Here is a 72,089-nt window from a genome sequence, read left to right as displayed (position 1 = left end):
ATCAGGTTGTAAATATCAGCCATATTGCAGCTATAATCAGTTTGTTCAGCCTGAAATCTTTACATTTCCAAGAATAGATGATGTCTGTGTCAATCGAGTCTCTACTCATGCTTTTTTCCAGTGTTTGATGTTAAAGTTCCAGGGAACTAATGAGTGGACTGTTTTGTCCATGCAAATCAGATGTTTAACCCTCTGAATCCACTGTTGGTGCTAAAGGTGCCAGAAGACCCAGGAAAGTAGACTGGAGAAAAATAAGGAAAACAAAGTTGGTTGAAGTTCATGGGATCAGTGTGTCACTTTGTGATTGTACTTCACAACAACTTAAGCAAGAGCATGTACACAGCTCACTGTTTTAACTTTATTTTCCAACTTCTCAGAAACGACATAATCCAGCAAGAGAATACTGGTTCTGATGTATGTACAGACAATGTCATTAACTAATGAAAACACATTGTGAAATACTAAATTCATATAATTTTCTTTTTTCCAAGATACCGTAGCAATGTACTGGTATTCACAATAACTATGAAATATAAAAAATTAAATATTGACATTGAGAGGTGTGAACTCGAATCAGTCTCCAAATGTTAAATGCAGGTAGATTTTTGGTTTTCTGTGAGTGTGAAAGGATATTTGCCACATTAGAGGGTAAATATTTGCACCAAAATAATCATGTTAATGTTAAAACTATTTATATGACACACCTTGTAAATTCAATTCAAGACACTTCAGTTCAATTTGTTTATACAGTGCCAAATCACAACAAAAGTTGTCTCATAACACTGTCAGTTCATCTGATATTCATTAAGGGCCAATTCATCCAAAAATCAAAATCTAAGTGTAAGTGGTTCTTTTGGAACACTTTTCTACAGTTATGGTTGCAGACTCTCACTCCACCTCCACAACCTGACACTCTTATTTTAAGTGTAATTTATTTGCCCAAAAAAGACGCAAATGGACAAAAAACACTAGTTAAAAGTGACTGATGGCATTAGTTTTAAAAATTGAAATGGGTACTCCTGAAAAGTCATATAAAAGTCATTATGATTGCTTACGGCAACCAGTGCATATTTACCTTGTATCTTTGCTTTTTCTTCAAAGTTTCATTTGGGTTTTTATTTCCAAACTCTTTGATTGTGTGACTGCTTGTGTTTCTTCCCCCATCTGAATTCTTTTTAGTCACCTTGTTCAAAGGTCTCAACAGTTACTGTGATCTTCTTGTTAATATGATTGGTTTAATTAACTGGAGCGATTCGTTAAACAGGTTTCTCACTCAGTCTATGAGCTTGGTCAGGCGATTACATACAATACAATGACCCAAAATCAGATCCCATGATGGTGACTGCAGTTAAAGTCCAGCAGTCGCTTCCTCTCGCTGCGTCTGTACTGGCTGCCAGCTCAGCCCAGGCAGACTCCTCTCTGATTTGTTAAGGTAATGATCTAATCTGCGGCCATTAGGGAGAGCAGCCTTTAGCGTTTAATGTGTGGCCAGGTGGTCCAGCTGCCAAGCTCCACAAATTAAAGGGCCCGGGCTCGGCAGTAATGAGTAATGAGCTGTATTTAAAAGCTGCCATACCTGAGCCTGCTCGACCAGGCCTCAATATGGCCAGGTTCAAATGAACAACTTGACTGCTTTTTCAATTCCCCAGATGCTCAGATGAGCTCAGACTACTGTACACATTCCAGCTAAAATTCTCACACACTCTTTCAGTCACAGATTTGTGAAGATTCTTCACATTCTTCTTCAACAACATTCTTCAATTCTTCAGATTTTCACTCAACAAAGGAAATGCCGAAATGCAAATAGGTACCAACAAAATTTGGTTACTTGAAATGATCCTATTGCACTTCAAAGACTTGTCTTCATAGCTCTGCTATAGCTGTGAAGATTCCAGAAAAGCTCTAACAGCTCCCGAATAGCCCTTGTGGTGAGATTAAATGAAATCTTGAAAATAGCTAAAAGTTTAAATAGTTATAGAAAAACGGCTACCAGAAAAGGGATATCTGGTACAAGACAGTGGTGAGCATTCACAAACCTACAGACACTATGCTCAGTGAGTGCCCACTACTTAAGCGTGCATACACTCAATCAGAAATGCACACGCACAATGATCCTGTGGTGAGTGGTGGCCAGTGACGGCTGACCACACTTCCATCAGTGTGTGACAGTGTGGGGGGAATGTATGAACCATGCCATGTCATATCATATTCATACATCACACACACACATACACACACAAACAACCAGACCCCCAGTGACACGAGAACATGTATGTACTCAACCTCATCTGTTTCAATAGTAAAATATGGATCAGGAAAAGAATTAACAAAGCAAATGAATAATGGGGAAAATACTTGCTGAAATACTATTGAAACCATATATCTATATTTAGCTAAATTTATATAAGTCAAAAGTTCGGTGTAAGTTAGATGCTTTTCTAATTTATTTATTTGTTCATTCTTGGGACTCCATGTCAGGTGACATGATATACAGCTGAGATAGATTTCTGCACCTTATATAAAGCTATTTCCAAAGTATTTTTTATGAAAATGCTGAAATAAATTTGAAATGTGTCATAATTTCTATCTGATACATTTTTAGCAATGTCAAAACACAACACAAAACAAGCCCCAGTCAAATTCTCATGACAATTTGACACCTCTGCAACTGCTGTGGTCGCAAATATATTGAAACTAGAAAAGTCTGGGGCCACCGGCCAGAAAAGGGTTAGAAGGTACAGACTAATTACATTACTTATACTATATATATATATATGTATGTATGTATGTATGTATGTATAATCTATGCATTTTCACATTGTCAGTAATTAAATTTGTAACTGATCTGCAGTGTTGCTGTTTGTCATGCATCTGCAACCCTGACAATGTTACAGTCATGTTCTGTAAAGTACCTTGGTTCTATAACTGCCATAATACTACGACTTTGAGTAATTTTTTTAGTCAGTTTGAAAAGTAATTAGACATTTGAGAGCATTTCTGATTGTTGGCTCGTTGCCTGGGTCAACCCGTCCACCCATCCCGGCTCCTCATCAGCACTGATTGACCTCTACTTCGATTTCATGCATGCATGGTGGAGAGCTGTCATTAAGCAATGCAATTGGAATATTCAGATGACTGTTTTAATTGAAGAGAACAAGTGTTCACACATGGCGAGGCTGGCAGTGTTGTCGAGCGCCTGAGGCCGAGTCCCCGAGCGGCCCAGACCCATCTGATCACGGCTCAGTGGAGACCACGAGCCCACCAACACTCCTGCAAAACCCTGGCTGCTTTTAATGCCCCCAGGCTTCCATCCCATTCACATCACACTGCACACACACACACACAGACACACACAGACACTCACAGACACATGCATGCCTGCACGGCACAGGAGAGAAAGGGAAGTGGAGGGGAGGACGGGAGGACGAAAGACACAGATGAGGCAGAGGGAGGAGATGAATGAAATGAGTGACAGCATAACTTGAAGCAGCAAACGCATTAACATGCAAAACAAATGGGATTTAAACAATGTGAGTAAGAATGAGACATGTAAACACAAACTGAATATGCTCAGCACAGTCAGCGAAAGCAGTGTAACAGCAGTACCATGCAGTCTACTGTCGTTCCACTGGGATTCATAAACACGAGTCAGCACAATTAAATCAGGCTGTACACCTGTACACATTTTCACTCATTTACTCATTTTCAGTGTTAACATTTCAGAATTTAAAATTTAAAATGTCAAATGTGGAGATGGTTTACTGATTCTAACCCTAACCAATGATATTCAAAAATACAACAGCTAAATGTAGTTAATAACACATTGTAAGGAAACTAAACTAAACTAGTCTAATAAAAGCATTTGAATTGCTGTGAACATCTGTGTATTACTAATTCACAACCCAGCTGAAAACGATATATAGTCATCGATATGGACATGAGACTTGCACTTGATTTATATCTTTGACCAGAAACCACGCACACACATAAAATAAAAAGGAAAAAAAGTGAATAAATTTACAGGCCTCAGAACACTATTTACTTGTGTTACGTTTTTATTAGAATAATCATGGAACAAACAGTTACCTGTAAATCAATATATAAAAATATACAGAGGAGTTAAAAATGTGTTTGGACTGACTCTGCTCACAAAGCTTAATATTACAGTTTAATAATAATACAGTGTAATGATCAACCTGTCAACGTTTTTATCAACTTCTCTCTCTGGATTAGAACAGTGGGACAGTAAGAGGAGACTGTTTGGAGAGGTAGCAGCACTTAAACAGCAACAGTGAACCTGTAAAGAGAGGGATTATGTCATTCTAAAACACATAACACATAAATAGATAAGGTTCAAACAATACTCCATTTTAAGTACGATTCTGTTTGCACATAATTAAATTCACTCAACAAAATGGTCATGTTCACCATTTTCACACAAATGTTCATAATGACTATTTTTTTTGAGAATTCTATAAACAGTGAATTAAAATAATCAGACTTTCTGAAAATTAAAAAAAAAAAACAGAACTGTACCTTATTGTTTACTGATGCTGTTAAAGGTTTGAATATTCTGATTTGATCAGATGAGAAATGTTTGTTATCTGTAAGTCAAACTGTGAGATATTACATATGTATATATGAATCAGTTTGGAATTGAAGTCATGTTTTTCTGTCTCTATATTCTCAGCAGTTGAACAATAGAAGATATACACAGCATATACCTTATGTTGGCTTGTCAACAGAAGTTCTGTTTAAAGGTCTTTGCATGCATTGGCATTAGTGCTTGTATTAGGTTCTATCTTTTTGTCATTTGACTTTGATTACATACAAGAGGAGCATACCTTTGCAGTATCTTACGTAGACTCCTTACAGTAATTGTATCGTCACTTAGATGTAAATATATTCGAAGAGAACCTGTGGCGAAAATGTACACAGACCAGATTACCTCACTGTTTTCTGGAGGTTTTTACCATAAGACAAGTCCAATGTTAAATTGTCAAATTTAGCATGAAAGATTTTGGCAGAGCTGCCGTCTGCTTTATCAGAGCCTTGTCTCTTGAGGAAATATCCAAAATATCTTCTGCCGTCTCTCACATGGAATTAAGAGAATAAATATGTGTGCTACCGTCGTGCAGGGAATTATTACCACACTTGGCTTGTTGGTTGCCAGAATAACTATGGTGAATGAAATGGTTGAGTGATGCTGGGGTCTGCTAGCCCTTCACCCCCTCACGCCTGGTCCTCTTACCGTGCTCAGGCACCTCCTGTCCTGCCCAGATCACCCACTCCTCATCCGTATTAATTGGCTGTCAAAAATGTGCTGAATTAACGGATTAATGAGCGTGGATTTGAATCCTAAGTTTGGCAAAGGGGGGATGTTTCCCTGCCGTGGTGTAGGCTCCCCCTGCCTCCCCTCTCGTGTGCGCAGGCCTGTTACAGATATGCATCCAGGACATTTGAGCGGATTGCATTTCATTAGTTTGATTTGAGCGGACAGCACTAAGCTGCTGAGGGCTCTGCGCTGACAGCTAATTACAGGAATCAGCCTTGTCCACTGATAGAGAACAATGGGCTGGGATGAGCCCGCCCCGCCAGGGGTACCGGCCCTGCATACAGCCCCAGCGTTTGGCTCCCATATAGTCCCCAATATGGAGAGCCATTACTTGTGTTAAAGGATATGGAAAGTCTAATTGAGTGTGCCACCTTCCTCCCATGCTCCAAACTCTATTTTGAGAAAGAAAGAGACAGAATGATAGAGAGATGGGAAAAGTGGCCCTTAAGTGCACCCCCCCCCCCCCCCCCCCCCCCAAAACACACACACACACACACACACACTTAAAACACACACTCACACACATATACACCTCCCCATCAACAACACAACAATACTCCCCTCCCTACCTGCCCCCACCCCTAACCCTTCAACCCAACATCCTCCATCCCTTCGCCCAGGCAGGCTGGCTGGCTGCGTGCATGGGTCTGTCCGCTTCCATAACTCCGTCCATCTTTAAATCATCAACATTAAAACATGCCGCTCACTCATGTGAACACTTTCCCCCTTAAAAGAGAATTAAATGGATTAGTGCAAACGTCAGTAAATTTAGCGGTGCATTACCCTTGCAACATTCCAAATGGCAGACCCCAGTCAGACAACTGGATTAGCTGAGTTCCTGCTCCCTGCCTGCTGTATTCTTTTGTCAGGAATCGTGTTTTCTCTCTCTCTCTCTCTCTCTGTTCTTTCGCCAACCATGCAAAGATTTTTTTTTTTTTTTTTTGTCTAATGATCAACTTTGTTTGTAAAGCTGAGCAAAACTACTTTGGTTTTTCTGTGTTCTTTTAAGACTCAGTGCTGAGGGAAGAGGAAATTTTAGACAGGATCTCTGTCTAGTGTGTGCTCCTCTGTCTCGTTTGGGAGGCATTGATATGGCCAGTGGCTAGCGAGTAGCACCATCTCTCAGCTTTTTGTGCCATTTTCAGGTCAGGCCTTTAGGTCATTTTCCCCTACAGATTCTACCAGTCTATTTTCTGGTCGGCTGATGGAAGGTAATGACTGAGAGGCTGATGGTGGTGCTGGCTGTGTCTGCATGTGACCATGTCATCTCAGCTCAGTGACAGGGCCTGCGCTGGCCGGCGTCTGCCAGGGGAACACTGAGGAACAAGCAGAGCCCAATGCCTGGTCCGGGGGGTCAATGTGAGGTGGCCCTCTCATTGACTGACAGGACACTGGGGTTTGTTAGGGAGATTTGTCCCTGCCGTGGATCTCCTGTCGGCCCGGTTGTGGCACTCGTGTCAATTTGCACCCCACGCACGTAGCCAGTCTAGCTGACAGGTGAGCGGTGGTATGGCGTCCTGTCCGCCTAATTGTACCCCGCAGTCCTGCCTGTGTGTGGGTGCAGAGAAGATGGCTGAGGCCCGGGCCTGTTAGCGCCCTGTTTGCCCTGGCGGCCAGGCCCAGAGCAGCCTCCTCAGCATGGGAGTAATCCAAGGTGAGGGCCTGTCGCTCTGTCAGCTGGTTGTCTGCTGGCTGCAGAGCATGATGGACATGCTGTCTGGCACAACACACAGTTATGTATTCTGAGCTTGCCGTCTACACATAGTGGTGCGCACAGTGAACATGTACATACAAGCACATACACAAACAGCCACTCACAACACATGCAAACAATAAATCAAACTACATTTACATGAAATCCAGGGAGAGGTAGATAGATACACATGCATTTATGTCATGCATTCTGTAGTCTTTAGGGAATCCAAGGCCTTCGTTGTGGGGGGAAGGGGATGAGGGGGAGGTTGTAATTGTCAAATTGTCCATCTTTGAATTCCCCAAAGAACTTCATATGTAAATATGTTGAACACAGTTCTTAAGCAATTCTAATGTTATGTTTCCCAGCTACAATACATGATAAATGGGCAAGAATTAATGTCACAAGGCTCAAAATACAGCCATACCTCATATACATACTTTAGCCATGTAAGCTGTCTTCCTGACTACTTAAAAAATGATGTGTGTCACAGACAAACAGCAAATGGAGCCCCTCCTAATAGTGCATTTATTTCCTCACACACTTTTCTCTTTTCCTAAAGGATTCAGTGATGTTTGCTAGCTTTATGAACAGTATGAAGAGGGTGTGTGTGTGTGTGTGTGTGTGTGTGTGTGTGTTTGTGTGTGTGTGTTTGTGGGGGGAAGGGGGTGTATGGGGATAGTCGGGGAGGTGTGCCATTTCCTGGCTCATGAAGGCCTTGGTGCCAGCTGCGCGGGGCTGGTGCTGCTTCCTGGGGGCAGATGCCTGCAGTGCTGCCTCCATGATCCCAGCTCTGTTCCTCCACCAGCCCCTGCAGTCTGTTTCACACCCCGGGGGGTGGGGGGTGGGGGTGGTGGAGTAACACAAACATAAACACATACACCTTTCAAATACTTGTGCATGCACAATCACACGAATCGACATGATTGGAAGTGCAAATACACAATCTCTCTCTATCTTGCTCTCTCTCTCTTTCTCTCACTCACGTATACACAAACACACACACACACACACACACACACACACACACACACACACACCTCCTTGGCTCTGGAGCATTAATTAGGCAGCCTACAAGACTGCCACACCATGGTATACCTCCATCACATGCTGGAAAACAGGCAGAGAGGACGAAAGACACAATTCAACACACACACACAGCCTGCTGAATTCAGAGGAACTTGGAGGTGCTATTGGACCCCAGCAACAGAGAAATGAAGAAAAGATTCCAGTCGCTTTTTCGACAATGAACATCAGCTCCTCTTCGCCTTCAACCGACTCGTCCATCGTTTTCATCACCCCATTCCCTCTGTCTCCCCTCTTCTCTGGAGGCACGGTGTTACTGACACCACACTGGCATCCAGAGGGCCTTGTGGGTACTACAATCTCTCCACCACACCATCACCCCCCCCACCACCACCACCACCAAGTCTATAAATAGGATCTAATTAACCACAGCACTGTAGCTTTGGAGATGTTGTTTGGAGTGGGAGAGTTTTTGTTTTCTTGTATCTATAGAAGTTGTACCTCTCTGGGACAGGATAAGGTCTGAAGGTCTCTTTGCATATTGATAATAACACACAAATGGAAAGTGGTGTTCATCCACAGTGTGAAAATGACATGCAGGTGAGGCTACATGAGGGAAGACGTGAACTAACCATGCAGGGTCAGGCTGCTGAATGATGCATTCTGACTTTTTGGGCTGGATGGAGGCTCGTTTTTGACCACAATAATCGTTTGACTGAGGATTTTATTTGTCTTACTGCCTGATTCCGATCAGGAGCTGCTAACATAAAACAAATTCAACTGAATTCAGTTGGGATTTTGATGGAGAATGTTGATGTGCAGTGCTGGCTGCTCCAATAATTTTTCACCTTGAAAGGAATATGAATAGAGAGTGAAAATATTACATTTAAATTTCCAAAATCTGGTTGCAAAACATCAGCAATCAATTCTAAAATTTTAAGCAAAAATATCTGTAATTCAAAAGCCAGGAGTATTTTTTTTTGTATTGTTATAAACGTCTGCCAACAACAACATCAATAATAACAATTAAAGACAAAAAACTTTGTTTTTTTATTTTAAATATTAGATTTTATTACATTTGATATAATTATGTTATTGGTAAAGGATACTTAAACTGATGATCTTTCATATTTATCTGATATTATAGACTTTATTATTTACTCACTGTATACATGTATTTCATATAAAGACAATATCTATTGAATATTTGTCTGTCATAGAAGAAGCTTCCCTACTTCCCTGCTCTTCCCATGTTTTGTTCATCTTAATTTTTTGTTAAAATTGCTTCTTCATGTCGTTTTTCCTTATCAAAACTGAGTGATAAGGACAATATTTGTGATATTTGGGATTTCTATTAATAAAACTATTTTTATATGGCCTCAAATGGTCAAATTCTAAAATGTAGGCTTTTGAAGATGCAGACCTGTAATCTAAGTAATAAGTAATCAGGTCAGGTAATAATCTACTTTTACTGATGTCAAGTGTCATTATCAGTCAGTGAAAATGCAGCTGAACATGTAGCTTGATTTGAGAAGTCTGCACTGAATTAGAAACACTTTGACAACAACAAAAACCGACATCCCAGTGTATTTCTCGTGCCACATTTAAGAACAAGATTTCTTTAACACTAATTCATGAAATGAAAAAGAGGCACACAGAATTAGACTCCTGAAGGTGTGGACGCTGTGCAGTTAACATCCTCCCTCTCAGTGTGCAATGGGGCCAGCTGCAGAGGGCTGTGGCAGCTGTCTGAGCGCGTGTTTTGTCCATATGGGGCAGAAATGCTCATGGTGCACTGATTTCCAATAGGTCTTCACCTTCTCTGCTGTTCATGGCCTGCGGCTCCTTCCTCCTTTTCCTCCTCCTCCTCTGTGCTCAATCAATTGACTGACGCCGCTGACCAGCTCCCACAGCACGCTGCCGGGGGATGGAAGTTATTGGAGTCGTGTGTGTGTGTGTGGGCGTGTGTGTCCGCATCAGATACCTCCGGTGGGGTTGTACATGCAGCAATGTTTGACTAATCTGCAAATAATCTGCAGAAATCTAAAGCCTCAGACAGAAAAATAATGGATTCTCTGCACAGGAGACTTCTGATTACTGTGTTAAAGATGTCGATTTGTGTGCAAATTATGCATTTCTATAGTTTTTGATTGCTGATTGAGTTTAAAACTTTAAAATGAGCTTTTTACATGACAGGGATGTAAATTCACTGTAATCATTTTTTAATTTCCCTTCAATTGCATTACAATTGAACTTGAATTAAGATAAGTAAATAGATGTTTTCTGAATTCCCAAGACAGAAAAGGCACAATGAAATCTGACATCAGTGCAACTTGTCTGAGATTCTATGGGGCAAAATACTGTAAGCAGAAACAAGTTATGAAATGTACATTCACAAAGAGTTAGGGAGTCAGTAAAAGCTTTTTGCCCCATAGCTGAATAGATTTTTAGTGAATGGGAAAACCCCAGTAAAATGAAATTACATGAAGGGACCTGAAAAGTCACAAAATGTGCAGCTGCTCATAAAGCTGGATGATGCCATATACAGTTCTAAGACTCTTTTTTTTTACAAACAGTCTTATATTTATTTGTTTATTCTAATTTATTATGCTTATTTCTAAGGTTTAGTGCTAAGATTAGAAAACGATAGAAGATGATGCAAGAAAGTGAACTCTAGATCAAATATCCCCAGAAAAATTTAAAGATCAGTTTTCATTTTCCCACAGTCACAGCTGTGATTCCATAAGCTTCACAAAAAACTCCACACTGGTGGTTTGTTCCACTGTTTTTCTGTTGTGAGACTTCACCTTTGAGACAGGGGAGGTGTAGATACCAGGTGTGTGATACAGAGTACGTTCCACGGGGGAACGCAAGGTGCCTGCTGTCATGGCCACCAGCACAGGTGTGTGTGTGAGTGTGTTAGTGTGGCCACCACCCCAGGGAGCTGGTCAGCTGTTGTTTCATGCAGGAGATTACACAGCTTAATCAAGCAGCCAGATCAGGTGCAGCTGATGCTGTAAGATCTCAGCACACACACACACATACACACACAAAGCCACCCCACACTCCCCTCCCTTTACACCCAATTAACCCAGTTACTGGGCACTCCACGCCAAGGGACCGCAGACACACCCACCATATACAGGTAAGCACAGCTTCATATATGCAAGCCCATACATGTAGCATAATGGTGCACACACACACACACACACACACACACACACACACAGACTGTAGAGTGCAAACAGGTCACATGCAGTTTAAAGTAGACCAATATTTATGGAGAGCCAGTGCAGTCCTCTCAGTAAAAACAGACCTCACGTTTGTGAGGTCAGATTCAGATATGATGAGTGTGATGCAGTCTGATCAATGGTGCATTTGTTATGTATGAAAAGCCTTTAAAATCACCTGATTCTAATGACTGAAACATTAAACAAGAAGCATCACCATTGTTGTCATTGATTTACTTGAGAGTTTCTTTGTTTGATTGGTTAATTTAGAAAAAGGTAAATTCTTAATGATGTAAAGGTTATTTTGTTTTGACATATCTTGTATTTAGAATAAGAATTGCTTTGGCTAACATAAAGATAACCAAACACGTTAATCAACAGCAGAGCACAGCAAAGCGTTACATTGAGGATAGGGGTCAGAGTTTTCTCAGTGCAGATAGCCAGTACAGTCCAACTGTTAGGGTGAAATAAATCAATGAGCAGCTTGTTGCACATTCAATAACAGCAAACAAGGTAAATTCACTTATAGTGAAATTAAAGTCTTCGTTTAAATTATTTATAGTGGTATAGATGTTTCATGCTGAACTTTCTTTTTTCTGTGATCAAAGACAGATCACTGGACTTGCAAATTGCTGTTACAGTAAGATTCCTATTATTTGATCTTCCACAGTTATGGTGAAAATTGTGCTCAGTTTAGGCACAAAAACAACCTGGTTAAGGTCAGCGACAGATGGTCATGATGTAGAGAGAGGAAAAGTGACTCTTGGTGGGATGATGGGATGGGAACAGCATTGCCCACCCTCATAAACCTTTCACAGTGAAGTTTTGTGGTACTTCTGGCTTTGCTTCTAAGAGATGCAGTAATTATTCAAATGATGAGTGTGATTAAATGTAAATATGTAGCGTTATTTCAATAGTTTTTCACTCTATCATTTACTTTTTTTTTTCTTGGCACTGGCAAAAGAGAGTTTGATGACTCTATATGATCCCCGGAGACGATATTGAATTTATAAAGTACAAGATAGCAACTATTATCATCCTCTCCTGATTTTCATGATTTCCTATACTGTATTTTAATACTGCAAAATTCAGGATTAAGTTTCTCTCAGAAATGATGCTTCTCAGACCTTCATGAACAACACCCCCCACAGATATGTTTACAATTATCTTTGCAGAGATAGTTAGTTTTAGTTTTAGTTAGGACACTGTACAATGTTGTTAAGCTTTGATTTGGTATTAATTGTTTCATTACACATTTTAATGACACTTTCCAATTAGCGCAGGTCCAGTCCAAACTCTTTAATTTAATGTTTGGAACAGAGGGACCCAACAATGTCACTGCTCACACTGAACCTAAACACAGAGTCCTCAACGCGATTTGTCCATTCTAACAAGATGTTTTATCTACAAAACGGCTGACAATAAAGCAAAGCAAAAATCCAGTTTCTTTCAGTGACAGTGCATTCTTATTCATGACTAAAGCAGCCACCAATTCAGGTGTAAATTTGGTCTGATCAGTGCCAGGCCATCTTGATGTGCATGTGGTCTCAGTTGGAAAATTTGTATGGACAATATATTTTGCATATCCTCATGTCTGTTCACCTATGGTGTCATTTTGAGGGCTATAGACGTCTGTTAAAAAAATCAAAGATGGGCTTACTGCCGATTCATGTAGGGCTGGCTAATTAAGAGAAAAATTAATAAAAATCAACTAATCCTGTTTAACTGACATAATCATTTCATTAAATTCTTTCATTAAGAAAAAGGTTGCTTCTCACGCCTGGAAACTATACAACAACAAATGTAACCCAAGAACTGGGTTCAACAGGAAGTGTTTGCTGTGTGGGTTCATTGGATAAGTCAGTAATGTTCCACCTAGCAGTTTTGAACAATCTAATTCTGAGTGTTTGGTTTAACTCACAGAGAAAAAAAAGACTCATATGTCAGAGAAACCGTGCAGGTTAAAAAGGTGCTACAGAAGAAAACTGCCATGTTAGTGACGTGGGCACAGTTTGGCTCCAGTCAACACATTACAGGGCAAAATGGAACTAAGTACAGCAGGAAAACAGTGGAATAGCAGTTAGGAAGTGGAACAGCACAGCGGACTGAGCGCTCCAGTGTGTGATGGGTGTGGAGAGTTGTTGAATTAAAATCTCTTTATCAGTTAGTCATGGCTATAACACCTTCGCCCTGACACGCTGAAAAAGTTTCCCAGTTCTTCCTGACTGCAGCGTGCAGGCTGAAGCCGGTCGTTTCACATTCAGCAGTTAAGACCTCCATTCTCTAATACAGATGGGATAAAATAAGCTTTAATAATGAGAAATTTAATACCTAATTAGTATTTTTTGCAAACCCATTTCAAAGATGAACATAACAAACCTCGGCTAAACCTTAATGCGTCTTAAACAACTGAATGTGTTGCAAAAATATTACTCAGAATTATTATTTATGATTATATTAAATAAATATTAGTAGTAAATGTGGAAAATTAGGCTTTTAGGCGATATTGTACAGCCTTAGATTTGCATCACTGATTGCAACACAAAAACCAAACAAAAAAAAGTCTTAAAAGTCTGTGTGAACTCTCAAGTTATTGCCCAACCATCCAACCACTGTTCCGACTTCAGCCCGTCCCTCCGTTTGTCCGTATTCTATAAACTGTGATTAGGGACTGTTCCACTGAGCCAGAGACAGGCCTCTGAGACTCTGCATGTCGCAGAGTTTTGGAGACTTCTGCAGTGTGTTTTCTGATGTGTCCTGAGGGCTGACAGAAAGACAGACGCAGCCTCTCTGTGGCTGTCGTTGCTTCTGTCTATATTTTTATTTTTCTTATGAATCCTCTCTCTCTCACACACACACACTCTCTCTCTTCCTCCACCTTTCTCGCCCACTCTCTCCCTCTCTCTGTTGCCACTGTTTGTCTGGAAATTAATTAAACAGTTACCCAGCCAGCCACCACATCACCGCATCAGCCATCATCAGCCTCTCCTTGCCATCAGCTCCCTGCTACAGCGGTGCTGTGGAGTTTCAAATGTATGCTTATCTGTGGTTTGTGTGCGTCCGATTCTGTGTGTATTTTAATGTGTGCGTTATACACAGCGGCACACTTCAGACATTTCTGAAGTGTTCATAGTATTTTTGTGTATATGTGTATATAGATGTGTGCTTTTGAATGGAAATGAAGTTTATGGTACATCTGTGTGTATGAGTGTGTGTGAAGTTGGACAGTATACATGTTGTTCAGCCGTTTCCCCAATTAGCTGTGTGTCCAATTATATTTGTACTTAGGCACTTGTGTTTGGTGTGAATGTGTGTGTCCATAGTTTGCCTGTATACACTATGTACATTGTGTGTGTATTCTGTGTGAGTTTCTGGGTTTCGGTTTCTGTGGTGTACATGTCTGTATTTTCTGCGAGATAGACCACACTCCAGTAGAGAGTTGACATGGAGAGGGGGGGCTGCAGTGAGATGTCGGATCTGAGTGTTTACTGTTTGCCATTATTGTTGTCATTATGGCTAGTGCTGGCATCAGTGGTGTGTATGCTCCAGCCGGTCTTATCATTACGCCGTGGTTCTCCAGTTGTCAATTTGCTGTACAGACTCCTCTCAAGAATTTCTCCTGCTGTCACGCAGTTGAAGGCTTCCTCTTTCCCATTTCCTTCAGTTTTCCCTCTTTTGTCTTTGTTCTTTGCTGTTCTTTGCTATGCTTTAAGTGTGTGGACGTAATGTGTGTTGGGGGTGGGGGTCAGTGAAGCTGGCAGCACAGACCGGCTCCATTCGGCTTTTCGGGCCTTAATTGAGACATACTGTCAGAGTGACAAACGCATTTGCATGCGGTGTATTTTTCAGGATGTGCTTTTTTTTTTCCAGCTGCTCCCCAGTCTGTTAATCAGATCTCCATCACTCACATGAAGAAATGCACGTGCACACTTAAACACATACACACACATGCACCCATACACACATTTAGTCTCATGTATACAGTATGCACACACAGTGTACATACAACTGCATAAGGAGGTGTTGGGAATGTTACTGTCCACCTGTAATGAGAAGTAAAGCTGGAGAGCTGGAGGAGAATATACAGACTGGAATACTTACCATACATATTAAACTGATGCACCTTTGTTTTAAAGCAACATTATGTAGTTATTTTACCTTAAAATATCCATCCATCCATGCATCCATCTATCCATCCATTTTGTTCTGGTTATCTTGGGTTGGGTCACGATGGCAGCATAGTCCAGATGTCCCTCTCCCCTCTCCCTCTCCTCTCCAGCTCCACCCGGAGGATTGCAAGGCTTCCCCAAGCCAGATGAGATATATAATCCCTTCAGCGAGTTCTGGGTCTACCCTGTTGTCCAAGTGAGTGATAATCCATAAATAAGACCAACCCACCAAATATGTAATGGCAACAGGTGGTAGGGATGAACTAATCAAAGACTAGGCAGTAATTGAGAGGAGCATAAATGAGTATTAAGTTTGAATTTAAAGGGCAGTATCTGCTCATGGTCCATTTCAGCTTTCTCCTCGTCCAGGAGCCAGTTATATGTATTAGAATGAAATACAAATAATGTTTTCAACAACAAACACAAAAGACCAGGCTACATATATTCTGAAGTCCTTAACACTATCGGCTAGTAAGTGAAGAAAGTCAAATATTTAGCAGCTAAAAAGCCAGATGATTTTCTAAGGAGTTGGTATAGTCCCACATTATGGTCAAAATTGTCCCACATCATAATCAAATTAGCAGCTGGGTGTCATACTGCTTAAGCTTGCTCTCCACTGTGCTGTGATAAAGTCAGTCACTTGCACCTGCATGGTTACTTTAAATGTGACTACTGCCATCTATGGGCATTTACTACAAATACTTAGCTGACACATACATCCACAGTGACTGAAATTCTTTATTTTTGATAATACTTTTGTGAATATTCCAAAATAATGAAGTGTGGAGAATAACATGATTATATTGTTGAATTAAAAAAAAAACAACAATCAATAGAAAAAATATAACCCTTCTCATTCCAAGGGGGAGAGTAATGCTGGCTATACTTTGCATGTAGACATAGAGCCAGATAATCGAACTGCAGCTCCTCTTTTCACAATCTGCCCTCCTTTGTCGTCTGACCTTATCTATCTGCCCACTGAAAAAAACCTCCATGGTACCAAATGCATTGTGCTTTGCATGCATAATCACATTACATTTGGGCCACACTGCTTTATTCCCTCAAATCCGTTTCTACATTCAGTTAGGTCCAACCTAAGCAACAGTGGGAGAATGTATCGTAATGAATGCAAAAGCTGAGCACTAAGAGGTATTTTGTTCTTGAGGCTCTTAAGGAATATGGATTATGAATGAGGGCGGGATCAGACCTGCTGTGGTTTCAATATGTATGAATCTTTTTATATGCACAGAGCCCATTCTTTTATCTGCCACAGCAGGTGAGGATCAGGCAGCACTGCTGACATTGGTGAAAAGCAGCCACATGGGTTAGGATTTTGTAGCCTTGTGCTGGGATAAAAAATACATTTTCCTCAGTACTGTTAGGTTTGTATAGTTATGCTTATTACTGATGAAAAACACTAGTTAATCAGACATTTTATTCATTTTCTGCTACACCACCAAACTATTTATTCTGAAATCAGTATCAATCTAGATCAATGTTGCCACAGTATACAGTATATTATTCAAAAAAGACAGCAAATAGAAAATAAAATATATTCTCCAGCCTTCTCTTTTACCATTGTGATTAGAATACCATTGCAATAATTCTAAAACAGAAGTAATAAAATAAGAATTTACTAATCAGCCACAACATTAACACCACTTACAAGTGAAGTCACTAACATTTATCATCTGTTTAAAATGTACTGTTCCGGGGGAAACCTTGGGTTCAAGCAAGCATGCAGATGTCCTCTGACACACGCCACCCACCTAAACATTGCAGACCAAATATGGATCTTCCTGTCAGCAGCAGCCTCCTTCCAGGGAGACAATGCACCCCATCACATTTCAAAAACAGCTCAGGAATGTCTCATGGACCACAACAACGGCCTGCACACTCCCCATATCCCAGGCTGATCAAGAATCTGCAGGATGCACCGGAACAAGATGACTCCACCCTCCCACTAGGGGTGGCCTTCCACCTGGTGGCCCCACCCTCAGTGCACAGGGCCTAAAGGATCCAACATTCTGATGCCTGTGACCATAATATACCCCCAAAGGTCCTGTGTCCCTTCCCCTGACAGGTCAGAGCTATTTTGGCAGCACAAAGGGGACCTACAAAATATCATGCAGGTGGCATTAATACTGTGGCTGTTTAATTACAACACAACAAAATTACAACAAGATACTGAAGACACTTCATATCTGAACAAGAACACCATTTGAAACACTTGATATGTGCCTTGTGGAGAAATAGATGTTAATTGATTTTGCATAATTTGAAAAATATAGAGCAACAGAATTCCTGGCCATAGGCTACAGTGAGGCAACCTTTTGTCACACTCAATGACTATATAAAATATTGATGGAGCTTGCCAAGTGCCTTAAACCTGCATTCTTTCTTAGGGCCAGTTGGTGGCAACGTCACTTGTTTAAAAAATAAGTCCAATTGTATATAAACTTATGAGAAAATGTCCCTCCTTCTCATTTGATTTTTTTTTTACCTCAATAAACAGCTTCCTCATGAGTTTCTAGTTTTAATTGCTAATTTCAACTGCAACTAACATATCACGTCCTCTGACTCGCAGTCAAATTCAGTCAAACTCAGGACTGAGATATAGCAATCCAGCAATGATGCTGGTTAGTACAGCTTTCAGTGCTCCTGTAAGTCTCTGCATGTGTCTCAGTTGCTACTAATAACGAGTGTTGTAACTTACAGAGTGTGAAACAGTGTGTAGCTGAAGAATAGAAAGCCTACATAAGCAAATGGTCTCAGGGTGAATAACAGCTACAAGTAGCAGAAAGCCAGGCTTATCTGACAGGCTGGTCTACAGTGGCCCTTTCAGCTTCAACTTAATTAAACAAGGTTTCATTTCTCACTTTCTGCTTTCTATGTTCACTCCCTTCCTCCTTGCCAGCCTCTCTCTCTCTCTCTCTCTCTCTCTGTCTTTTTAAGTGCTGCTGCATGTCTCAAATGAAGTCGAAAAGCTTGAAACTCCACTATTTACATCTGTGCCAACTTTCTTCATACACCCAGCTTTTGGCCAGGTGTTAAAATGGACAGAGTTTCAAGTGTTTACTCTCAGCATGTTATCATCCCAGCTTGTTACATACCGATGCTTTGTCATGCTTTTGTGCAACTCATCCAAATGGTATCTGGACACACAAGGCCTTAACACATAGCTAACATGAAACGCTGCTGGTTAAATTTGGGGACAAAAACTTTGTGGTTAGGTTTAGGAAAAGATCAGATGTCTGACTTTGTCTTGTAATTGTTTTTTTAACCATGAACCAGATATTTCCCTACTTTTATCCAGGTACATTATGTTGTATTATGTTATGTTGGTTAGTTTTTGGAAAAAGAAGAAATATGGGGACGTTAATTGAAAGATTGTGGTTTTGCCTAAATGATGATAAAGTTAACACGACCCATCTCATGCTTCAAGTCACAGCTGACCCCCCTTACCAGGTGCTGGGAGTTTGATCATCCTTTGCTAGATACTGTGGCCTATTGTGAGAGACAAAAATCCAACAGGCAGAATTCTGGTTCTCACAAAACATATTTGTCATTTGGACAACAGATTTTGAGATATTGTAGTGCCGTGAACCTCTGACCTGAAATTCCTGTGTGGACCCTTTGGAGAGTTTTAGTACTCCTTCAGCATGCTGTACTAATAATCAATAATCTGTCATCCCCTCCTCTTCAATGGAGATGAGAAGCACCAGAACACAATCATTATCATTAATGGTGTTTTATGCCATAACAACTAGATTATAATAAAGTGAAGAAACATCATTTTGATTGGTGATCAGCATCAGATGTTATCGGCCTCAAAAATCTTCATCCTCTCACCTTTGACAGTGTATTTTGACTGATGTTTTCTCCTCTTGCATGGCAGTCACATCTGGGTTTTGGAGGTTTAGAAAAGGTATGAAAAGCTAGCATTTGTATTTCAGGATGTATTTGTCCTATGTATTCAAACTTATTTGTTTGAAGGATGTTGAAGCCTTAAATCCTCCTTAACTGATGTCCTTTTTGTCTGTTTCTCTGTCCATGCCTCCCTGCTTGCCTCTTTGTTGCAGCTACTGATATTTTTGGTCTAGCTATTTCCACCACAAATTAAGGAATCTCCAAAAACCGCTGGGAAATAATAATAGCAATACTAATGAAACACATTGATACATGTAACCATGCAAACTGCAGTGAAGTCAATGACTAGCTGCACAATATGTGATATTTAATAAAAGTCCAGCACCTGCAAACCAATAAATGTGTAACCCTGATGTCCATGCCCTCACCAGTGTCTCCCCCTCCCTGACTGGCGCTGAGCCACTTGGCTGGGCTCTGTCAGCTCCTCTTGACTAATTAGCTCTGTTGTTCTCCTCTTCCAAGATTCCCCTTGTTTCAAATACAGACAAACAGCACCAAGCTTTCAGGTTTACCTCCTCATCTCCTCTATAATACAGCTGTGAACAAAGTCTGACTGAGTAGCAATAATCCACCCAAAACCGTTGACCCTCTGATGAATGCGTACTGTCCTGCAGAATCAAGGGAAATTTCAACTGTGATTTGTCATTTACATCTGAGTTGACAGTACAAATTTGAAAATAGTTGCAAGTTAGGTCATTACTGAGGTAATGGCTTGCTTTGTTTATTAAGCTTAAATAGTTAATACAAAGAAAAACACTAAGAGCTCTAATTATTATTATTATATGATTATTGATCACTGATTGAAATGAACTACTATTTCCTGTGAGCATTCTATGCTTATACAAGTGTATGTGCAGAAGTGTGCAAGTGCAATTTGCCATAACTTCAACTTTCCATGTTTCTATGTACCAGTCTGAGGTTATATACTACTAATCCACTCTGGGCAAGCCAAGCCACTGTGATACTGGAACAGAAGACGGTTATTAATACAGGTATAAATATTAAATAATAAACAATACTATGGTTGAGAGTAAGTCTGTGATTTGGGAGATTGGACAACAATTAATGTAACCACACCGATAATAATACTACACATGTGTACTACAAAAATGATTGAAAGCAAACTTTGTGCCACATATAATGAAAAACTTCCACTTCCTAGGTTTAAGCAGTTTATACATGAATGCAGTGAATTGTTTATGCCACAATCAAAGGCATAAAATGTTATAAACAAGTGTGAGTTTGTTATCATTTTGTGTCTCCTTTGGAATCCATAATGAGCGAAGTATGCCAATTCATATTGATCTCTGCTACAACCGTAAAAGGGATAAATAGTATTTTATTTTCCAATTAGCTGTGCAGCGTTGTCAACTTCATTCATACCTTGGCATGCTTTGATATTTCCAGTTTGTTAAAAATTGCATCTTGTTTTTATCATAATTTTTGTCAGCTATGATAACACTAAATTAATAACTGAGATTGGGTAAAATGGTGACACGACTGCAACAAATTCCACAGGGTCAAGAAACTCATGCAATCAGACAATAAGACTGAAATAAGAACCAAGCTGAATTAATGCGAAGCTCACTTTGACATTGCTATACCAATTGTGGTACTAAAAAACAGTATTATTACAATGAAGTGAAGGCTTGTTATTCTTTTCCAGATTTCCGGCTATATTGTTTGCAGGCATGTTGAAGGATTAATGTAGAAGTTCTGGGGCAAAGCTACATTTTTAAAATTAGAACTGGATTCTGGATTAAGTTTTGTGGTATGTGTGTGTGTTTGAAGAAGCGCGTGTAGTTTAGTGCACAGCTTCGTGTGCTTCCGAGAGGTATTCACAGTAATGTGTGTATGTGAGTGTGTTTGTGTGTAAGTGTGTGCATGTAGACACAGTGTGCATATCTATTCCTGGGCTGGGGGATCCTCTCCTGCAGGTCTAATTACTTTAATGAGGGATGTCTCCCTCTCTATCAGCCCTACCCAAGGGTACACATTAACATTCTCCACACATAGTCATACACACCAACACTCACAATTAACCACAAATTCATCAGCAGAGTAAATACTCTCTGTTACCTTCATGTGAAACTTAACTCCTCTCTTAAACTCTTACTTCCGTGAGAAAGTGGGTCCTCCTCAGCCCCCCCACCCTCAAGTCAAGCGATTCAGCCCAGACTCATCTTGATTCCTGGGGTACTTTAAGTCTGTCTGCCTTTTACTTCCAGTAGACACTTAAAGGTGAGAAGACACCAGTTTTTTTTTTTTTTAAGCAGATCAGACAATATGCAATTGAGTCATTATTCGGCTGTGCTGTATCACTCTCACCCTATCGTCCAATTTAGAATCCAAGAAAGAGGCTGACAGCTGGATATCTAATGATGTTTCTGTTGTGACCCACAACTATTACCCGTGGTGTGTGTGTGTGTGTGTGTGTGTGAGTGAAACTGCGTGTGTGTTTGTGGGTTTTCGTATGTGTCTGTGTGAATGACTGTGTATTAAGCTTCAGAGAGCAGTCTTGCGTTGCCAAGAGACACTTCAGGCACCACTAAGGGCCACAGCTTTATTCATGAGAGAGATGTGGAAGCTGGGAGGGTTAGTTATTTAAACTGATCTGATGAGCAAAGCCCAAGGATGTGAAATAAACACGTTGAAACTTGGATGTTCTCCTTCTGCCTGTCTGCACCCTTTTGAAGCTGTAGTCTGCGCCTGCCCTCTGGTGGTCATACAGAAAACTGCAACACAAGGGATGTTTAGAGGAGAAGAGGTGGAGATAGAAGATGTGACTAAAGCCCTGTGAAACCTTTTTTCTTTTTTTTTCTGAAATTGACCTCAGTGTTAAAATCAGTAATACGTTACTTTGAAATTTGACCTGTATTTGCAGCTAAAATCGTACAAAACCCAACCATATACCATTTGAATCACAAAGGTTCACAAGTCTCACAAATACCTAAATTTGTAAATCTGTGAAAACATTTTAAAATTATTAATGTGACGACAGTTTCTTATTTTCTGACAAGGCAATCTCTGTTACCTCTATGAATTTGGTTTAGATTAATTTAGATTCCCAAGAGTACCTTTCACAACAGACTGTACTCAAAATTCTTCAACCGTTTCCATTCTATTTTGGGTATGTCAATTTTAGGCTTGTTCAAATAAGGATTCAAATAAAGTATCTGCTGATTTTCAGTCTCTATCCTGTTTTTATGCTGTTGTCATTCCCATCATTTACCCTTAGATGCTATGGAGATTTTTACTACAGGAATTCTGCTAAACACATTAGCTTCTAAACTTGGACCTCATCCAGTCCTTTCAACGAACTGGAACTATAGCTGAGTGACATGTAATCCTGAGCAATGATATTTATGGGCAGTGCTGTTAAAGCAAGAGTAAATTTGACTCAAGCCTGGTAGACCCAAGCATCATTTTGCATACAGTATTTTCCTTTTGGGGTATGCTGATTGTTCCATCATTATCAAGTCAGTATGATTCATCCTGTGGGGAACCCAAATGTTTGAAGCAAATTTCATGCTGTTGAGATGTTTCAGTTTGGAGGGCAAAGCGCTGGACAAACTGATTGACCCACATTGTTATTTACAGGCTAAAGTGCTTAACAATTGAGCTTGAAGGCGCAAAATTGTCAACATAGGTGCATGTGAAAATATGGTTGTGCTCTGCTGAAGCTTTATCATCTCAGGTGTGCATTAATTATGTACTTCTATTAGAAATATTTCCCATTTGTGAAAACTAGCAAACACTGTTATCATGTACAAATATACAAATAACAAATGTTTAGACTGAAATAACATCATGATCATCGAATCGACTATCGAAAACAGGTTGTTTAGTCCAATTTAAATTCACATAAACAAAAAAAGTTTAGATGGTTTTATTGCATGCATGTATTTACATTTCCACAGGCACCATTTAGTTTGAATAAAAAAAAAAAAGCCTTGGCATGTTGTTACAGCAGTTCTCCCATGAAACCAATGTCTCCCAGACCTCCACATTCTGTGTGAAGTTTGAGCAGCTACATGCACAGACCACCCCTGAGGATTAGGGTTCCTGTGAATGTGGATTGTGATCTGGAGTCATCATATCTCTACTTCTGCCTTTGTTTTGCCACTCTTGAACTTTGCTACCACCTACTGGATTTTAAATGCACCAAACGCCCTATCGCTCAAAGCTAATGGAAGTGAAAAATTATTTGTCTATTTGCCCAGTGGTTTGACTCCAAACTGGGTTCCAGCTAGTTTAATGAAAATCAGGCAGGCCGTTCCCTAATCCTGCTAACAAACAGATCAAACCAAAAACATAAACTCTTTGGTGCCGGTAATAAAGTGCAGGCAGGCAAGGAGCAGGTTTGTATGTCAGTTGTCAATATGTTTTATACCTTATTGGGGTAGTTACAATTTTATATACACCTTATATGCAACTTATACAACATTAATTCAGTGTAATCACAGAACACTATTTACTAAATGGATAAAAGTGCAAAGTTGTTGATTGCTGAGTCTTACTGAGATTTGAACTTTACATGCTGCACCTTTAAATGACAAGGGACTCCCAAGAGGTGGGGTTCACCCTGGACTGGTTGCCAGTCAGTTGCAGAGACAGACAACCACACATGAACACACTCACACCTAGCACCTGTACAGTAGCCAGTTAACCTAGTGTGCAACCCACGCAGGTACAGGGAGAACATGCAAAGTCCCCAGAGAAGGGCCCAGACCGGGATTTGAACCTGGGAAGAGATGGTGCTAACCACTGCACCACCGGGCTGCCCACTCCCTGACAAAGAAAGTGAAACGTCACCGTAGGTAAAGCATGAGTCTAGATAAAAAGCTGAAAGATGGCTGAAATACATTTCAGTGGGTTTCACGCTGATTCACTGTCAAAGTCTCCACTGTCATGGCAGTGTCTTACTGAATCACTTGAATCCACTTGAATATAACTATTAATGTTAACACTTGTGTTGTGTGCTGGCTTGGCTTCAACTGGTTTGACTTGGCACATCAGCCCAACATGGCAGAGATTTGCATCTCCAATACAAAAGAGCTACCTGCTTGAAGGTGTGCCACTTACTGATGTCACAGTAAGTGACTTGTGATTAAAAGTGTGGCTGTAAAAGGTAGATTAAAACACTTATTTTCTTCTTTTTTGTTAAATTATTTTGTAACGTGTTGTTTGAATGTGAGCTCTTTGCCAGGTGTAGTAAGTTTATTGTCTGCACATCTTCAATGAACATTTTACTGCAGCTGATTTAATATTAGATAAATATTATTCATTTCAATACAACCCTATATATATATATATATATATATATATATATATATATAATCAATGACTCTTTGTCTCAGAAAAAAACACAACATTAAATTTCAAATGCATTGTTGTGTTATTAGTATTATTAGAAATAGTAACTCAGAGTATGAAACCTGTTTTGATAGCATCATTAGTAAAATGTGTCTGCAATTTACAGCACAGTATGTCATTTCTTTGGCTTTCTTTATTGCTCTTTATTATTATATTTTATTTATTACTTTATTTATTTATTACTAAAATAAATAGTACATTATGGACCCATTAGCCACTCAAAAATAGGGTTACATTATTTTCTCTATGGGTTCATTACATCCATGTTGGAAATTCAGGTAATTTGATTGGGGAATTGCTGGAGTGAAACTGCTGAGAAAAGTCTAAAGAATACACTATTGTCTTATCTAGCAGAATGACTTACTGTATGTTGTGAGATTTTATGTTTGAAGAAAACTGTAATATAGGATGTATACTGTACATATATGCAAATATGCATATTAAACAAAAAGCCCTGAAACAAATGTAATACACACCAACACAACAAATGTAACTTACCAGTAATCTCAGAGTTTAGTAATACACATGATGGTCTTAAATCCAACATGATGGAAATTATGTGAACTAATATTCTTGCTTTTATTTGTAGTGACTGAAAATGTATACACAGCATACCTAATGTGGTCATGCAAGTTCATGCAGACTGGGCACAATGCTTGATGCAATAATCAAAACTTCATCATAATTACTAATATAAAAACTGTTTTGACTTGACTTATTAAAGAAAGACCTTCATAGCCCCAAAAATAAATTAGCAAGCAAACAATAAGAGCAAAACACACAGTAGAATATCAAGTGTTCCCTAATCCAGCCTTTGTCAGGCAGAGTTGAGATAGGGGTCTTTCAGAGAAAGCCTACCTGGCTAAATGAATAGGCAATGTTGTCAGGGTTTAGAGGAGTCAGTCGGCTGTGAGGCTGCTGTATAATACAGCGGCTGTCAGTGCTGACAAGTCTCAGGAACACACACCTCTAATCTCACCCCCCTTCCTCTCCCCCTCAACCATAACACACAGAAAAAAATGAAAAAGAAATGACACATTGCGCAAATATTAAACATCTTCCAAGGCCTATTCCATTATCTTCTTTTCTCTAACACTGTTTTACCCCCCACCCTCCTGCCCACCCCCCTCCCAGCTCTTTCTCTCGCTCTCCATATCTCTCTCCCATCTTGTCTTGTCCTTGTCTCCTCAGAAGCCCTGGCAGCCGGATCATCTCTGTCTCTTAGTGTCAATTAAAAGTGAAATATCTGCATTTGTCAACATATCATTTGTGCTGGGCCCGTGATGCACTGCTGATTTGTCGGCCGATTCCTGACACCGGAGAGGGAATGCAGAGGCGGCAGTCTCCCTCATTAGACCTGGAGCTGGCACCATGATGGCTGACACCGCCGGGAGGCTTCGCTCCTACCGACACGATACTAACCCAGGAACAGGCCTCGTCTGTCAGTCCTGTCACTTGCCAGCCAGTCATCCAGGGAGAGCGAGGGGCAGATATGTGGTGGAGGATGAGTGTGGGGTGGGTGATTGCATCATGTACCCTACTCTGAGGGCCAGGGAGAGAGACTATAATGAAATTTATTTGTATAGCAAAATGTCAATATATGTCATGTTGTCTGAAGAATATGTGGGACATGTGGTTGTGGTGACAGCTAATTGTAAGATGTTCTAAAAATGATTTGAAATCAGGATTTTACCACAAGAATATTAGTAGTATGAATATGTATGTGCACATACACATTTTTTAATATATATATACCAAGTTTCAAAGGAGGACGGCGAGGTGGTGCAGTGGTTAGCGCTGTCGCCTCATAGCAAGAGGGTTCCAGGTTCGAATCCCGGTCTGGGCCCTTCTATGTGGAGTTTGCATGTTCTCCCTGTGCCTGCGTGGGTTTTCTCCGGGTACTCCGGCTTCCTCCCACAATACCAAAAACATGCACATTAGGTTAATTGGCTACTCTACATTGTCCCTAGGTGTGAGTGTGAGAGTGTGTGGTTGTTTGTCTTTGTGTGTTGGCCCTGCGATTGACTGGCGACCAGTCCAGGGTGTACCCCGCCTCTCGTCCGTAGTCAGCTGGGATAGGCTCCAGCTCCCCCGTTACCCTTACGAATAAGCGGTATAGAAAATGGATGGATGGATGGCAGTTTCAAAGGAGCACGGGCAGTAGTTGTTAAGATAATAAATTGTTGGGTGGCCCAAGCAGTCACATGTTGCTTTCTTCAGCAAGGTAGAAAATTGAAGTAAAAAAACACAACTGAGATGTAAAAATATATGGAATATATACTGAAACATAATAATACAAAATAACTTATTCATAATTTAGAAATAAATACATTTCAGTAATACACTAAAATAGAAGAACACACACAATATATTTGAGTGTCCATCAAGGTCCATCAAAACCAAACGAATCTGAAATGTAAAGAGATCATTTAAAAGCTTCCACTCTGGTGGGAAGGCTTTCTACAGGATTTTGGAGTGTTTCTGTGGGAATTTGTGCCCATTCATGAAGTAGAGCATTTGTGAGGTCAGACACTGATGTTGGACCAAAAGGCCTGGCTCATAGTCTCTGTTCCAGTTCATCCCAAAGGTGTTGGATGGGGTTGAGGTCAGGACTCTGTGTGGGCCAGTCAAGTTCTTCCACACCAAACTCATCCAGCCATGTCTTTATGGACTTTGCTTTGTGCACTGGGGCTCAGTCATGCTGGAATAGAAAAGGACCTTCAACAAACTGTTGTCACAAAGTTGGAGGCATAGCATTGTCCTAAATGTCTTGGTATGCTGAAGTATTAAGTGTTATGTGTGTTTGTGTGTGTCCATTCACTCTGGACAAAGTGTTCACTTACTGCTGCTTAATGAGAAAACATTCACTATTTGCATCTCAGTTTGTGAGCACAGAGCACAGCTCTCTTTTGCAGACCCAGTCAGACTGATAAGACAGCTGGAGTATTGCTTCAAAATTGTTAGTATTGAGTTACATTTAAAATAAGTCAGCAATGTGTCTTTCCAGCGAAATGTAGACTGTGATCTTCATGACAGTAGAATTTGTTGTCACGTTGTTAAATGATTTTAAAGTTTTCAGGTTCAGGTATTTTATTGAAAGCAGAACATTTCCAAAGGTGGCTGTATTTGTTTCTTTTATTTTACAGAACAGTTCTTCCGCCTTTTTTTAACTTGCTTTGGAGTAGCAAGATGATCTCACGCCAGCATTCCTGGCTCTTCTGTCCCCACACAGTGGGATCAGGGATGATGAGGAGGAGGATGCTTGTGCTGCTTCACTTGCCATCATTAGGGAGGAGAAGCACTGACCAAGGCAGCAGCAAGCCTGGGTGGGAGTTGTTCAGAGACAGAAAGGAATGCACCATTATAGCTTCAAAGAGAGAAGGGGGGTTGGGTGGGCAAGAGGGGTGGAGAGGGTGAATAATGTGAAGTGGGAAAAAAAGATTTTTTAAAAAAAAAGAAAAGAAAAAAGAGGGGAATGTGGAGGGGGCTCAACAGTTCAACTAATCTATTTTCAGACTGTAATGTTTTTGTTTGTTGGTTTGTTTTTCAGAAGGAGGTTCTTAATGAAAGTGCACATTTCTTTCAGGTGGTGAAGTAGTGTTTCATTTCAGTCGAACAAATATCTTCAGCGAAATCCCAAATAGTGTTGTCATTTCCTCCATGCTTGATGGAGATTTTCTTGACTCCTTGTTATTTGCAAATCAGATGATTTCCCCATCATGCCAGACAGTCAGTTTCATGTTCCATTCTTTGCTTCTCAAGTAAATACTTGCATGAATTTCTGAGTTGTGTGCGGATAATGTTCTAGCGAAATTTGCTTTAGTTTTTTACTTGGGAATACCCTCCTTTTAAAAATGATTCACCTCATGCAAAAGTTAAATATACAACATTCACTGCCATTAGATGTTGCACTGGAGCGCCAGCACTTCAGACTAAAACAGCTGGGTATGTTGTTCACTCATTAAAGTTGGAACTGCTCAATGCTCATGAAACTCAGATCAAGCTGTAAAATTAGGCAGTTCTGATCAAACATACAAAAACACATTCTAGTGTATAGTTTAGCTATAATAGGAGGAAGTTTCTTAGCCAGACTGCCATGTTGGAAGCAGATATGAGGACAGAAAGGGATTTTATTCTCTGCTCAGGACACCATTATTCCACTACATTGTTACACAGCCAACGGCTGCTTGCTGCTGAATGAATGTACAAGGCAATGTACAAGGCCAGAATATATATATACATATACACATATATATATATATATATATACAGTGACTTTTTACAAAATGAAAACCTCCATACAATCAACTTCCCATGTCTTTATTTTTCCTTGAACACTGTTCAAGACACATTTCATACCTACCAACTTTGATTCCAATCAAAGTGCCATCTATACAGAAAATTACAGTGTAACTATCTACTTGGATTGAAAGTAGGCTAAACATCTTAATTTACAGACAAATCATAAAATCTTCCCAGGTGTTCTGAGTACAAATGAGGAGTTTTGTTCCTAAATAAGGTATTCACTGTTAGAGGACAGTGTCTGCTTAGAAATCGCTGGCTGCCCAGAAAACAGAAAATTGTACAAAATTTTAATATGTAATTTAGTGTAGTGTGTAAATTCAAGTCCAAGTCCTGGGCTGACACTCCCAAACAAACTGAACCTTGTCTTTAAACAACTTAAAGGAATAATTATTTCCAAAAGTGAATATATTATGGGATAGAACTCCTCATGTACTCATCTACAGTGTGCTGTACATGGTACAGCTTTAGTAAAAACAACTCCAGTGTAAAACAACTACCATTCTGTACATAGCTGGGATACTTCCCTTTGTCCTGTATGTCTGTACGATACCACAGTTCTTTAACAACATTTGAATATTTGCACAGAGCTGCATCCCAACACATTTCTCACAGTGAGGTTTCTGTCACTGACCTCTCCATTGAGGTACAGACTACACACCGGCTTTGATCTGTCTGAGCAAGTCACATATAAACAGACCACAGGATTATTGTGTTACATGGATACAGGAGAACATGAAGGCACATACTATCATCTCATCATGCACCTACTCATACATTCCCTGCAGTTATTAAAAAAAACTGTAAAGTGATTCCTGACCTTTATTAAACCCTCCAGGTGCAAACAATACACAAATGGGGGGTGAGGTGGGGTTGGTGTAGAGAAGGTCATTACAGGTCCACTCAGCTCTGAGGAGTTGAGATCTGACCTGGGACCAGAGTTGGACCAAGGCAACATTATACTTGAGTAATGATGGTCTCATTTCACTGATCTTGGGTCAGTGTCAATATGTCTTGTGGGGAATTCATTTGAGGGAACAATTAGCTTTAGTCACACAGTCATAAGCATGACAGGACAGGAAATTGAGAGGCAATTGTCATTGATCACTGGTAACCATCCTAAAACAAAATCATGGTCAAAACTTTACTTACTACTCCTTTAAAATGACATTTGGTACTACAGTCAGTAATAATGACCAGTGTCACATTGAGCTGTGACTTGCATGTCACTTGTCTTTCACAAACTATTCTGTTGCCTTTAACATGAAACGTACAGTTTGTCTGCCTGAATTCACACCAAATCGGCACCTTTAGTTATCTGTAAAAGCATCCTGGTTAAGTGACTTTATAAAGTTAGCAGCACTGATGGGTACAGAGTGAAAGGCAAGTAGGTGGAATTTCCTGGAGTACTAAGAATTCTCAATTTAACATTGTACTGAGGATCTACAGCTGTCTGATCAGCATTTGGGAAAATACACTTATTTGCTTTCTTTTGAGAATCAGATGAGAAGACGGTCAACGTGTTACTGTAAGGTGGGATGAGGAGCCAGGATGTGTTTAGCCTGGTTAGCAGTTAGCATAAAGACTAAAATCAGGGGCTAACAGTTAAGCAGTTAGCTCTACCCAAAGTGAAAAAAAACATATTCTTGTATCTTGTTTGTTTAATTCATACAGAAGCAAAAATATAAAACTGAAACATTTTCCTTGACTTTAGCTGCAAACTTACCATTACTGACCATCTATCTTCTCATCTCGCTCTGTGAAAGACCTCAAGTAAATGGATTTTCTATATATTTTTTTTTTTTGGTTATTTTGTTATTTTTTTGTTGAATGTTATTTATGTCCATAAATACCGATGTGTACCTTAAACCACAAGATTCCTACAATTAAATACTTTTTTTTCAAAAATATTACAAAAAAATACAGTGAACTCAACTTATGCATTATACACAGCACAAAGACATGGATACAGTACTCACAGCATCTTAACACAGTAACAAAAGCAGTCAGGGCAGATGCTCTGTTGGGTCAGTGCACACACACAATATAATACAGACAATCAGCACATCCAGTTGGGGCCTCTGGATTCATGTTCCATCACATGAAGTGTCTGCATATGTTCATTCACATTAAAGACTGCAGCAGCTTAGATACAGTAAGAAGGAATGGAGCCAATGAAAGTCTGCAGACACATGGTGGAAGAATCCATCTTTCAACGTCAGAATGTTCTTTTCTTATGGAACAGGAATTATGTAATATAGAGTATTACAGTATAAGTATCCAAAATCACCAGTAATAGAAAATGTCTCATTCAGCAAAGTAGAATATAAAGCTTGAATCAAAAATACATTGCTGCTTCAGCTGATTTTGCTACTGCTTCCATTTATGATAACAAAAGTGTTAAAACTGTGAAAGGAGGGGGGAAAAAAAGAGGAAAACAGGTAACAAAATCCATACACAGCATAAGAGGTGAAGTCATCAGCACCAAAATAAAGCTAGTGTTTGTCTCCATTGAATCTTACCACTAGAAACCCCCTTGTACATGTAATGTAATACCACTACAAGCAGTTGGTGAAGAAATGGCTCCCTTCATAATATGCAGTCTGTGCTTCCTATACAAATTAAACTCCACACATTCATCTTTCCCTTTCATGCAAACCAGAATCAGCAGTGCAGTCTACACAAGAGGGATTTTAATGTTTTGCTTTGCTAAACCATAAATAATGAATATAAATCGCTGATATGAAATGAATTAATGACAATGACATGGTTGTATGGGTGTCCCAGAATTTTCAGTTTCAGTGAATTTCAGCCCGTGTTCATATACTTCTTAGTATCCCCAGACTTTTGGGCTTTTCTTCAATACATGTGGTCCTCGTATGTTTTTGGTTCCATGAGATTTAAGCTTGAGAGAGTCCTCAAGACTCGACTTTTCAAGGAAACATCCAGGGTGAGAACATCCAACCACACACTCCCAAGCAGGACAGTTTGAGTAACCATTAGACTGCCTTTGAGCCTATGGTCTTTACCTGTCCATCCCTGACGACTCAACATCAGTAGATTTTCTAGGTGGAGGATCAGTCATTGATTTATCAGCCACCCTACAGAGCATGTGTTCTCTCCACCCTTCACATTGATACTTCCACTGGATGTGAGGCTATGAGGCAGGGCTCCAGGCCTCAGATCAGCCTCTCTTCTGGGGGCACTTTGAGGACACTGCCCATCTCCAGCCTGGCACCAGCCACCTCCTGTGAGCTGGGGCTGTATGTGCCTTCTGACTGTCGCTTCTTCCGTGCTGTCATGATAAGGAAAAACACCACCAGGATGGCCAGTAACACACACAGGGTGGTCAGGGGAATGGTCACTGCCAGCCAGGGGATTCGCTCCTTCTGTTCCCCTTTCTGCATGAGGACAGAACAGAATATTACGTGTGCATGACTATATCTTATAAGGTATGGAAATTAATCCATATGCTCTGCAACACTTTTGCAACTGATTATTTATATGTTGCAAACACTGTCTCTGGATCTGGATCAGTACAATTAATTAGGGGATGAATATTTAAAAATGCTACGTTACTCTCTATTGTGTTGTAAATTAAATCAGATTTTTCAGTGATTTCTGTACGGTTTCCTATTTCTAGATCATGACTTCTAGTGGCACCCTGAATCTAAGCCGTAGATTTCAAACCTGTCACTCAGATTCAAGTTCTAATAATTTAGTGCAGAGATAAGTGAATTATCTCAGACCCAGTGTCAGGGAAAAGATCTGACTGTCACTTACATTGCTTTCGCACAGCATGCCGCTGAAGCCTGGCACACACTCACACTGGAAGTGGTTGAGTCTGTCCAGACAGGTGGCACCGTTGAGACAAGGGCTCGACTCGCACTCGTCTATCTCTGTCTCACACCTGAAACATATCAGCAGGGTTTTAACACAATGCTGACTGACAGTGCAGGAGCTCACACACATGCACTCTTGACCTTTACACTTGGATGTGGTTTAGACACACTTTATCCCGAACAGCTGGTGTGTGGTGAGGAATGTGCTGGGTGCTTCACTCACCTGGCACCTGTGTATCCTGGCTTGCATGTGCAGTTGCCTCCAGAGTCTCCTCCTATACAAACCCCTCCATTAAGACACTCTGTGTTTGCATCACACGCCACTGGAGGGTAACGCCACCTATTGGGAACACACACATATTCTTTACACATGTATGATTTTGTAGTTATATAGTAATGTGAACTTTAAATATGACTGGGACCATAGTGTTTAAAAAAATATATATAAACTATAACCTTCAATACCTGTGGCTGAATCAAATGATATCTTTTTAAAAATAATAGTTAACTCTTTATAATAAGGGTTCAAATCATATTTAATTTACCTAACACTCTAATTCATATGCGATCAAATTAGCTGGAATCCAGTAATATAAGTTAACTTTAACTTTAACTTTAACTAACACTCTAATTCATATGCGATCAAATTAGCTGGAATCCAGTAATATAAAAGCTATTTTTTAATCAAACTGGTTGTCAGATACAAATATTTGCATATCAAATAAAAATACATAAATACAGTTCCATAAATAAGTTTAAATGCAACTGAAAGGCCTATTATACTCCTAAACAGACGTGTACACAGAGAGGACACCACTGACAAGTGCTGGTTCAATTTACTTTCAGGATGTTTTCTACAGAGATGCAGACGTATCTCTTAGCTTGTAGACATGACAATTACCGACATGACTTAAGGTTTAATGATAATTTTTGCCCTGATGGTTCTGATGATGTTGATCTGTATTTATCACTTGTCTTCCTGCTCTTGCTTTTTCTTTTTTCCCATGTATTTTTGGTCTCTGTTCGTTTCTCTGGTGAGTTTGTCTGTGTGGTTGTCCTCCTGGAGCGCAAAAAAGTCTGATATGTTTGCCTTATCACCAGCCTATAACGGTGTCATTATGCTGCAGTCTAATCAGGTCACTCATTGCAATTCTTCTAAACATGAGAAAGAGCTAAAATGCACTGTGGAAAAACAGGAAAGTCTGGACTCACTGGCAGCGCTTGCCAACGTAGCCAGGGGGACATGAACATGTGTGTGTTCCCTCTGTTTCCACGCAGGTTCCTTCATTCACACAGCTGAACTCCAGACAGTTGTCCACCTCGTCCTGACAGTCTTTCCCTGTGTATCCAGGCTCGCAGTCACATTGGTAGTCTGCCAGCAGGTCTTTACAGGTACCATAGACACAGGGACCTGAAGAACACTCATTTATCTCTGTTTCACACAGTTTGCCCTCCCATCCTTCACTGCAGCTGCAGTTAAACTCATTAAACTGGTCCTGACAAACGCCCAGGTTGAGACAGGGCTGGGAATCGCAAATCGGAGTACCTTGGCATCCTATGATCGGTTCGTACCCACTCAGTCTGGAGAACTGGCTCATCTGAGGGGCGTCTGGTACATTAATAAGTGGCAGGTAGACTCCACCAAGCCTCACCTCTCCTATACATCCAGTGTATTTCTCAGCCAGCCAGATTTTGGTGTCATTGAGGAAGTTGAGGTTGCCTCCATTGCCAAAGCTGCCGCCAACTCTCTTCCCATCCACAATGAGGCTCCAGCGGGACATTAATTGTGAGGGATCAACCATGAACAGCTGGATTTGATGCCATGCTCCATCTGCAATGGTCCTGTCACTTGTGAAGGCCAGCAGCTCTGCGTTCATCCCGCTGTCCAGTTTGACCAGCAGGGAGGAGTTGAGCAGACCCACACAAAAAACCTCAGCTCTGCTTGCTGCCCGCAACAAGATTCCGTCGGTGTCCCGTGTTCGTATATCCATGGTGATGTTGGTCACACTGTTCAGCAAAGAATTGTTGGCAAAATACTGGAGAGCATTGTCCTGAAAAATGGCTTCAGTTAAACCTGTGGAAGCAGAAGATCAGTGAGCAGTTCTGAAACATTACTGAAACCAAGAACTGTGGGCCAATATGCTGATTCAAAACTATGAGTAATTTTTAGATATTATATGATCGATGTATTGATTGCTGTCTCTGAAGTACTCCTAGGTTCAGATTTTATATATATATATATATATATATATATATATATATATATATATATATATATATATATATATATATATATATATATGGTATAGTATACTAAACTAAGGAGTTTCAGTTCCATATACAATTAAGCATATCCATTTTGCTTTTATTGCAGTTTATTTTCTCAGTTTGGATGTCTTCTCAAGAGGCAAGAATATTTGCAGTTCTGTCACAGTAATACATTAGTGAAAGATAAACAATTTGAGCAGAATATTCGATAACACCCACATTTATATTGCCAAACACCTTGGAGCAGAGACAAATGGCATTAACTAACAGCAGTTTTGGTTTTTTTTATTCCCATTTTCCTGACACTGACAACACAAGGAATGGGATAGAGGCTACCAGTCATTTTAGTCTCACCACATTTGATGATTACATTGAAAAGATTGATGAACCCGATGGGAACAGTTGGTGGAGTTGGTGAAGTTGGCAACTCTTCCATGATATTTTTTCTGTCTATTTTAACATCACAAAATCATATTTCAGATGTTATTGCAGATATCTGTTGTTAATGTAGTCATAACCGTTTGCTTATTATTAGCCTGTTTATTCAAATATTCTGATGAAAAACACACAATGGTCGTTGTTCTGTGGGTATCTGTTTATCTGTTTGGTGGTGTTGTTTGTGCTTGTAGCACATACGTTGTCAAGCTGAGTCATGAGATATTGTGCTGAGCAGAATGGGATGGACAGAGAGATGGGTTTATTAATTACTGCATGTAATTTCCTGGGTGTTGCATGTGTGTGTTCAGCTAAGGATGGGTCAAATGCAGAAGACAAATTCAGTGTGTCTATGTAAAAATATATATACTGTCAATAAAGCTGATTCTTCTTCTTGCTAGCTGTGCATGTACTACTAACACAATAAGAAGTTCAGGTCCCACTGTATTCACTTGATCACTGGAATAATAAAGAAACAGATTTCCATCTATAAATCTATAAAATCTGTGCATGGCCGCTTTAATTATGTTACTTTAATGATGTAAAATAAATGTGGCATGGCAAATGATTTGTAGCTTCTATTTAATACCGTGTGCTGTCTGTATCACATTTCCCATTTTGCATGTTGTTTCCAATGCATTTCTGCTATGCAGAAAAAATAATAATAATATCATTTTTCAATAACATTGTTCTTCTCAGCACTGCTTGAGGTCATGGAATGTCTTCTTTCTTTTAGCTTAAGGAGTTTTAGTGAGGGGCTGTGGTTGGCAGGTTGTCCTTACCATCTAATGTTAAAAGGCCCTTCAGAAACTTTTCAAAGCTGCAAATCAACTTAAGAAATTAAGAGATAAACAGAAGAAGTTGATTTGACCTGATTTGGCCTGCCATGATAAATAGAGTGATAATCACTGCAAAAGGATTACTTACACTCATAACCATCCTGTAGGTCCACACAGCGCACTCCGTTAAAACACGGGTTGTCAACACACCACAAACGTGTTTCGCACAGCCGCCCTGTGTAATTTATGGAACAGTTGCAGTTGAAGTCATTCCAGGTAACCTGGCACTGTCCACCATTGAAACATGGCTCATCCTGTGTACAGACAAACACAGATGGATAGATTAGATGATCACTTCTAACCTGATGTGACCACAGAGGTAAAAGCGGCAGAGAGGATTGAGCAGCAACTTGCGGCTCAAAGGGATTCACGACAAGATCAGTGTTAATAGGGGTGAGGAAACACAGTCCAACTATCACACAAGCGCTACAAGGCACTAAAACAATTAGTATGGGTGCAGTGTTAGAGCTACACACTGGCACAACATAGCAGTGACTGAAAACTGAATGTTAGCCAGACAGTTTTGTCAATATCACTTGGATATCGATATCTGTTGGATGTCATGGATGTCATAACAGTAACTCTTGAGATAACAATGCTGGTTGGTCAGTGTGTGAGTCCACTGCTAAAATGACTCAGAAACTATTGAATAGGCTTTCTTATCTGGCTTTGTCTATTTTTGTATTCTTTTGCTAAAGTGATTAACACACAGTAGACTATACTGTATATTTATCTCTTTACCTTGCATGTGTCATCACTTTGGCATCCTAGCAGCACGTTCTCCTCTTTGCTTGCCTGGTAAACTTCCACCCCCTCTAGATGACCCCCAGTTGTCAGATGCTTATGGTCCAGCCGCATGTCCTGCAGGCAGCCCTTGAAGTTTCCACCCCAGGCACTCATGCTCTTGCCTGCAGGGAGCCCTCCAACATATGCCACATCCCCTGCCTCTACACTCACATTCCCTAAGGCACGGTGATTCCCCGCTTTGGGAAAGACCACATGACCGTAGTGGACCTTTATGGTCACCAAATTATTGTTGCCATCGGTGACAAACTGGGCTTCGGAGAGCAACGTTGTGTGGGGACTGTAAATGGCAACAGTACCCTCCTTCAAGTAGATTGTCAGGTAAGGCATTCCTTCACGATGAAGCTGCAGGATCAGGCCGTTGTTTTTGAGGGAACGCATGAAAAAGGAGATGGTGAAGTTGTCTCCATGGGTTTCTGAGATGTTGAAGGCGGCATAGCTGATGGTGGTCTCATGACCATAGGTGGAGGGTAGATACTCTGAGGTGGGAGTGAGAAGCACAAAGGTATCAGCATTTTAGCATTTCCCATAGGGAATAAAAGTCAGGATATCTTGGCCTCTGCTGTATTGATTTTGTCTTATATAAGCACTATGAATTGCCTCACTGTTGAAAGGTGCAGTATGAATAAACCTGCCTCGTCTTTGTCTTATTTTTTTATTTTGTGCCACAATTTCATGGAAGTGCAATACCAAATTTCAGAAGTTATTTTTTAACACACATCATGCCGATCTTCAGGTGAAGTCATTTAGCATTAACAAGAGCTGATTTGAGAACCGCTTTATATGCCTGGGGGGAACCCTTTAAGACTAGACAAAGATGTAAACACAAATGATACTGCTAAGCATAGTAACTGTTATTGTATTCCAAAATTTACATCACAACACATGGTATTGATATGTTTTGGTTTTAATTTAATTCAATACTTTGGTTTTAATTTAATTCAATAATTCGATGAACCAAATATGGTCATTTTTATGGTAACAGTCCCAAAGAGCAAAGCTAGAGCTAGAGCTAACTCTATTCCAAAGTGGAGCAGGTAAAGAAGCTCACATATTGATACTGAAGTGTTTTGATTGCTCATTTAAAGGGAGTTTAGATCTTATTCATATATTTTTTTTCTTCATACCCTCACAAAAAGACTTTGATTGTACAAAAATCTGACTGTCCTAAGTATTGACTGTTGGGTCACCTTCAACAGATTCATTAAAACAGTTCCTCCTATGCACAGTCTTGGAAACTAGCTAACTAAGCTACTTTGAGAAGCCACTATTAATCTATCCAGTGATCCATGAATAGTGGTTTTGCTGTAGCGCACATTCCTGTAAACCTGTAAGGTACACTTAAAGTACTCTCACCTTTCTCACAACTTTCTCCAGAGAAGGGCCGATGACACAAACAGCTGGCACGAACCCACATGTCAACACACTGCCCACGTTGCCTGCATGGGTCATCCTGACACCAGTTTTTTTTAATGCATCCCATTTCTAAGCCGTGGTTTTCCTCTCTGATAAGGTCCTGAGGCAGAAGCAGCTTATGGTCAACTCGAAGGTCTTCCATGCAGCCAATGAACCCCCTTCTGCTGGATGTATGTGCTAAATGTTCTTGTGGTGCCCCTCCAATATAAAGCTGATGAAAAGAGCTGGGCTGGAGGAAGATCAGATGGTTGTATCCTTCATTCTTCACTTGGCACTCTTCCTCACAGCCAGGTCCTTTTACGACCAGAACCAGCCTCTCATCCATGGTCACAGTGACCTGCTGCCATTCTCCGTCATTGACTGGACCGGTATAAATGACCTGCAGCATCTTCCCTGACTTCACCCTGGCCTGAAGAGAGCCTCCAACAAGCTCCAGGGAGATGAAGTGCTCAGTAGTGCCCCGGTAGTACAGCACCATGTCAGGCAAAGTGGTCTTGAATCGAAGCTCCATGTGGAGCCCATGATTATGGTCTTTAGTCTCTCGTTTTGTCCTGTTTTTGGGAATAGGCAGCTGCATGTGGACAAAGCCCTCAGAGTTGAAAGAGAAGGTGGTGGAGGTGTTACAGCGATCTCCGGTCCAGCCAGGCGGACACTGGCAGGTGTAGCTGTGCTCGCCATCATCGGTCAGCACGGGGACGCAACCTGCTTCGTGTTGACACTGGTGCTGTTGGCAGCCAACCAGATGGACGTCACAGTCGTGCCCACCCCAGGGCTCTTGGCCGGGCTCTGGCATGGGGCAGTGACACATATAGGAGTTGGCAGCGTCTTCGCACGTGGCACCATTCTGGCAGGGATTGCTGTCACATTCATTAATGTCCACCTCACAGTGTATGCCTGTATGGAGATACACTCATGATTAATACTAAAACTTACTTTAACAACACTGACTGGACTCCTCCTTAGCAGCTAAAACACATTGTTTACATGGATCAAAATGGAACATATATTTAATTTAAATATTTTATTTAATTGTTTAAATTAAATAACTCATATTTAATTTAAATAATTTAATCACAAATCTGGTTAATCAATCAAACAACAAGGGGACTGGGAAGCTGGAAAGTCAGACTACATTAAATGACTTAATCAGATACAGAGCTAAGCATGGTTGGGTTGAGGCAATTTAACTTTTTCTGCCAATGTCATCTGCAGATGAGGAAATGACTGAAGGAAATAGTTATTAGTTGTACAATTAGAATACAATTAGATTTTCTTAACATAATTAAAACAGTGTCTGACAGACATTAAAATATTGCCCCATATGCTTGCCAGACAAAGAGCCCCCCCACACACACACACACACAGCCTATGCCAGAATTACAGCCTATCTGCCTGGTTTCATTAGTCAGGGCCACCTCATCAAACCGCATTCAACATTAAGCCCCGGCAGCAGCAGTCAGCTTTCATTAACATAGTCCTTTAAAATACTCTACACCCAAGGAACCTTAAAGCTGTTCGCACTCTCTGTGCCAAGACTCCACCTTCATACTCAAGCATGCAACTTTCGTCTTTGTTAATGTAGCTTTAAAATGTACCTGTCAGCCACCAGGGCCCACAGCAGCAGCACAGCAGCAGCAGCAGCAGCAACCTGCTTCCACCCATGATCCACTGAGTCAGCCAGCCAAGAGCCAACACACTCCTCACACTGCTGGATGACAGGAGTGACACAACCAGGTCTGCTCTCTCTCTCTCTCTCTCTCTCTCTCTCTCTCTTCAGCCTACAAAGCAGAAGGGCCCCCACTCCTCCACTCTGTACCAGGCATACAGGCAGGAGTGATTACAAGGCAGCTCTGCCTGTTCTTTTCCTCCCTCTCTTTCTCCCTCCTCCATCCCTCCCAGAATCCCTCCTTTCCTTCACTCACACCCCCTGCTCCTCTCCTGTATGTAGCCCAGCCCTAGCAGAGCAGAGTCACCAGCTGGTTCCTGTCAGTCCTTGACAAGAGGAATGTAATGCTGCAGTGCCCTCCCTGCTCCGCATACTGGCCTGTGGATGCCCACTAGTGGCAGGAGCTGCTAGAATGAACACACAGGAGATGCTGCAGGTTCAAGGTTTCAGCAGGGCCAGGCATGAGCACAGCTGGACAGATGTTTGTCTTTTATCAATGTCAGTCTCACGCACCACTGTGTCTGATTTTATCCCTTTAGATTTATTATTATTTAAATTGATTGATACAATAAGCTCTGGTATTCCTAGCAGTGACTAGGAAGGAAGTTTACCTCAACTGAAAAGAAGAAAATTTTATCTTTGAAATTGGTCTTGAACTTATGAAGGGAAAAAAAAATGACTTCAGCTTTGGTTGACCATAGTTTACATAGACAGGGTTTATGAATTTCAAAGACTGTAACATTAAAGTTGTACATTCTTACACTTTTACATTATTCTGATTTAGTGTTTTTCTAAATCCAAACTTTGTTGTCCAAATTCTTTGTTATCTACTCCCAAAGGTGGACGGCAAAGTTGTTTAAAAAAAAAGAGAGAGAGATAAATCTCAGAATTTGCTTCAGTCTTAAAATTTTTCACATTTATTCTTTAATTCAGCCTTTACATGTATAAGCATGCAGATTCATCTGTCTTCTTCCATACTGACAATACCTACGGCATGTATATATTTTTTGTTGGCTAAATCAAGCTTTCACAGCTAATACCTGTTGCTGGTGATGTGATGAGGAAATGTGAGAAAGCCCGAGTGTGAATGGATTTGTTCCCAGATATATAGCATATATTTTAAATTACCAAACTAGTAGGTTTAACCCTAACCCAGACATTTTTAATCCGAAACAGCCTGCATCAGCATTCAAAAACTCAGTCAAAGTATATAAGTGTGGTCCACGTTCAGTGAGGAGGGCACAAGAGGGCTTTGTCTAAACCAGCTTAAAAGACAGCTGTAACAAGGACCACCTCACTCACGTGGAAAGTCAGCCTCTCAAGTTAATAGGATCATATTTTTGAGTCATATGGAGTTTTCCTCCATCTTCTCTTACTGTTGCACAACACTGATGTGTTTAGAATTTTGTATGATTTGCTCATTTGGGATCATTAGGGAGAGGAACCTTATTTTTCTCAAAACGTTTTGTATTGTGTCTTTTTTTTCTTTCTTTTCCATCAGGCTTTAATTAGGCTCCTAAGCAGCTTTACTGTAATCTCCCCTCCCCCTGACAAATTTCTTAGGAGACCCCCATTTAATGCCCAAGGTGGACGCCTGACATATGGCACCTTTTATTGGCTTTGTTGTTTTCTGCTATGCTCCTCCATACCATATGCCCTCTCATCCCCTGATATCCTCTGCGCTTCTGTGGCCTCCATATCCTGTGGCTGTAATACCGTTAGCATATTAGCCTTTCATTTTGTCAATAAGGGCTTTTGGCTGTCCGGTCCAGACTGTGTGTTTCAGAGCCATCTTTTGGAGTGTTTGAGTGATGTAGTGACAAATTTCTTCTAATGAGGAATTAATACCTTGGCTGACCATGAGGAATGATCAGTGGGAGGAAGATTAACCCTTTAATGTCTGGCCAAGGAGATTTTGAGACTTGGAATGAAGGTTAAGTGTCTACACTGGTTTCTGCTGAAGACATTCAGTTCAGTCCACAGATCTTTCTTGTCCCCGACAGCAAAGTTGAAATATGTTCAAAGTTCAAAATACAATGATTACTATTACTTAGAAACTTTAAAAGGAACTGTAAAAGGAAGAGTTGGCTTATGACAATTTCTCAGGAATAGGATGCAGAGTAAGCAAGGAAGACTTCTGCTCACATTTGGTTAATGGCGGCCAACCAAGAGACCACTGTTTGAGGCTATTTCAACCAACAAACTGGGCCATTTTAGCAACATGGAGGTATAGTTAGGTTTCCAGCCAACAGTTTGTGGTGACTCACATAGATATTTTGGACTAGACAGACTAGTCAGAATCTGCCAGTCATATTTGTGGTGGCAAAACATGATCTTGATGAAAAGAAACATAAAGGTTCAGCATAATGGTTTTAAGAAATTTACACCGGCAACATTTATTCCAGAAATTGGGATGCTATTATATTAGGAGTGAAATCAACAGTACACTCTCTTTAGTATGTTTGTTGACTATTTTGACATTACTTAAATGTGTCACTTTTCATAATAACAGACCCAAAAACATAAAGACAGACCTCAAACCTGATTAAAATTACTATGTATTATGGTGTTGGGGCACATTTCTTTCCCCCGTTTCTTGACATGTTGCATCAGTAGTCAACGGTAAATTTCATCAAGGCACTCTTTCCACTGTTTTCCTTTACGTAACAGTACCATAGGAAAGTGATGCGATGTTTGTCCGAACTCAACAGCCGGGATATTCAGTAAGTTCACAGCTGTACAGGCTCCCTGACCACAAGCCCACGCAACAACTGTCATGTGAAAGTGCCTGTCCTTGTCCTGATGTCTGCAGGCAGTGAGGATGAAAAGTAACAGTAATGCAACCCTGTGGGGTGCCTCTGGAGGAGGAGCAGCTCAGTATAGTTAGGAGATAAGAGTAGAAGAGCAGATAATAGGTTTCTCCTACCTGTGAATCCGTCTGGACACACACACTGATAAGAGTTGACCAGATCCCGACAGCTTCCTCCATGCTGACATGGAGTAGACTCACACTCGTTCACATTGACTGAGCAGTTGTCTCCTGCAACCGGAGCATATTGATGAGATTAATATCTATGTCCTCATTTCTTTATGGTGTGTTAAGGAGACAATATTTGAAAAATGATAATAATTATAATAATAATAGTAATAAGGCTTTTGTTGAGGCTTACCACTGAATCCTGGCAGACAGTGGCAGATGAAGCCAGCTGCCTCTTCATAGCTGAAATTGGCTTTGCTGAGTTCAGGGAGAGTCCCATAGTTTAGAATATCTGAGCGCTGGAAACACTCGCCACCATTCTCACAGGGATGCTGCTCACACTCATCTATGTCAACCTGGCAGTGTTCTCCATCATAACCTGAACACAAAGCACACACATGCACAATTACTACTACTGTCATGGTTCAATCAAAGGGTTTTAGTGATGACTGTTTTCTCTGAGTAAGTCAGTTCTGTCAACATACTTGCACGTAACTACCAAGTATTCCTTTGCTGTAGCCAGAAATGATGTTCATGAAAGCACAGAGAAAATTTTAAAGGAGCACACTAACTTGGAAAAAGGTCCACTTTATTTGACTGACCTTGACGTGATTGTAAAAGTTCTGCTTCAGTTGAAAGTACCACAATGAAAATGGAAATATTTGTCACTTGTTTTGATTACCCTTAGCAACTTTTTCCAAGAAGAGCCTGGTGACCTCTTTATTTACTTATTTATTTGGCTTGTTTGTTTGTTTGTTTTGTTTGCAAAATATGCATAGTTTCAAAGAGTTTAAAAGAATCAGTTTAAAATCAGTTTATTCCAGGATCCAGTCCATAAAAAAGCCTACATAAAAATGTCTTTGGTAGATTTTGGCGTATATCAAATTATAGCATCTTAAAAAAATAGATGATGTTAAAGCTACCGTATTTAGAATCATTACCTGTATGACGTCACCGATACGCAAAGAAACATAAGATCTAGAGACTTTCCACACAGACTTTAACAACTTTCTTTGAAAACAGTTGGCAACACTAACAAGTTGGCAGTTGGCAACACTAACAACACTAACAGTTGGCAACACTACTTATTCCCAAGTAACAACTGTTTCTAGTTAGTATAGACAGGCTGAATGACTACAGTGGCTGGTGGCATGCTATACATACAATTTGCTAGTACTGTATAAAAACATACTTGAATCAAGTCAGTCTTTAAATCCACCATCTGCACAAATTATTTTTAGGTCAAGAGCACATAACACACACAAAAACACAATCATGGCAGCAGAATTCACATGGAGACACAATGTGCTCATGTATTACTCATCACTGCTCCAAAAGATTTAAATAGTGCCACGCTGATGCTTTTATACAGCTCTACCATAAAGCACAGTCCCTTGTCTTGTCTTTTAAACTCAAGGGTCAGATTCCAACTCCTTTGTTTGGTTTGATTTATATGTGGGAAAGCCCCAGCCAGCTATTTTTTATTTCTTTCACTTCAATATTACAACAAACATTTTCTTTTATGACTTCAGTTTAGTGATCAAGCTGAGTCCTTGATTACTGTTGTAGTCTTCTGAATATCAAACAAATGTTCACACTATGATTACGATATGTCATGTTTAATAGCAGCAAATTATATTAACCTGAGATGTGGGTTTATGTGTGACTGCTGCAGTGTTTGAGAGTTGGTTTAGGTGTAGAACTGGTGCCAGAGTAATGGTGTACCTGGCCAGCAGTGGCACTTGTACTGGTTTATCCCCTCCAAACAAGAGGCTCCATTCTGGCAGGGGTCAGAGGCACATTCAAGAATATCCTCTTCGCAGTGGTCGCCTACAAAGCCGGTCCCCTCACAGTCACATTCATAGCTAGAAAAGAACACAGACACAAATAAGCCTGTCTTATACTGTGATTGTAAACAAGATGTTTAGATGTTCAGATTATTCCTTGAAAATCACTGGCTTGTGCAAAAAATGTTTAGATAATGGGATAGTCATTTGTCGAATTACAATAAAAAATGTAATGTATGACTAATTTTAGTGAACAGTGGCCACAAGTGAGACTGACATGCTGAATTTCTCTTAAGTCAACAGGAAACAACAATTTTACAAAGCTTGTAAGCTTGTTGGGTGACGGTTACTTTTCCGTTCCCCTTTTGCTATATTATTTCAGCATTCAAGTCAAAGCTAAATTTCATCAAGGTACATTTCTTAGCCTTTCTATAACAACACTGTAGGAAAGCACATGAGATGTTTGTCTCATTGAATATTTTTAAAGAGAGATATGTAATTATCTTTAAAAAGACGGTAAATAGACAAATTTAATATTGCTTGTTGCAAAGACAGCAATTAAACAGTTTAAACAAATCATAAAACTTCAAAAGACATTATTTAGGCCATAAAAAACAGCATTCAATACAATTTCACATTCACACAATAAAGGCATATAGGTGTAGGTTGGGTACATTTTGAAGAGTTTGAAGTGGCGCTTGAAACAATTACTCAGTTATTCAGTACAGCATGAATGGGTGTGTAGTTGTGTCATTTTTCTCTTCAAATCTTCACTTTGATCTACTGATTTCTGGACCATTTTACATCAGTTGTCTTCCTCTTGAGCATATGTAAAATATAACACCCTTCTTTGTTTGCCTTCCTTACTCCCTGCTGTTCCAATCAGTGTCACTACCAGGTATTCTCACCACCTCCAGCCATCTAATGACTCATCATAATGACTCACAATAAGTGGATTAATTCTTATCCCTGGTCAACTTTAATGTCTGCCATACAGCCTCAGGCTGAACCAACACACTGCTGGATGACACATCAGTCTTACCAGACTCAACCTGAGAGGGAACTATAAACATAGACAAATACAGAGTATAGAAAGTCATATAGAGTTTGTCACTAATTATGCATTTAAGAAGATAAGACTCACTTTATCTATGGGCCTAATCTTTATTATGTTTGGGCATTTGATCAGTATTCCACTGAAAATTACATTTAGACCTCTGTTGGTGTGCATGTCAGAATAAGAAACATAAACAAAAGAAAAAGGCATTGTTGGCATTAAATGTAGCTTAATGAAAGCCTGATTCTGAAAGCATACAAAAAGTCCCATCGTAAGCGATGGAACATGAGCAACATCATGAGACATGAGCAACAGGCAACAAATATAAAATGAATGCTTATTGACGATTATCACAAATACATACTCAGAACACAAGCTAATATCAAATGTCACACACCAAAGAGGTTTTATATAAACTGTTCTGTAGAACATCTTGACATCCTTAACCCATCACCCAACACACTTTCATACCATTTATAGGTCAAAATAAGCACATACTGTATATTTCATTACTTCAAAAACTTCAGTATCAATTCTCTGTTGGTTGGGCCTGAGTTATGACAGATGATGTGTGTAATCTTACCTGTTGACCCCATCTATGCACTTGCCCTCATTCAGACAAGGCATGCTAGCACATTCATCAATGTTGACTTCGCAGTCTTGCCCCTGGAAGCCAGCCATGCACTCACATGTGTATGAGGCTACATGGTCTCGGCAGGTGGCGCCATTCTGGCAGGGATGCACCTCACACTCATCGATCTCCACCTCACAGTTAATCCCTGCAGGGGACAGAGTGAGGATGGCAGTTGGCCAATACACCTAATTATCTTAGCACACGTACAGACACAACACAATAACACTGGAGCTGCCAAGAGCTCAGCTGCAAATACAAAACAGCTACCCAGACTAATGCTACTTAAACAGAGCCATGAAAACTCTTTTCATATTAGTAACTGTACAACTGCATGGCTAGATAACAGCATGAAAACAATTTTAAGGCAAGGCCTGATTAACCTTATACAGTATGGGGTTCTTTTTCTAATTTTCTCTTTTTGTTTTGTTTGTTTGTTTGATTTATCCAATGGTCACACTTATTGTCACACAGGTTCTGCCTTTGTATTTAAGTGGAGAGTGCTAGTGTCTAACTGCTGAAAACTGAAACTGAACATGATCAAATGTATTCATATCAAATGTGTCAGTCCATTAGCCGGGTTTGAGTTTGTCTGGTTAAAAAGCATATATTTCTGCTTTTAAAAAACAACAACAACAAAAACATGATTTACCTTTGAAGCCTGTAGAGCAGTCACACTTGTAGTGGTCCACCTCATCCATACACGTGCCATTGTTTTGGCATGGTCGGGAGGCACACTCATTGATGTCCAAGTCGCAGTGGTAGCCTTGAAATCCGGGTACACAGAAACACTGGTAGGTGTTGACCCCGTCTTTGCAGATGGCTCCATTCTGACAAGGCTCAGACTGGCATTCATCAATGTTAACCTCACAGTTCCTCCCTTGGTACCCAGCAGCACACTGGCATCGGTACCCTGTGTCAAGTATATCCATACAAGTGCCCCCATTCCGGCATGTTTCATTCAAACACGTAGTCACATTATCCTGACAGTCCTCTCCTCCCAATCCAATGGGGCAATGGCATGAAAACCCATTGACTCCATTGACACAATGAGACCGGATGCCTTTGCAGGGGTTGCTCTGGCATTCATCCACATCCTGGGTGCAGTTGAGCCCTGTGAAGCCATCAGGGCAGTGGCAGGTGAACTCATCAGTCCCTGGTGTGCTGGTACAATTGGTGCACGGTGCCATGATACAGGCATCATACAGCTCATCGCAGTTTTTGCCCATGTACCACACTGGTCCTTTGGGGCACAGGCACACGTAGTCACCCAGATGGTCAAGACAGGTGGCGCCATTGTTGCAGGGAGATGATAAACACTTGTCTGCTGCTGCTGTGCACAGGAGGCCTGGAATGGACAAAATTGCAAGGATGCAATATGTAAAATTTTTCAGAGAGAGTAGGCTCTTGTTTACATTTTATAAGCCACTCCTGGGTTGGAGAGGCTTCATCCCAATTGCAAAAAATGTTAATATAACACATTCACCTTATTTGTCCATGCTAAATTCATGTGGAAGGTACATACACAAAACGATATCTTACATGCACCATGCGTTTGTAAAATTTTGTGTCTCTTATGCATGTTAGGGTAAGGGTATAAATATAACTGCTATGTACCCCCCCACTGCCACACAAAAGTTGAGCTTAACTTTTTAACTTCTGTTGTGATTTTGTGCTATAAAAATAAATAGAATTGAATTAAGACCACGCTACAGGGCTAAAGGGAGGCCAGAAACACAAGTCCAGAGTGTTAACGTATTATTAATTATTTTATTAGGTGATAATATGTCAAATTTGTGTTTACAGCTTGATGTAAACACGTGGCCAACAAAATCAACTAAGGCAGGATTAAGCAACGTTTTTTTTAAGATACATATAGGTTTTGTTACAAGATGTTACTTGTCTGGTTATGTATAACTAATTAAAAGTCTGAGATGTGAACTTGGCTACATTTCTAATTTGATTTTTAAAGAAATGTGAAAGTGCAGTGAAGTTAGCATGAGCATCCAACAAAAGACAAGAGTGCCAAAAGAAACTTTAGCTTCATCTATAAAATTCCAAATAAAGAGGCATCACGGTAGACCTTGTTTAAACTGTGTAATTGCTCACTGACAACTGACCTTGGCAAGTAACTAAAACACCAAAGTAGTATGAGCACTACGTGCCAAAAATACATACAAACTTACACATTTCCCCCCTTACTTTTTACTGATCCAGTGTGACCCCCAAAATAAAGGTGATGGTACACATTTAAAGTTTTTAACAAAAGCATAATATAACATATCCCAAGTGTGACTGAGCAATTCTACAAGTTCTAAGCAATGTGAATAACACAATACACTGTCCTCTCCCTGTAAGCTTTAGCTGTATTACTCTCTGGCTTATACAGTGGGCTACCTATAAGACTGACCTTTAGTGCTGCTTAGAAACCAATCTGGTGATGACAGTAACAAGCCCCTCTTTCCTCTGGACTTTAAGTCACAGCAGATGGTGTTAAAAGTAACCTTATTACACGACCATGCTAGCAGCTGTCAGTGTTGTGAGTGAATGTTTCACTCTCTACTGTTTGTACACATTTTGGGCCCTGTAATGTAATGGGACTATAACGTTTAGAACAGTCGTGACATTAAACACCCGGCCGGGGACATTCAGGACACGTTGAGGATACACATGAGATCCGATGGCTTAGACCGCATTTGGAGGTGGGACTAATTGATTATTCGGAATTAATCTTATCATTATTCTTATCATTGTTTTCTCTGTTGATCAATTGATTGAAAATTGTAAAAATTCTGAAAATAATGTGAAATGCCATCACAGTTATCCAGAACCCAGAGTGGTACCTTTTGTCCAACCATTAGTGCAAACCTCAAAATTGAAGAAATTGAATCATCATTGGAATCATGAAATGTTTCAACAAAAAAAATGTTGCCAATAATTTTTCTGCAAATTAACTAACTGATGAATCAACTAATTGTTTCCACTGTACTGATGGTCATTTCAATTTATAACTAAATATATTTTACAAGCTTTTTGCGTGTTTTGTGCATTAATTCACAAAGTAACTAGTAACTAAAACTAGTAAGAAGTCATAAAAATCATATTTTCTCAGTACTTCAAAGTTGTACTTACAGCTTTCAGTAGTGGACCACATCACTGGCCTACAGACATTTTTCCAACCTCATAGAGAATCTGTGAGATGCACCGGAATAATAACAATCCACCCTCCCACCAGGTGAAGGCCCCACCCTCAGTGCACATGTCACAGAGATCCAACATTGCGATGCCAATGGCCACAAAATATCCCCAGAGGTCTTGTGTCCCTTCCTCTGACAGGCCAGAGCTGTCTTGGCAGTGCAGAGGGGACCTACTAGCAGGTACTATCAAGCAGGTGGTATTAACGTTGCGGCCAATGGATAAATGTAACTGATTGGTGTTAATTTCAGGATGATGTCATGTTAAATTTCTCTTCATTTCCTGAGATTTTATTGAGTCGGCACCAACAATATTAGTGCTTACTTATTGTTTAGCAATCACACTGGACCGTGTAAGACTGTAGCAAAGCTATCTTTCGAATGTTACATAGTGTGTTTCTCCTCACAAGATACTTGACTTCTACTCTGGATATTATCATCAACAAAAAAGCAGATGATGTGCTCCTCTGTTACTCATCAACAACATCCCAGAAACTATGTGTTTATATCCTCCCTGCAACACCTACAATCCTCATTTCCTACTGCATCTACTTTAACACCCCCAGCTTCTCTCACATGCATCTGCTATCACTTCCTTTATCTGTTCTCTTCACACAAAGCCTTCCTCCTCACACGAGTCTCTCACTTCTCCCACTGTCTTGATGGTTTCCATACCTGATAAATTCTGAGAGGTGCTTTGTTGTTTCTGCTTCCTTCCTTTTTTTAATTTTAATACTGGTAACAAGTCTCAGCATGATGTTTATAACCTAAGCTTCATGTTTATGCTGGTAGAGTGAATTTAAATTTAAGTTTAAATGTTTCTTTTCAGTCCTTATATATGTCTGAACTCTTGCTAGAAGTGTTTTTAGCAGATTTAAAAACAGTTGACAAATTGCAATATTGGATATAGGAATAATATAGAAATTAATTACATTTTCATTCAAATTAATTCTATAAAGAGATACTTCTTATTTTGTTCCATTTAAACTGTTATATTGTATTTTTCAGTCTTAGAAACAGCTCTCTTGGATTTAAACAGATACATTTTAAAAGTCTGAGTATTATGAGGACAGTATACTCCTCTCCCTCCACCTCTTTCTGACATCAGAGGAGGATGCACTGCATCTAACTTTTTCTGTAACTTTTCACAAGAGATGATCTTACATTCACACCCACTTCACACCATGGTTAGCCAGCTGTAGGTGAGAGAGGAGCCAGCCAACCTCTCTCTCTAACTCACTTGTTATTTTTTGTGTGAATTGAGCTCAACTCCATGGATATCTTCAGGGAGAGAGTGTGTGATGTGTGCCAGCATCCCCACATCTGAACCTCTCCTCTCTCTTTATGACAGCTGGTTTTTCACACTTCCTTCCAGCGTGGCTTTTTGGGACAACTGTAAACATCCTATTATGCACTACATACAAGGTTCAGCATTGATGGAAAGTATCATCAGTTTTATATGCATGTAGTCAGAATCCAAAGTAAAAGACAAACAATTGGCCTGTTAATGGCACTAGATGAGAAGTCTGAGGATCACCAACTCATGACAAATCATCTTATAGGGCACACACAAGTTTGCACCAATAATCCATCCTATAGCTGCTGGGATATTTGATGTTGGGATGTCAGACCACCATTCCTAAAACAGAATGAGGTACTGCAACAGGAGCAGTGATTGCCCAGCTGTTTGGCTTAGCTGTGCAGGAACGCCATATTAGCATAATGTGTTAATTAAACCAGGTTTTAGGGTAAAGGTGATATCTTCTGTATGTTTCTTCCTCCTTACCTAAACCTCTGCCTTGCAGCACATCTGTTGGCTCTCATTTGCAATGAGGTTATCTTTTACTTTCTTGATCTCTTTCGCCTCATTTGTCAGAGAGTTGCAGATGTGCCCCATGACTGGCCCATTGAGTTGAATTTAGTCAGAACGCGCCTTTTAATCTGCACTAGATGTAACTTCACGGATCCTGTTGAAGAGGGCTTACAGAGACAGTGAGGGTGTCTTCGCTCTGCACCCCCTCATACAAACCCAATCAACCCCTCACACATTCCAGAGAGCTGATAACAGCACCTCCTCCACACATCCCAACCCCACCACCACCGCCGCCATTACTGAGTACTTCATAGATCATGGTTATGGGCTGACAGGGCTGATCCTGGCACTGACTGGTACCAGCATCTTAGGCCAACAGTAACACTGACCAGATCTGCTAGCTGCTAGCAGGTAGAAGAATATCAGGATCAAACCACAGATGTTCTCCAGAGTCTCTTTAGAGGGAGTTTGGTTTAACACAGACATATCACTTCTTGCTCTGATGGGATGCAGGCATTCACATGTAATGCTGTTGTTTCATTCCTCTCTGATAAAGTTTAAAGTCTTGAGATATTTATTCTAAATTGTAGTTTCAAAATTTAAACCCTCGAATGGATTAAGAAAATATCAAACATTAAACTTGATGCCTAATGAAAACTTTTGACCTATTTGTGAACATAATGTATTATTGTATTTATTTATTGCTTAAAGCACTTGTTGACTATATGGATTATTTGGATTATTTTGTACACTGAGGTCTCTCTATGATAAGTTAAGTGTTCTCTTTGGTTCTGAAGAAACACACTGAAAGCAAAACCTCACATCATGGAATGCCTAGGCTGCATATTTATTAATCTAAATGGTTCATATTTTCTTTTCAGATTATTTTATTGCAGGCTAATTTGTTTGTAGGCTAATCTTAAGGAGATTTTGTGCAGTAGTTGGTGTGTACTGGTGACAAGGGATGCCATCTGCTCATCAGGACAAATTCAATCAAAATAGCCTCCTAAAACAAATAGTGCGCTATTTTGTTTCCAAGAATCTGTTTGTGAGTTTTAGAGTCAATGGCAGTGAGAATATGTTACCCTTCTGTAATTTAACAGCTTGCGATCAATAAAGTATATCTATCCATCTATCTATCTGAAAGAATATGTTGATAAGAAAAAAAATTTCAGGGCCTCTAACACTCATCAATGAGATTCTTGTTCTTGGCAGGTACAAACGACAGGCGGGAGGACATGAGAAAGTGTTTACCTCGAGTCATGAAAACAGCAACACAAAGTCAACAGAGAGTCTTGCTGCAGGGAAAAGGAAGGAATCACAGAAAAAGGCAAGTCCCTGGCTCACACACAAGTTGAGCTCAGAGGAATTTTCTTGAATCACTGCAGACTGGCAGCTCTGTCTGGGTTCATCTTTGTGCTCCAAAGACTCCACAGCAGGTGGCTTCTTTGCTTTATACAAAAAAATGCACAGATCCTCTCTGAATCAATCACAGTTACTCACTGAATCAGACGCACATCCTTTTGTCTCCTGCGTGAGCTCCTGTAAAAGCTACATCATTTCTGACTGAAAGTTTTTGTGTGGTTTGCTGACAAAATTCTCTTTGTGTAGGTAAAGGCTTTTTAAAACAAATGGCAAATTAGAATCGTAGGACTGGACATTTCAATGAACTCCAGTGTGTTTTTTCTGATAATGAATCATTTCTGAGGTCATATTTTTACAGGTGATACACCTGTCTCAAACTCTTATTAGGACTCAACTTTCACAGTTTTATACTGAAAGTGTCTATCATCTGGAGATGGCAGACCTTAAGGGTTCTTCTGGTGTTTTTCCATTTTCATAAAACCTCTGTTATTCAGGCTTAATTTCATTCAAATTAATATTTTTTGGCCCTTTTCCACTCAAATTCCTATCCTGCTCAATGTTTTGAGTTGCTTCGCTGCATTGAATTGCCTGGTAAATGCTTGTTCTATTGGCCATTCCTCTTTAAGGAAAATTTGGATATTGTAATCTTGCAAGCCAATGTCTTCATCTTCAGAATCCAATATTTTTCTTCATTCATTCTGTTTGTGTTTTCAGCTGCTGTATTTTTCTCACAGTGCCAGGTCTCTTGCCATGCTCCTTAATACCCATCACTCCCTCCATTCAAAGCTGAGACAAAAAAGCTGTGCAGTAGTGCAGCCGGACGCTCAGCTCGTTACCATGGTGATCGTTAACAATGCCACCCGGCAGCCAATGACTGCCCCTGCCCCGTCACCGTTTAAACGAGCTTCTGACGCTTCACACAAATGAGGGTTGCGGGAAAAATGGGTCAACAGGGTTTCATAAGGTGCTGGGGTCGACCAAGACCCCCCCCCCCCCCCCCCCCCCCCCACACACACACACACACACACACACACTTAGACATACCTCAGGACTGAACTGATGCTCCACCAGCTGCACACATGGGACATAAGAAAACCAGCTACTTAGATCCTGTTTAATTAGTTCAATATCCACTGTGAATCGCTGAGTTGTAAATGAGTCAAATTTAGTAACACACTAGTTTGTATAGAGACTGGAACAACCTACACATAGAAACACAGGCATCTTTAGTAATCACTGCGTAAATCATCTGTTGGTTCTAAGCTGCCGACACCGTCATGATCATAATATAGTATATAGAAAACAGATGATGATGCTTAAGCTAATGTTAAAAGCTAACAATAACAACCAATATTTAAGTATGATAAGTAATAGCATTTAAGTATGAAAACCATCACTTTCTCATTAGCTTGTGGGTCAGTAAATTCTTAATAATTTCTAAGGAAGTTTACTGGAAAGAATTTGTAAATTGGTAATTCATATGTGCAACTGAATGGTCGCTTGTTGACAAATGCCACATTTTAGCATGTTCAGCCCACCTGCTGTGCATTGACTAGAGGAACTGCTGTGTTACTCTCGTCAGCGCTGGTTACATGTTCACTATATTTAGTAAATTACATGAATTACAAATTATATGCCTCTTTTCAGGTAATCTCATGGAAATAATCAACAACATTCAGACCTGTAAATTATGTGGTTACCAAACTATCACTTACTTCGATCATATGGTCTTGTAGTAGCTCTAAACACAGATATCATACATGGTCATACACATACCGTAAACATGAAGGGTTGCACTCACACACAAGCAAGTTTTACAAATCAATCAATCAAATTTAATCATGGACTTCCTAAAAGTTCCTTCTCTGATGTAAGGCATAAATAGCTGTATTAAGGCGTTCACTTTTCCATGGCAATAGTAAACAGTGTTGAAGCCTTACCCAGTTTGAACATCATCATGGTGATGAGCAGCGTTCTGTGATATCTGGACCAAACTCTTCCAAACTCCATGGTGAAACAGAGTGCTGAGCTTTCCAGTCAGTGTAGAACAGTGCTGTCAGTCCACAGGTTCACCATCCAGCACAGTGCAGCGCTCCATCCAGGCTGCCCCAAGTTAGCTGCTGAGAGTGAGCTCCAGTACCTCCATGCCTGACCACTGGGACTCTTGGTCTGACTGTGTTTAAGCGTGTGTTTTGGAGTGTTAGTGTGTGTGTGTGTGTCTCTCTGGGGACCAAGCTTGGCTGGTGTAAAGCAGAGTAATCACCCCAGCAGAGAGTGAGGGGAGGAAAACACGAGGTGGAGTGCTGGATGGGACTCATTCAACCTCTGCTTCCCTCATTGCCCTACCCCTCTCAGCCTGGAACTGGGCTCACTGTTCACTGACATTGTTTCTGTACTTATATGTTAATTTATGTTCCAGAACACATACATGCACGTTAATCCTTAGTGACTAAACATTGAATTTTGCGTATGACAAAAAAGCAGCATATCTTCACAATTTGGAAATCGGAACTGTTTTTTCCTCAAAAGAAAAAAATAATAATAATACAATTACATTTTCAAATGATGAGTGACCTTTGTCAATTGACTAATGGATTAATCAACAACTGGTTCTATTCTGGACATTTTCCACAACATTTTGGGGTCAATTTCACATGCAGAAATAATATTTAAGATATTTGCTAAACGTAATAAATTCTCAGATATATTTGGAAGAAAAGAACATGTGACAATCTTATGAAATATGATGCACTGAACTACCCAACAGTATATAAAGAAGCTTGAATTAGCACAATCTCTAACATCAGCAGTGAAATGCAACATACACATGAAAGCCATAGTAATATTAATCCAAATATCAGATATTATAGTTTTTAAAAAAATCCAAAATGTGGACTTTAATTTTTCATAAGTAAATTTTGCCAATAATACTTTGTTGTAGCAGATGTTTTGCATAGAAACTGGAGCACTCTTAGCATGCTTTGGTTAACACTGCGGTTAAGGTAAAACACAGATTAAGAGCTTGGTTAAGCACATCCTTTCTCATGTCACCATTGATATTTTCAGTATTAATCCAAGACAGCTTTCCCAAAAGTTACTGTGAGTTGTCTTAAAAACATTAATCACACTTTAGTTTCCATGAGCAAAAACTCTATTTCGTCATGCAGTATTTCACATGGAATGCTTGTATCCATTTTGTTTAGCTTGGTGAATTGTGAAAACACCAGGAACAGTGATGAAATAAGCCAATAAGTCAATAAACTCAACCAAAATGCTCAGTGGAGTGGGCGTGTTTATCTTGAAAAGTCCGTGTGACTCTTTATTGGCATGGCTTGTTGTTTATATATATATATTATAATCATGAACATACAGTTACTGAAACAACAGTAGCAAAACTCATCTCTGACATATTTGTCTTATATCAAACTCAGTAATTAGTTATTAGCATTAAAGTTTTATTTCATTGAATGAAATTTGCACTTCTAAGATGTAAACTCATAATTGTCACCCACTGACAAGTTTCTTTTGAGCCGAGCCTGGAGTCCAGTCCATGGTTATTTTGAGCATAGGGTTTGGGTAAATGGATTGTTCCTCCCCAGTCCCCTCAAATTCTACCCCCACTTTTGGAGCAGAGGTGGAGGAAGCTTATCCAGCACCTATCTGGTTGGCGGAGGCCTGTGACAGATGAATGCCTTACTCACCCCCACTCCCACACACACTCCCACCCCCAACTGCAACCCTAGGCCCTGAGCCCAGTGTCAGGCTTAACTCCAACCTGCTGCGTTCACAACAACAAAAAAGTTTAATTAAACACTGGGCGGGGGGAGGGGGAGTGTGTAAAGGAGAGACAGGCCTCCTCACTTCAGCGCCTTCAACAAGCGACATGCAAATGTGTAAAATAGTGAGTCACAGCTCTACAGCTTCACATTCCTCAGTGACTGACTGTCGCCTTTATTAAAGCTGCTGCACAATAGAGAAAGAGACAGCAGGCTGACGTGGAGTCTCAGCCAGGCCTGCCTCACAAAGTAGGTCTGTCTTTCTGTCAAGGAGTAAGTAAGGAACACATTTCTTGCTGTGCCATGTTTTCCCTAAAACTTAAAGACTAATTAATAATCTCACTTCAGGTTTGTGACTCCCTCTTTTCATTATATTACATGTAGAGCACATGTCTCCATCGCAAGCAGAGGAGCAGCCTGGGTAATAACCACTCACTTATTGGGGAGACTCCGACCTGTTAGGCGAGGGCCATGTGAATGATGAGGGTAGCCGAGCTAAGGTCGTATTCACACCAAATCCGGCCTTACATCAACTAACACACGGTTGTGGAGCAGTGTGGGAGGACACAACTGAGTGAACTCCGCCTAGATTTTCAGCTTCCTGTTTCCAGCTCATGTTTTGAGGGTGACTGTTCTCTCTCCAGACAAGTTTCTCCATCCTTCCATGCTGGTGCAATCTCCTGGTAGCATGATGTTTGAGGCAACCATCAGCATGACAGAAACTTTGATGGACCTCTGACCTCTGTATGCGAGTATATGATAGCATGTTTCATCCTGACACCGAAAATGTCATGTCAACCTGAGCTTGTAATAAAAATAAGAAACATGTTTTTGTTATTTTATAATTTAGTGCAAACAGGTTGAACAATACTGTCAATCTGATCTTATTGCCAGTTTATGTGATTGTCTACTATGGCACGACATCATGAGTTTCTCCAAAAGCTGATTCTGTTTCAACTTTTGCTGCAAGGTCACTGCATTTTTTTTTATTTTATTTTATTTTATTTTATTGTCCGAACGTTGCCGCCACAGTCTAAATGCATTACTCACACTCAAAATCAATGGGAGAATGGCATTTTCATTGCATTTAACAATTGACATTGTTTGAATGCGGCCCAACACTACTGCTAGTGAGCTAATCTGCTAGCATGTTTATATCTTTATATTACAATGGATATATTTCAGTAGGTACTGATATTTGTGTTTTTGTGATTCATCTGCACCTTCTGTGGAATGTTTTTCAGTTCAGACAATCGATCAAATGTAGCAGTTATTTATATTAGAGGATAACATTTTACATTTTTTTCCTATATCATCGTAATATTATGCAGATGCTTAATGAACAGTTACTTCACTAAAGAAATTATCTAAAGTAATAAATTAGATTATGTCGTGCTATCAGAGTTCAAAAGTCAAGTTGAATCAGTTTTTGAAATGGCTTCACATTATTTTTTAAATTGCTTCACTAACATCTTTATTAAGAAAACCTACGTGTGGAACAGCTGACATAAGAGAAAAGAAGAGAGTAGGGAGTTTAAACACCAGAAAGCTATTTAAGACACAAATGATACAGAATTTAAACCAAGAGCAACCTTCTCACTCCCACTGGCACTGACTTAAGTATTCAAAAATAATTGGAATAATCTAATGATCTTCAGGTGACACTAAGGTAAATGAAGTGTTTTCATCACTGTTCCATGCTTGGATAATTTCCTGTCAGAGCAGTTGGATGAATTAATCCAGTTTCATCCAGCATGCAGACAAACCATACAGGGGGCCATCATATGTAAAAACAACTGCTGTCTGGATTAACAAGCAAGAAAGCAATCTGCTATTCTGAGTCAGTATTTGCAGCTTACACATGGTGCCATACGGAGCAGCAGTCTGAGTGATCTGCTGGAAGCTAATTGGTGTGAGGGTAAACAAACATGCTTACAATACACAATGCAGTCACAAGCAACTATAAACTTCATGCATAGCAAATTATACTTACCAACAGGATAACAACTCCCTCCTGCTTTACACCTGCACTGTATGGTAATGCAGAGATAGGGACTGCACTGTGTGACTTTTTATTTTTTTTCAGTGCTTTTCATTTGTATTTTGTTTTGTTCGAGGATTTGCTTGATATTTCATTCAACTCCCACAACACAGAGATGGAGACACAAGTTTGAGCTGGACTCGAGACTTAACTCAACACATGCCAAAAGTGGGTGGTCATATACAATGGCCATATTTAAATCCCTTCATGTTTTATTACACCGTGTACACACAGTGATGTGTTTCTCATGGGCAACAAATAGGGATGATCTCTTGAAAAGAAGACTGGGTCAACAAGTTACTTGCATAACTTTTAAAGAGGTGATCATTATTAGCATCCTCTCAATTTTAAACAGTGAACATATGTTATCAAAGCCTGTATCTTTTCCTCTGAGCCAGAATCTACTGAAAACAAAGAAATCAGTGAGGCTGCTGTCGCACTTGATAATGTGTTCTGCTACACATACAGACAAGGAATTAAAAACAAACCTTTTAAAACGCAGTGCAGTTACAAGCACTTTTACATTGTACCATTATCACATTATCAGTAAGAACCGATGAGCTTGAAGCTGGGAGCCACTCATGAAGCTGGGAGCCACTCATGAAGTCAAAAAATATTTAAAGATGGACTAACTTTTTTTTGGCTTTGGACTTTTCACTGGACGTTTTCTGAAATAAGTCAAAATTATTAAAGTCAATAAGTAAGTTTAAGTATAGGATGGACCATGTGTGTGTTTTGAATTGTAATGAAGATGTTGACACTTTGTTAAACTGTGTGTAATCTCGGAGACGAGCAATGCTTTTGTGTCTGTAACCACTTTCTATTCGCAACACACTGTTGGTGGTATTTTACAAGCAGTGGGAAGAGCTGCAGCTGTCTGCTAATGGCCTGTCAGAGCTAATTCTGCTATTGAATGGTAATAGAGCTTTATAACAGTCAATAATTGCCCACTGAAGTGTAACTAGTAGCACTCTTAGCACAGAATTGTATGGTACAGAATAATACCCTCACAAACATAATTCACAAAGCTTTTTAATCAGTGCCAGACATATGCGAGATTAAAGCACCTCTCCGTTTCAAAAAAAACCCCAAAGATTTTTGAAGACAGAGTGTAACAGTGTGATGCTTCCTGCTCTGCTAACATTTCCCACCTTCCCTTGAAAGAGGAGACAGGTTGTTTATAATTTATAGCGCTCCTTCTAAAGTCTCACTGGGGAGATTTACTGTGGGTACTCCATCTCATCCTCCCTCTCTCTCCTCTGCACACACACCCACACACCACTGCACATCTTAAATCTATTCCTGTCTGGCCCCCCAACAACAATGGCACCTCAAAAGAACTCCAATTGCCTTGTGAACCTTAACCCCACCCCCCCTTTTAAAATCCAACAACAATGAATGCTGCCGGAGCTCAGATGGAGAAGCAGTCAACCTCCATTTAGCAACGGATCCACCATTACTCACATTCATGTTCACTTGTCCACAACATGGCAGTGTTGCATAAACTAAATCTAGGTGTTGTGCTTGATGCAAAAACAAGAAAATTGAAAAAGGTGAATCCTAGCCTTGCCCAAAATTGCAGTGAAAAACTGAATTTCAAACAAATGTAGCGTGTGATCAGCAGTGATGTAAATATAACAGAGTAACATCCCTCATAATGTTTTTTTTTTGTTCCAGACAAAATCAGTGGTCCGAAATAAGGGATGTGTTGTTGTACTTCTGTTATTTATTTGACAACAATGTTATGATTGTGAACACTGAAAAAATACTCAGTGTGTAAAGTTATACTCACTGTGGATAAACAGGAAATGAAAAAAGTGCCACCCACTGTGACACTTAAAAGACATCTCATACTGCCAAGGCTGGGGGTGACCAAGACTAAACCTCCAAAGGTGATGAAAACTTAAAACAAACAAACAAAAACTGCTGACAAATCAGTTTTGCTGTTCTTAAAGCTACCAGGCTAAAACCTGTAGCCTTTTTTTCCATAAGAAAAGTCTAGCGATTAAAGGAGCACTCCAACTGTTACATGTGCATAAACATTCATTTCCCAGTTGTGTTTTATACCACTCAACTTGTGAAAACAGTTGTGCAATGTCATCAAAATAACATTTGTGATGTCATTGGGGTTATGTTGACTTGAGCTGCATTTACCAGGCAGAGAGCGGAGTCTTGTACCTGGCACTACAAGAAAGGCCCCAGCATCACTAGAGGGTTCATCCCCTCTGGACTATGAAAGTCAGCTCCAAATTTAGTGTCCAAATTTAGTTACCAGTAGTTTTTGGGATATACTATCGTGGATAAAAGTGTTGGTCAAGGGGTATTTTTGATAAAAGAGTCACACTACATAGGAGCGCTCTTCTGGGAACCACAGATATCCATTCAGTACTCAGTGGTAATCTAAGCAGAGATTGGCCAGATCAAGGTGTGGTATTCTGTGAATCTATTAAAGTATCCAAAGGTGTTTCTAAAAATATACACTTTTAGATGCCAGTGAGTGTATGAACTTTTCTTAAAATGGGCAAGTTACTCATGGAAAACAAATGCAAGTTAACTGAAAATGAATTTCTCTACAGCATTCTGACAGTTGGGGACATGACAATAAGCACTGCAGTTCATTTCCTCCACGGGGAATTAGTGTGGATAGTGGGAGTCGCAGTAAGAGGATTCTGGTCTGTTCGAGCATCTTAAAGAGAAGTAGATACATGGCCAAATCCCCGAGGTTTCACGTTGAGGGAGAAATGTTGTTGCCTGACAGTGGCTCACCAAAACAAATCTCTGTTGTGACTTCACTAATTGCTCCGGCCGTCTCTAATACCTGATTAGCACAATAAAGTGATTTACACGCCACCCGAGGATTTTCTCACTACCTGTCTGTGTGAGGGTCTGTATTCTCTCCTGGCTCTTATTGAGATGTCATCCATGTGAACCAGGAGTCTGCAACACATTGTAAAGTATGCTTTGTTTTCTCTAAACCAGGTGGATGTCCAGTTAAATCTCCAAGTTCAACATGCAAATGTCTACAGTTCATGAAAACAGCTGACCTCCTCTCTAATGATATTTTCTCTGTATGGTATAAAGAGATTGTCAAGCCTCAATCTGTTGTCCTGTCCTCTGGCCTCCTGTCTGCAGTAATCTTGATGAAGAGTTAATAAGCCAGAAAGACAGCGGCTCCCAGCAGTGGCCCCCCAGTGGGCCCCACGACCTTCCAAAACATCCTCCATTAACCCTTCATCACCCAAACCTGGTCTGAAGTATGCACGCTCAAATGCTCAAGTAATGAAAGGGATTTGAACAAAGCTAGAAGGGATCAAAGCAAACATCCTCCAGGAATATGTGGAAGGTAAATATAACAGTAAAACATTGCATTCCATTTAGCTTTTGATATTGTGTCTGTCTTACAGCTTAGCTCTGACAATACTACTTGGAATTCCCAGCAGGGGAGAGAGGACAGACCAGACAGGAATGTTTTTTGTTCTTCTGGTGCATCATTTTTTACTGTATTACAGGGCTGTGCAGTTTGTGGCAGTTACCTGATGCTATAAGGTTAATTATTCAACCTAAATGAAAAGTCACAGACATTCAGAAATGTAAGGTTTGTAAAATTTCAAAGAAATGCTCAGTTCATTTTACACATGACAGTTAGTCTTTTTCTACATAAGGAGCTGGTGAAAACAGTTGTTCTTCTTCTAAAAGACTTTTCTATCCCACGTTTTCTCTGGGACCATCAGTCTCATTAACACATACTAGCGGTGAGTCAGGGGCCTTTGGAGCTGCTGAGGGTTTCTGATCCTGAGCAGTCATTTCCTTTTCCTGGTAGGTAATCCAGGTTGATGTTGGAGATTGGCAGTGTTATAACTTGTAAACATTTTGTGGATCTCAGTTTCGTAAATGCAATCTTGTAACACTGTCAAACTACATTAATTCCACAAAACGCTCATGAATGACTCTAAATCCTATTTAAAATGACGTGTAAAGCTGTATAATCTAAATATAAAATATGTACTGTGAATCCACTCTAAAATCACTATTGAAGACTTTCCCTTCACTCAAGCTGTAAACTTCAGATACGTAGGTTACCCCAGAGCATAAACTGCTGTGACCAGATTACAAACTGACAGATAGTCTAAATGTGAACATAATTTCAGATCACGGTGCTTTCTCCCCCATGTGGAATATGATCAGAGGACAGGAATGTAACACATGTAACATTTACATTATATATTACATTTCAACACCTATCCAACACTTAACTACAACAATGAGAGTCAGACCTTATCACCCAACATCAGTGTTGGACTTCACTAATGCTCTTGTTTTTAAATAGGAGCAGCCAGGTTCCAAAATCTGATGGAAAGACTGAAACCAAAAGAGTGTGTATATACTTTTGGCTATATCTTGTAAAAATTAGTAAGACATACTGTCATTATAGAGGCAGGAACAATTCAGTTTCAATTCAATTCAGTTTATTTATATATTCAAAACAAAAGTTACTTTCCAATTAGAGCAGGTCTAGACCAAACTCTTTGTACTGTGATTTCTATAGCCCCATGAAAAATCATATGGGTAAAATGCTTTACTTGTACTGTACTGACTGTTGAACACAGCATAATATTATTATGCCATGCTATGAAAGTATTCAAGCCTGGATAAAACCCCATCAGGAGAAAGTCATTAAGTGAACAGCCACCAACCTGGCAGTGGTCAGCAGTGATCATGACTTCTGGTCCTCTAGGAGTCAAGTGCAGGTTCCAGATGTTTCAGCACTCCTCCCACCAGGTACAGGCTGCCAGCCACCAGCACAGATACATGGCCCGCCTCTCTCTGCCTGTCAGGGAGCCCGGTGGACTGAGACTCCAGCTCCTTTCTCTGGCTGATCCACTGGAGGGCGCTAAGGATACAGGAGTACACCTGGCTGTGACTCACAGAGCTGGTCACCAGAGGGCGATGGTGGAGGTTGCTCGTTTCTGTTGCTTTCAGGCTCTATCAGATGTTCTGGTTTTCTCTGCAGCGAGCCAACATGTGCTGCACGCACACACTGATGCCACGGTGGGCTGCAGAGAACAGGAAATTTGGAAAAAAGTGTTCATATTGAAGATTTCCAAAAAAAAAAAAAGAGACACTTGTTTTAAAAATTGCCTTCTTCTTCGTTCTTGCTGTCAGCCATGTAAATATAATGTGTGCATACAGTATATACACCAGTTCAATACAATAATTTATCAACTCTTGCAAGTACAGAGGTGATGCGGAATAAATCAGTATCAATCACATATAAAAATCAGATAGGACAGTTCTCAGTAGGACAGCTAGATAGTGCTAACACATACAGAGAAACAGAGAAACAAAGTCATCTCAATCAAAATGTCAGTCGAGCTTTTGGATACAAATTCAGATAGAAAAACAGTTTGATTTTTTTTAATATTGTCTTTCCCAGTTGACTTTGTAATAATATCTTTCCAATTTAGGTTTAGATGTATTTCCTGGATAGTGGTTGTTTTACATCTGACAGACCTCTGACATCGTCAGCATCCATCAGTGAACATACTAATCCTACTAACACTGTTTCCCTGCCACAAGTCACACAGAGTCACATGGTTTGTAGGGACATACACTGGCAATGGTGTTTAGTTTGTTTTATGCAGTTGTACTCGAGTTTCTGTTATAATCACCGCCAGCAGTCTGAGTAAAGCAGCAGAGTCCCTCTCTCCTGATGTGTTAAAGAGCAAGATTTTGACTCCAGGGCCTCTGGAAGACCAGAGACTGCTTGAAAGGGCCAGTTCTCAAAATGGCAAAAAAAAGAGATATTTGTGAGGTTTTTTTTTTTTTTAGCTCCACTCCAACATCATAAACTCCATTCATGTCCACTGTAATGGGGTGCATGCAGAAATGTCAGACATACTGTTCTGTTCAAAAGCTAGACAAACAAAAAAAATTGCCTGAATCCTCATGTCCACCCTCCACACTTAGACTTGTGGTCTAAGCCCTGGCAGACTCCAGTCACACATGCTCTGACATGTTCACTGTAACTCCCTGCCATCACGTTCAAGGCTGCAGAAGCTGCTGATAAACAGCCTTAAAAGCTACAGTAATAAAAGTAATTTGTCTATTAATTTTTCTCTCTCTTTGTCTAAGAGTCTAAAATGTGTGTGTGTGTGTGCGTGTGTGTGATTATGGCAACATTTAAAATAACAGTACCTTCACACTTAACTATTCCATCCATTTTCTATACCGGGGGAGCTGGAGCCTATCCCAGCTGACTACGGGCGAGAGGCGGGGTTCACCCTGGACTGGTCACCAGTCAATCACAGGGCCAACACACAAAGACAGACAACCACACACTCTCACACTCACACCTAGGGTCAATGTAGAGTAGCCAATTAACCTAATGTGCATGTTTTTGGTATTGTGGGAGGAAGCCGGAGTACCCGGAGAAAACCCACGCAGGCACAGGGAGAACATGCAAACTCCACATAGCACCAGGACCCTCTGTCTGTCTGTCTGTCTATCTGTCCTCTGAATATAATATATACGTTATTAGTGCTCTCACACTGAGTTTGGATTTTCGGGAGCGTATCCTGTTTCGTCCGAACCACACCTGTAGACCTGGGGGTATTAGAAAGTGATAGGAAGAAAGTCACATAGTAATACTTTTAATTATACTTATTTCTTGCCTTGAATTAAGTCTTCAGTCAGGCTTTAACTCTCTGAGAAGAAATGTGGGTGAAAAAAGCATTTACTTTTGAAGAAATAGGTTGCACATGGAGACAAACAAAAATAAATATCTGCAAGCAAAACAGTTTAAGCTCTTAATTTCACGCAAGAATTCAGGGAGCAACTGTCGATATCTACTGATCTTTCACCAGTATACATGGTGCAGTTGTTCACTACTTCCTCTCAGTGTCTTCTGGGTAAGAAGAGTGAAATCAGCAGGTGGCAAACTCCATGAAAACTTGCCTTTCAGAATGGCTGTGCTGAGCTGGAACATGGCTGCCTGGGAGTCCTGTGTGCAGGCGGCTTGAACTAGACCGAAGTCATCTGAAAGAAGTCACATCTGTAGGATTTCCTCACAGTCCACACTATCTTAAATCACCTATAGACAGTATGGAAGGATGAGCAGTGTTCACAGCCTCACAGGTAAGCATCTTGCCTTCTTCAGAGTAAAAGCCAGTAAATTGTAGTATTTGACTTTTGACCGCTTCAGTAAAATGTTGTGCGTTCAGATTAAGCTTCTCCTGTCTGAACTTCAGTGCATCTATACATTTATTTGTAGTGTTTTGATTTAAAGCTGTGTGTAATTTTGACCAGAACGCATTCATATCCACTTGTAGAACATATTTTTCTATAGCTATATCTATAGCCTTGTTTTCCTTTTTTTGTAAAGTCTGGTGACTTTCTTTATTTATTTGCACCTATTTACTCAAATAATACTTACAATAACTTTTGTCCCCTCTCTACATGACCTCTTATTTTGTATATGTTTAATTTATTGCTTAATTTCAATGTAAGCACCTGAAGTTTAGCACCTTTGTGATTTTTGCTCTGCATTTTTGTTGTTGTGTTTGCTGTTGTGCACAGTGGAGAAACACTGACATCAAAGGCCTCTGTAGGCTATGAATTACCTCTCTATGGAGACTTTGTCGGTCAGAATAATATAAAATACATATATAATAATAATAATGGATCTATAGAATTTAAATTTAAGTAAAAGCAATACATTAGATATGACCGTGCAGCTCTCTTCTTACGATATATACATTTTCAGTATCATAAAGAAAACGCCTTGCAAGTAGAAGCCCTTTGCTTAAGTGCACCAACTTGTCATCATTTTTTTTACATATATTCATTTCTAAAGACTGTAGCATTTCTGCATTCGAAAGAGACAAATACTCAAAATCAGTATGTGGACACTGGCTTGCCTCAAAACAGCAATTACTCATGCTTTTCCAATGCATGAAAAGCATGAACCTCCTCAACCTCCTCTCTCCTGGACCTTGTGGTGCTGCAGCCAGCTGTTGCTTAGCTGCAGAGCGAGTGAAGCATCTCATACTGATCCAGCTCGGGACAGACCCAAAGAGGACACTGCAGAGGACAGGTCTTCATGAGTCACAGACAAGTTTAGAGGCCTTTATTACATAGAAGATTCAAAAGAGTATCAAATCCATCCACCAGCTAAAGACCATAGCATAGTTAAAACAGCAGAGATGATTTTTCACTGTCAGCCTACTGCTACACACCTACAACAAGAAGGTTGTTCAAATTTTAGTGGTAATACCAAAACAGACATGCAATGTAGATTTTCTTAGTTATTTTCCTTTTTGACTGACATACTGAAATACTCTTCTTTCTACATTTTGCTTGATTCTTGATCACAAATGTGTATCTATTTTGGCTTCTTAAGCCCTAAAAATGACCTTTAGCAGGACTGAATGTTAAGTTGCTGAAATGTGTTGAACAGCTCCAATGATGGCCACATCTCTGACTGTATCCAGAGGTGTGGTATAAAAATTCAAAAGTAAAGCAGTTCTGTATTCATAAGAGTTTGCATACAAAATCTGAATTTGCAAAGTAAATAATAATTATCATTATAGGGGACTACAAAGTACAACATTTTCTTACATGTGGTTCAATTAAAATGGGAAACGTACTATAAAGTACTTTCCACCAGTGACTGCGTTGAAGTTCGTCATCTCCCTGCAAATACAAAAGGCAGTACTTTTTTCCATCGCCATTAGAGTCTCAACCTTGTGTGTCCTTGTTGCATTTTTAAAGGCACTTGTTTCATTTGACGCTGCATATCTTCTAAATGAAATAATCCAAGCCAGACTAAAGTTTTCTAAATGTCCATTTTATTGTCCCGTACAGTCTGAGGACATCAGTGAAGTGAACTGAAATTGTCAGCACCCTCTTTCTTTTTGAATAATAAAGTAGGTCTCTTTTCTGAGGCCTCATACTCACACTAATGACTCAAAATGAGTGTAATAAAACATTTAAAGCTGCATACATTTACATACATACATTCCCTCTGCTTCTCAGATTTCTGTGAGTGGTTTGTGTCATTAAGATTAATCAGCTGAAACTCTTAACTGGACAGGCTGTCTAGTCTCAGCAGTCAGGTTTGAGACCATGACATGATGCATTCACTGGACAAGAACAAGCACTATGTCGCACTGTTTGATATGCTCGACCAATGCATTTTATTTAGATGTTTTTACTCAGAACTGGTGTCGTGCATACATGCCTGGTAGAACACCAGAGATGACGGTCTCAGAACAACCTAACTCTGAATAAATAAGGGAGTATCACAAGGTTCCGGGTTCTGTCCTTCAGTCATGTCTGTATTTGGCTCCTCTACAACTCAGACTTTACTGCATAATGCTGACAAGACAACAACATTTTTTTTTCTCAAGAACCCATAACTACAGGTTGCATCAATACCTTTAATGGTACTGAAACTGAAATTGTCCAATCTTATAGAAACCTGTGATTTGGCTGTCAAGGGCACTCTCAGCCTGTGGGGCAGCTGAAAGCACAGAAACTAAAGACAAAAATGGGCTTCTAATATTGGAATAAAGCATGTTTGCGTCTTGAAGAAAATAAGGATGGTTGTGTGGTCAACCATCATGTATCAGTTCAATCACCAAGACATCCTTCATTCTCATGCTGTCACTTGACCTTAAAACAACTTTACTACTATAAAAAATAAACACAGGTTGTACAACATTTTGTTTTGTTAGTTTGTAACACTTAGTGAGGGGACTTTGTTTAACCTTGAATATTCCAGCCTTCTGCCAAGCAATGTCCTCCATAGTGTCTCCAAGCAAGCTGCAGTGATCAAGGCCAAGAGATGACCCCACACACCCATGGTCTCCTGTGGAATAAGCACAATGTTTAAATACCGCAGCATGAACACAAAACATTTTGTTTCCATTTCCAAAGCAAGACAGAAAATTAACCTATATTTATTTGCATTATTCAGCCCAGCCATTACAATACTCAAAACATTAATTGATTATGTTCATACTGCCTTCCAATCCCAACTTCAATCACTCCAAATCCACCTGTGTTTGCAAAAATGCCACTGAGAACAGATACAGACTTAATGTGTGTGTGTGTGTGTGTGTGGCTCATCCGTTCCTGCAGGAAGACATAGAAGGCAAGTGGAGTCAGGAAGTGGAAATAGAAAGACACAGTGCCTCTGTGATCGTCCTGTACAAAAGTCAAACTGTTATTTGTTGGAAGAGATCACTGGGTTTAGCTTTTAGCTTAAGGTGTTTCTTTAAAGGGTTTGGTGCATCATTTGACTCTTCAACTGCTGCCTACTTCAGTGTCAAGGAACAGGCTGCTATGATGTAGAGCTATGAAAAATAGAAAAACATTACAGCAAAAGGCAACACTGTTGCTGTAAATAAGAAAAGACAGGAATGCTTTGCAGGAATGTGTAAACTACTAAGTGCTCTCTAAATATTTTGTTTATTTCTGACATGACAAGTGCACATTGTAGACCTCACATTCAATTTCCACCAGAGATACATAAAGTATTCAGACTCTGATAAACTTTGAACTCCACACAACACATTTAAACGCTGTACACAGGAATTGTATCCAGTCCTGATACTGTCCCATAATGAAGGATACCGTAAGTGTAATGAATTTTTCACTATTACAAATGAATTTTTTCATCAGTCTTTTAGCTGTAATAGCAGCTGGGTAAAATAGACACTGGAAGTAATTCAGAACAAAGAATAAAAACACTGGTCTGGACTGCCCTGCTGTAATTAGATTAGACTTTGTTCTGTGGTATTACTAACAATGCAGTCTGCAGATAAATATATTCCTTCAGCTGAGAATCTGTATCAGTTCAGTTTTCTATGAGATGCAGCCATGTTAACACTGTAATTGTGAGCATGTTAGCATGCTGGAAAGACTCCAAATAAATACATGCATTCATCTTTCATCCATCCATCCATTTTCTATACGTCAGGGTCACGGGGGGGGCTGGAGCCTATCCCAGCTGACTACGGGCGAGAGGCGGGGTTCACCCTGGACTGGTCGCCAGTCAATCACAGGGCCTGCACTCATTTTTAATTAGCTTAAAGTCACATGGAATGAATCACGAACAGATCTCCAGAGCATACCTTTGGGTCCTTTAACTGCTCATAAGCTTCCCAAAAGTACTTTGTGAAAAGCTGCTTGCTGATTGGCCATCCATTGATGCATATTCTCTCTCTGACATGAACCAGGTGTGGAGAGCTGAGGGCAGAAAATTGTCAGGTCTCTCACTGTTTGATTTCCTGTTTTATTTTTTAGGATTCCCTCATTTCCTGTTTGTGTTCGTTGTTGGTGTCTTTACTTTCCTTGATTGTCTGTTGTTTGCACCTGTGTCTCATTAGCCCTTCCTTCATGTGCATTTATAGACCTGCCCTTCGATTGCCCCGATTGTCTGCATCCTCCTCGTGTTACGCTTTCAGTCTAGTATCTCTTCCTTGTGTTTTTCGCTCCTGTCTGTTTTTGGACTTACCTTTTGCTTAGCGTTTTTGTACCTTTGCCTGTGCTGACTGCCTTTTTGTGTATCGACCTTGGACTGAAATAAACCTCCCTCCACACCTATTTGCCACTGGTCTGCTCTGTGGGTCCAAGCTAGTCTGTACAAACCTGACTGGTTAACCTGTCAGGATATGCAGATACAGCTGTGAGTCAATCCACTGGAAAGGTTTTATAGGTACCAAAAGTAAAAAAAAAAAAAAAAAAGTCTTTAGCTAAAATGCCATTAGAACATGAAAACCATCTTAATAAACCTGTAATTGTGAAATATTTTGCGCTTAATTTGTAACTGTTTCATCACAAGAGCTAGCGGTCTTTCCGTTTAATTCATTCATTTTTTTGCCCTCTTTCCTCATACAAACTGATTTCACCACTGCTTAGGACTGCTCAGAATTGAGATTAATTAATGCATATTCCCTATATCCCCTTTGAACCTTCAATCAGTCCTACACAAGTCCCATTTTTCCACAGTTGATCGCAATCACGTGTGGAGTCTTTGAAGACACTGTAGGACTGTGGACACAATTATTAACTGATTAGAGAGCAACCATGTAAGACAAAGTCCAAGGATTATAAACAAAGACCTAGATTCATATCTGTTACCTTCTGAATAATAATAATTATTATTATTAATTGGATTTGAAGGGGGGCGGCACAGTGGTGGAGTGGTTAGCACTGTCGCCTCATAGCAAGAGGGTTCCAGGTTCGAATCCCGGTCTGGGCCCTTCTATGTGGAGTTTGCATGTTCTCCCTGTGCCTGCGTGGGTTTTCTCCGGGTTCTCTGGCTTCTTCCCACAATACCAAAAACATGTACATTAGGTTAATTGGCTACTCTAAATTGCCCCTAGGTGTGAGTGTGACAGTGTGTGGTTGTTTGTCTTTGTGTGTTGGCCCTGCGATTGACTGACCAGTGATTGACTGACCAGGGTGAACCCCGCCTCTCACCCATAGTCAGCTGGGATAGGCTCCAGCTCCCCTGCGACCCTGATGGATAAGCGGTATAGAAAATGGATGGATGGATTTGAAGGGTATCTGTGAGTCATTATTATAATGTGGTGACTAGCTGTATAAACTGAACTAGTACAACCAGTATAATGTGAATGTTGATGGCATAATACTTGATTCTTTAAGAATTTGTTAATGCATTTGATAACAATTTCTTTAGTGTTACCTATAAAATCCAGATCGCAATCCATAACTCCTCTGAATTCTTTCAGTAAAAGCACATGTTGATCTCTGGAAAAAAGAAAGTTTTACTCATAGTGGTGTTTCACAGGAGAGCACTGGTTTTGTAGTTTAATACCTTTCCTTTGGTCCCAGTAACATGGATGATGTTGAGCTTGTCCAGTTCACCCACCTGGGGAATTTTACAGATAACAGTTAGGGAAACAGAGGTAAACACAGTAGTAGAGTCAATGGTTAACACAGGTCCTGGCTGCTGCTGCTGTTGTTCTGATTATGTGGTTATTTAGACATGGGTTCTGCTCCAGTTCTCCTCATTCTTATAATACTGTACATTAAAGGTAAATACCAGTGAGTAATGCACTGCTGTAAAACTGCATTATTAGAAACACTG

The 72,089-nt window shown here is 40.1% G+C and overlaps 1 protein-coding gene and 1 long non-coding RNA gene across 2 annotated transcripts in view; both read right to left on the bottom strand.

Annotated features, from left to right (window-relative positions):
* Positions 1–31,340: 31,340 nt before the first annotated feature.
* LOC124057600 (protein crumbs homolog 1-like) lies at positions 31,341–55,387 on the bottom strand. Its single transcript, XM_046386008.1, has 13 exons — positions 55,096–55,387; positions 47,436–48,131; positions 46,736–46,931; positions 45,034–45,173; positions 43,502–43,687; positions 43,258–43,371; positions 38,606–39,559; positions 37,187–37,728; positions 36,534–36,699; positions 34,116–34,977; positions 33,127–33,243; positions 32,845–32,971; positions 31,341–32,462 (listed from the first exon to the last, which is right to left on the bottom strand). The coding sequence occupies exons 1-13, from the start codon at positions 55,163–55,165 to the stop codon at positions 32,241–32,243; spliced, it is 4,392 nt and encodes a 1,463-aa protein (XP_046241964.1). The 5' UTR covers positions 55,166–55,387; the 3' UTR covers positions 31,341–32,240.
* Positions 55,388–71,683: 16,296 nt separating this feature from the next.
* The window catches only part of LOC124058286, a 1,209-nt gene continuing 803 nt past the window's right edge, over positions 71,684–72,089 (bottom strand). The window contains exons 2-3 of the long non-coding RNA XR_006843234.1: positions 71,817–71,870; positions 71,684–71,749 (exon numbers count right to left, since the gene is read on the bottom strand). This is a non-coding gene — a long non-coding RNA (uncharacterized LOC124058286). The remainder of the gene's footprint in view (positions 71,750–71,816; positions 71,871–72,089) is intronic.

The sequence above is a fragment of the Scatophagus argus genome, chromosome 4 (assembly GCF_020382885.2).
Source record: "Scatophagus argus isolate fScaArg1 chromosome 4, fScaArg1.pri, whole genome shotgun sequence".
Lineage (NCBI taxonomy): Eukaryota > Metazoa > Chordata > Actinopteri > Scatophagidae > Scatophagus > Scatophagus argus.
The sequence above is the reverse complement of the archived record's forward strand: the minus strand, read 5'-3'. Positions and strand labels throughout refer to the sequence as shown.

What these genes read in the sequence shown, in the direction of transcription:
- LOC124057600 (XM_046386008.1), bottom strand. Translation starts at nt 55,165, where the DNA reads ATGGAGTTTGGAAGAGTTTGGTCCAGATATCACAGAACGCTGCTCATC. An exon ending in CTGTCTGCCAGGATTCAGTG is followed by an intron (nt 43,372 to 43,501) that starts GTAAGCCTCAAC and finishes CTCCGGTTGCAG; the next exon opens with GAGACAACTGCTCAGTCAAT. An exon ending in TGGAGAAAGTTGTGAGAAAG is followed by an intron (nt 37,729 to 38,605) that starts GTGAGAGTACTT and finishes CTCCCACCTCAG; the next exon opens with AGTATCTACCCTCCACCTAT.